Source organism: Mirounga leonina, unplaced genomic scaffold (assembly GCF_011800145.1).
Source record: "Mirounga leonina isolate KUSES-001 unplaced genomic scaffold, KU_Mleo_1.0 Mir_127, whole genome shotgun sequence".
Taxonomy (NCBI): domain Eukaryota; kingdom Metazoa; phylum Chordata; class Mammalia; order Carnivora; family Phocidae; genus Mirounga; species Mirounga leonina.
Genome location: NW_023270316.1, coordinates 63,007,079 through 63,079,167, shown reverse-complemented (window position 1 = coordinate 63,079,167; position 72,089 = coordinate 63,007,079).

Below are 72,089 nucleotides of genomic sequence, written 5' to 3'. Positions count from 1 at the left end.
TAGGTGAGCAGAATTGCTTTTTAGGAAGTCCCCTTGGGGCGCCTGGGTGGCTCAGTTGGTTAAGCGTCTGCCTTCGGCTCAGGTCATGATCCCAGGGTCCTGGGATCGAGTCCCACATCGGGCTCCCTGCTCAGCGGAGAGTCTGCTTCTCTTTCTCCCTCTACTCCTCCCCCGCCACCGCTCCTGCTCATTCTCTCTCTCTCTCAAATAAATAAATAAAATCTTAAAAAAAAAAAAAAAAGCACCCTTGGCATCCACACCTGCAGTAGTAGGGGAAGGGAACAGGTTGGGCAGAGGGAGGTGGCAAACTGCAGTACAGTCCAAATGGGCCTCAGACAACCCCATGGGGAGGGCTGCCCTAAAACTGTCCATCAGAGTTATTTTGAGTTGGGCTGAAATGGCCAAGCCTTCATATGCCCACTTTGATTAGTCATTAGGTATGGGCCACCTGGAAAGAAGGTTTGACCTTGTGTTACCAAACCAAAGTGGGCCCACTCCTTGGTGAGTTACAGATAGAGACTACCCCAGGTGGGCTTGCCTCACAAGGTCAACTATATTTTAACTAACAAGGAGATGATGGGGAAGAATTTCCAAAGCTATGTCTCCCTGAATGAGAGAAAGCAAGCTCCTTTTATCAGCGCTTGGGATGAATATTCAGAAGGGGATTTTAACATTATAAGGAGGCCTAGGTAACTGTTGGTCACTTCTGGCACTTTCTGGTTCATCTGTTCAGGCCTCTTCCTCCAATGTTTCTTTTTCTGTCCCAGCAGTTCATTAGTTTGTTTCCAAAAGGTAAGGCTGATGGTTAAGCAGAAGCTTCTGCTAGAAATTTCCTGAGTTCAGGGGGTCAGGCCGGTGACACTTGGGTGAGGAGTCTGTCTGTAGCCAGCCAAGGCACTCCCTGAAGAGCCCACAGGGCAAGACTGTCAGCCGGCAGCACAGCCAACAGGTGGAAGAAAGGCCTTTCTTTGATCAGGTCCTTCCTCATCATGGCATCTGTCACAGGTGTCCTGAGACAGATATCCCTACAGAGCACATAATCCCATGACGACCAGCTTACAGAGTCAGCAGGCTGGACCCCTGCACTTCCAGCTGGTAATGCGAACTCCAAAAATGGTCTCACATTCACAGCCTTTTCTTCTCTTCTCTTGAGGAACGAAATGCAACCTGATGAAACTTCAAACATGTGCAACAAACAAAATTCAGTGGCTTCCCATGTAATTAGCCAATCTGAGGCAAATGTGGTGTAACCACTATGTTGTACGAGCAATGGCTCATACACTGAAATCAAAACAAATTTATTGTTGTCTCCCCCAACTCTTTAAACAGCCCTAAATAATCTTCCTGTGCTCCAACCTGAAGACTTTGGCAGGCTTATCGCTTTTCCTCAGTCTCAAATAAAACAGTCCCTTGCTGTTGCAAGCGTCACTTCACACTAGTAATTGAAATATCTGGCCCAAGATTGCCTTAGCCTGAAGTGTTCTCCCTGCATCTTTATTCCAGAAGCCTGACTGATGGGCGGAGTCATGTGCTGGCTCTGTACTCTTGGTCATGCCAGATGATTAAAGATCATCTCTCATTTTGTGGGGATCTTTCAAAGGTTTCTCATGCTCCCTGGCAGGCCCCTCTCACTTGTAGTTTCCTTGATCCGTCAGTTTCTGGCTGGTTTTGTTGTGCCGAGGTCTCCTCATAGCTCCAGGAACAAGGGCTAAATGCAGTCCACATCGTCTCTTCCCTGCCTGGCTCACAAACTGGGATGGCAGCCAGGTCCCAAGGAAGCCATGCCCCCATCCAGGTCTACCACCTAAGCAGCAAGGACTCGCTCACCCTCTAGGGGCCCAGGAGACAGAGACTAAGCCTAGGTCTATAGTTGGTTTTTGTTTTCTCAAGCAAGAATCAGGCCTCAGGCCTCTGAGGTCACTACCTAGGAGAATACATTTCTTTTTCTTTCTTTCTTTCTTTTTTTTTTTAAGATTTTATGGGACGCCTGGGTGGCTCAGTTGGTTAAGCGACTGCCTTAGGCTCAGGTCATGATCCTGGAGTCCCACATCGGGCTCCCTGCTCGGCAGGGAGTCTGCTTCTCCCTCTGACCCTCCTCCCTCTCATGCTCTCTGTCTCTCATTCTCTCTCTCAAATAAATAAATAAAATCTTTAAGATTTTATTTATTTATTTGACACAGAGAGACACAGCGAGAGAGGGAACACAAGCAGGGGGAGTGGGAGAGGGAGAAGCAGCCTTCCCGCCGAGCAGGGAGTCCAATGTGGGGCTTGATCCCAGAACCCTGGGATCATGACCTGAGCTGAAGGCAGATGCTTAACGACTGAGCCACCCAGGCGCCCCGGAGAATACATTTCAAAGCTCTTTAAGCCATTTTTCGAAAGCTTTCCTCACTAGACTCAGAGCTGGTTGCAATGCCTGGTGGCCGCCATGACAAGACTCCAGTTTCCTCCAAAGAATTCTCTTACCAGTCTCCTGACAAGATCCTCTCAAGACCCTTGTGATATCCCTGGTCTGGCTGGGAGAGTTAAGAGCTGTGGAAAGGGTTCTTGAAACTATTTCCTTTGTGTATCTAAATACGGGGAGAAATCCAGCTTATGCTGACTTTGGTAATCTGATATCTACTCTACGATGCCTCAGTGTCCCTTGCAGAGTCCCTGGTAACATCCTTTTCTACACTACAGTGGGCCAAACTGCCAAGAAAGCCTGGTGGTGAGGGGAGGCTGCTGGACGGGCTGAGAGCCTGCGGGCGGATCGGCCACACACAGAGGTCTTCCTCTACGGTCTCCTTTCTGAGTGTATGTAGATCTTGGCTTCCATGGAAGCCAAATATTCTATAGAGAATAATCCAATTAAATTATCATAAATTGCCAGGGTGGCTCAGTCGGTCAAGCGTCTGCCTTTGGCTCAGGCCATGATCTCCCAGTCTTGGGATCGAGCCCGGTGTCGGGCGGAGTCTGCTCCTCCCTCTGTCTTTCCCCCTACTCGTTCTCTCTCTCTCTTAAGTAAATAAATAAAAGTAAATAAATAAAGTGAATCTACTTTCAGGGCAAAGGTAAAATGAATAAATGAATTAATAAATAAATTGTCAAAGAAACACATCTTTTTTTTTAAATGTAGAATTATTTTGTAGAGGATTTATACAGCTCAAAGAGAGCTTATTGACCATCTAATGACACATCTTTATTTTATAAATGAGGACACTGGTCTCCCAAGAGGTTTCTCATAGTCATTTGTTTATTCAACGATATTATTGTTGTCTTTTTTGCCAGATATTACCAAAATGCTTGTGCTATAATAGCTAATAAGTCAATCCTTGCCCTTGTGGAATTTATTTTCTAGTGAAGTCACATAAATAGGCTATTACAATACATTGCCATCAGAAAGTTCTTGTTTGAACAGAGCCTAAGGGCCTGGGTTCCTTACTAACCCAGGGTCAGCTTGCTGAGATGACTAGGAATGCATTTTAGAATTGACTCTTTATTGGGTGAGGCCTTTGAAACTCAGGGCTCACTGTTTATGAAGAGTTCCAGGTTAATCTTAACTGTAGTCTGCGTGTCGATTGGCTTTTAAATGTGAGTTACATGGAAGTTACATGGAAAAATCATCGTTAGAGGATGATTTACAATTATTGAGAACCAGCATAATTTAACTTTTAAACTAAATTAAAGCATCTTTTGATAAACATTTTTTTTTTTTTATCCTAACAGGGTATATCAGCTTGAGAAATTCCTGATGCCTTTTGACCTTTAGAAATATCTAGAGCAGGATGCTGAGTTTACAGACTACTATCCACCTCCCCCTTTGCAAATAAAAAGAGCTAGGTAAATGTTAGCAGGGAATCATTTCTGAACATTGGGCACTTTGCAAAAAAAAAAAAAAACTGTACATGCAAATAGAGGTTACCTCTTGGAAACTTCAAAGAGAGGTGCCCAAATGGAGGCTAATTAATTCTCTCTTAGTTAGCAATTTTGATAACTTTTAGCGTCAAGCTGGCAAATCTTTCTGTGTCTTTAATTTCCAATTGAGAGAAATTCACCTTTGTTCCAGGACCTAAAATCATCTCAGCTGAACACTATAGTCCAGCCAGCATCAGAGAGAAAACTCTGAAACTCTATAACATTAAAAAAAAAAAAAAAAAGTACTAGTATAGATGAAGTGGTTACCTGCAATTGTGAAAATATTTTCTACTTAAGATACATTTTTGAACTTTTTGGAAAAAACAAATCACCAAATATCGACCAAATACCATTATTGATTGTGGCATCTGGGAAGGATTTTGTTATAAAGGCTTCTGTTTCCCTCAGTGTTGTTAATATTAATTGCAACTCAGTTCAGGAAAGTGCCAGTCATGATCATGTGTGAGACGAACATTTGTAAATAACACTTTATAAATACACTGTGAAAACGTAAATTTTCCAGAGGCAGTAATGTCTTAGTAAGTCTATTTTTTGTTTGTTGGGTTTGTGGGTAAAAACAATTTCAAAGGCTTTGAAAGATAAAATTTTTAACTTCAGCAGATTCATTAGAGATGGCGATCTCTCCTCAGGATGGGGAGGTGAGAGGAAGATGAAGCAAAGGAATGAGGGAAGCCATTTTCGGCTAATGGTGTCTCTCTGAGGAGATTGTTCATGACGCAGCTGTTTTCTAACCACTCCTGCCAAATTGTAAAGCCTTTGTGCCCTCTCTGTTCCCAATTTAACTACATCCCCCTTTAAAAAATTCTTAAAGGGGGTGCCTGGGTGGCTCAGTTGGTTAAGCGACTGCCTTCGGCTCAGGTCATGATCCTGGAGTCCCTGGATCAAGTCCCGCATCGGGCTCCCTGCTCGGCAGGGAGTCTGCTTCTCCCTCTGGCCCTCCCCCCTCTCATGTGCTCTCTCTCTCTCTCTCATTCTCTCTGTCTCAAACAAATAAATAAAATCTTTAAAAAAAAAAAAATTCTTAAAGGAATGAGGCAGGAGGATGTTGAACCCAGATTAGTTGTCTTGTGACACCAAGAGTCAATTTAGTATGAATGGCTGAAGATGAGCATAAAAATGCAAAGGAAATCCATTGTTGTGTAGATAGCGTAATTAAAATGTAGCTGGTGGCATTAATAGAGGCCCTGAGCTGCACAGAAAGTCCCGTGCAGGGGGCTGAGCAGAGCCCACAGGCTCAGGGGGCGGCCAGGGGCGGCCAGCATGGTTCTCATGGCTGCTGCACTTCACACATCACCCAAGTCTGCGGACTCGGCACTTCTGAGACACAAAAACCTCAACTTGCCTCTGCTGATCTTAGCAGTAAAAAATCCTTACTTATTTATTCGTACACTTTGCACTTCTATTTTCATCAGAGGATTTCAAATAGCTTTCTGGGGAAAGAGGACTGATGCATTCTACTTTACATGACTGGGTCAAGGTCCTACCAAAAGTCATTGTCTTTTCCTGCACGTTTCCAAGTTAAATTTTTCTGCACGACAGATATGTGTTAGCGAGAATTTGTCTTTAATGAGAACACTGAGAATGAGCACCCGGAATTTGTTCCTTGCTTTTTCCCTGTGGAAGTTATATTCATTCAATAAGACACGTATAAATATTGTACAGTTAGGTCAACTGAACTCAGTCTGAAAATGCACTTTTTCATTTATTTCCTTAATTGGATGTTTAATAAAATAGAGTGTTCTGGGCTGGTTCTACACAACATACACTGAATTCATGAAATTGGTTGGTACTTCCTCTTTCTTTTTCAAGACGCTTATTTCAGCTAACCAGCAAGGGAAACGCTACGTGTATATATGCAAAATAATCCACATTTGCTCTTTTAAACACATTGTTTCAGTGATGGTGACAGTCTGAAACATATCCATATATTTGGGGATGTGCTCCAGAATGTGTGACTTACTTTCTATGCTGTGAGCGGTTGGAGCTCCTGATCTAAAGGGAGTGGCCTAGATCTGCACAAGCCCAGAGACTGGCACTGGGGGACAGGGAAGCGGGGAGCAGGGGGGGAGATTCAACAGAACTTTCTTGACAATGACAAGAAGGTGGTCTTAAAAACTGGATTTGGAGTCACCAAAATGTCTGGCCTCCTCTATTAATGAAAGATGATTACCACAGATAAAATATTTAGTGATATTTCGATTTAAAAATCTATTTAAAACCTATTTAATTATTCATAAAATAGCTGAGAAATGTGATTAAGTATATGGAAATAATAATATATTGTTGTTATATATTTTGTTATTAATAATCTATGCAAATGGATGACTATGTCATCTCAAATAAAGATATGTCAGCTGCAGACACAGAGGTTTCATTATTCACCTTTGGGTGATTCAAAGAGGCTTCTATTTAAAAATAGAAGGCTATAGAAACAAAGAGGAAAGAAGACTTTTATCACCCTCTAAATTTAGGGCTTTGCATGGTAAGGGCTTTATGTGTCACGACACAAGGCAATTCCACTTCCAAAGTGCTAAAGTTAAATCGCCATTTATTTGAGGTCTCTGAGATACTGTGTTTCATTTTTATTCTGTTTTATTTTATCTATTTCCTGGGAGTAGGGTCGGCCCTACAGGGGAAAATATGAAAGCTGCCTCCGTACTATGATATGAAAACTGTGAACAGCCCTGCCTGGAAAAAGTGACCCTAACCACCAAGTTTATAGGGCACACATCTGTACCATTGCATCAGCTATGATGAACCAAGAAAACTCCGCTTTAAAACGTGTAGATAGGGGCTCCTGGGTGGCTCAGATGGTTAAGCGTCTGCCTTCAGCTCAGGTCATGATCCCGGGGTCCTGGGATCGAGTCCCGCGTCGGGCTCCCTGCTCCGCGGGAAGCCTGCTTCTCCCTCTCCCGCTGCCTCTCCCTGCTCATGCTCTCTCTCTCTGTATCTCTGTGTCTCAAGTGAATAAATTAAAAAAAAAAAAAAATTTTTAAACATGTAGATATCGGAGCGCCTGGGTGGCTCAGTCGGCTAAGCGGCTGCCTTCGGCTCAGGTCATGATCCCAGGGTCCTGGGACCGAGCCCCGCATCGGGCTCCCTGCTCTGCGGTAAGCCTGCTTCTCCCTCTCCCTCTGCCTGCCACTCTGCCTACTTGTGCTGTCTCTCTCTCTGTCAAATAAATAAATAAAATCTTAAAAAAAAAAAAAAAGAAAAGAAAGAAAAGACTAAAATGTGTAGATATCATCCGACTAAGGACTTTGTGCCTTCTCTCACTAGCACCTTGGAAGCAAGTATTTTTGGGGGGTTAAGATACTGACGGTGGGTTGGGAACAGGAAGAAAGATGAAGGAGACTAGGAGACAAGCCCCCCACCCAATGGAGAAAAACTACTGAGGTCAACAAGATTTCCATTAATATTTTTTAGAATCAGGCCTGCAGAGAAAAAAGTGGGTTTTGAAAGTTTCTCTTCTGATCCAGATCCACCCTCAGCTGCCCCAGACAAAAGATGAAGGCCAGGAAAAAAGAAGGAAAAATAGGAAGTGGGAAGATTCACAGACATACCATGAATGTTGGAATCTTCAAGATGCTGCAAACCAGAAATTGTGTAAGAACCTTCTGGAAGCTGCCATTTCTCTCTGATTTTGGAAGGGAAGAGGAGAACAGTTTAGGAGTAATCAGAGTATTTTCTCCTATAAGAATGATGTAGCAGTTGCCAACTCTCAGATATTTCTGAAAAAATAATGATGCTCATTTGCCTTATTACAAGCAAAGCAAGGTTGAATATTCCAACACTAAGATCCCACACTGCTTTAGGTATATTACAGTTCCTACATTCTTTTAAATTTTATTTCACACGGTTTAAGCACAAATGCAACTGAACATATTGTTGGTTATTTAGAGCTCTCTATTTTTCGGACTCCTCATCAAACAGCAGGGTTAATGAATTTTTACAAAGCAACTGCATTACATAGCAGAAAGATCTCTGAACTTGGAACCACAAGAGCTAGGCTTGGGTGATCTTCTCTAATTTGCCTTGTAACTTTTCATAATTCATATAAACTGAGTCATCCAGTTTTCTGGGGGAAAATCAGATAATATATATGCAAGTATTTTATAAACTGTAAAGGACTAAATTTTTTTTTTATCAACATCCAGGTTTTTCTTTAATCAGCATTAAATTGGACCTGGCATTGGGCTGAACATTTAATAAGTTATATACATGTTATAAAAGTTGGGCTCGCCCTAGTTACAATGTAGCCTCCAACAGGAAAGGGGAAGTCAGTCACTGATTCTTTCTTTAATCTACATTCCTTCCTGGAGTGCGGGACAACATTGGGAACATTGCTAATCCAAGCCGGTTGTCCAAGAATAATAGCAATCTGCACTTTCAAAAAACGAATTCTTTAGAATAGAAAATTACAACACATAGAATCATTTGTTGGTGTTTTTGAGGGGGTGTTCATCCCCCACACCCTATTCTGAAGAATGGAGCAAAAAAAGGTAAGGCAGATGGGAAATCAAAATATCACCTTTACAACTGAAATGAAGTTTGGAGAACAGTTTAGTTGGAGAGCCTGATATGTCTGCTAGCTGAATCTGGAATTAGAAACACTCACCCACCCAGGCAGAAGACTAGTTCAGTGAGGTAGCTAGCCCTCTTACATGTGACCAACTTAATTCAAACTTGGAACCAATGGAGCAAACCACTACACCACTGCCACCTTGGGGTGAAATGAGTAAAAGGCAGAGAGGCTCGGAGTTACCTTAATTGTGGTCCCTTCACAGAACAGAAACATCAAGAGTAGTGAGAAAACATTCCTCATCACATTTCTCATTTTGATCTCTTAACTCTTTGGGTTTAACTCTCAAGCTCCCATGGGGAGGGGACCAGCAATCTTTCACATCTTTAGGCCATCTTTCCAATACCAACCACTGCTACTCCAATAATAAAATTTATAAGCATACTTCAGCAACAAATCCAACAATACTGATGTACTTGTTGGCTAGGTTTGCCATGACAAAGTACCACAGACTCTGTTTTGTTTTGCTTTTAAAGATTTTATTTATTTATTTGACAGAGAGAGACACAGTGATAGAGGGAACACGAGCAGGGGGAGTGGGAGAGGGAGAATCAGGCTTCCCGCTGAGCGGGGAGCCTGACGCGGGGCTCGATCCCAGAACCCTGGGATCCTGACCTGAGCTGAAGGCAGGCGTTTAATGACTGAGCCACCCAGGCGCCCCAGCACCACAGACTTTGAACAGAAATTTGTTTTCTCACAATCATGGAGGCTGGAAGTCTGAGATCAAGTATTCGCAGGGTTGGCATCTCTCTTTGACTTGCAGATGGTGTCCGTCTTTGCATGGCTTTCCTTCTGTACTTGTCTGTGTTCTAATCTCTTCTTTTTATAAAGACACCTATCGGATTGGATTAGGGCCTATCCTAATGACCTCATCAAAGTAATAACTTTTTAAAGGCTCTGTCTCCAAATACAGTCACATTTGGAGATACTGGGAGTTAGGACTTCATCATGTGAATTTTGGAAGGGACAAAATTCAACCCATAACAACCGAGATACTCTGGATTTTAATAGAACCTTTCTTATAATTTCAAATTTCTGAAGAGAATTAAATCCTACATCCCACTGCAGATTACAGTCCAAAATTAAATTATCTTGCCCTGTGGACTTAGAAGTTTGAAGTCCAGAATTCTTGTTAAAACAAAACCAAAGACTGTGCTCTTCCATGCTTTATTCTGCTCAGTCCCAGCATTTGGAATTCTTGGTGCCTTAGTAGAGTTGAGGCTTATTCAGCAGGTGCAGCCTGAGCTTCCTCCAAATGGAATGTGTGTGATTTCTTCAGGGCCTTGGAAATTATAACCTCAAGATTCTTATATGCTTCATTTTTTTAATAGAATCCAAGAGTTAATAGGACGTGTGATTTTACCAGGTCCTACACCCATCAAATTTAGAAAACAAGCCAAACCAAACTCCTGCCCCTAAAGCAGGAAATAATTATGTTTCCAGGTTTAAAACTTAGTGTCGTCTAAGGCCATAGCAGACACTCAACAGTGCCTGAGAGATAGAGAAAAAGCAAAGGCATCCTTGGTTTCAGCTTTGTTAGGATGTCAGCCAATGCCTGCGTTGTGGAATCCACAAATTACAAAGCCAATAAATGGGGGAAAATCTCCCAGCAAGAGGCTGAACTTGGCATCATGAGCACAGCCTCCACGATGTCTATAGCTCAGTCCATCTGCAGACTCCTATATAACGTTTGCTGAGGCTCAGACCCTTTGCTTAAGACCCAGTGAGGACCTCAATAAAAACTTTTACTTGCCTGTAGACAAAGTCATCACAAACTGTAGTTAACAGTCAAATGGCAAAATACTATGAGGCCTAAACTTAAGCCTCTTCTGGGTGAAGAAGTTAAGTGCCAACCCAATACAGACCACTATGTGCCACCAGTCCCTGAACTTCCTGCCCACACACTAGAGACCACAAGCCCAAAGCCACTTATTCTGACACTACCAAAACCTCACCATGGATATACTTTTCCCCACAAATTCCCTTAAAAAATAAATTCCTTCAACATTGATCTATTCCATGCCACTGCCCAATAGTTTGGAAACTTTTTATTTAAAACTTAAAGAAAAGTTACAAGAATAATACAAGGAATTCTCATTGAGTGTGTGTGTCTATTAAATACGAAATACATACTACAGGTAAATACATATATCATTGATATCTATGTGTTTATAGCATACACACATCAGATTCACCAGTTGTATTTATTTTGTCCTATTTATTTCATAATTCTCTGTGTATGTCTGTGGGTTGTATGTATTTATTCTTATCTGAACCAATTTAGAGTAAGGGGAAACATCCTATCTTTTTACGGATAAAAACAGTTGTTAAGTCAAGAAATCTAACATTGATAAAATTATATTATCTAGTTCAAGTCTATATTCAACTTCTACCAATTGCCCCTTTTATACGTTTTATTCCCCTGGCTCAGAATTAAATTCCAGGTCATAAATGTCTCTTTAACATCTCTGAAAGAGTTCTGTGGCTTTTCATTGTTTTTTATTTTTTTTTATTTTAATGCTTTTGAACAGGACCAACCAGTTATTTTGCAGAATGTCTCTCAGTTGGGATTTGTCTGATGTTTCCTATGATTAGATCCAGATTTTTAATAGGAACATCCTTAAAATGATGTTGGGTCCTTGTCAGGGTATTTTATTAAAAGGTACATGGGGGTCATGATATTGGAAGTTATTTCCTCCTAGTATTGATGATATTAAGTTTAATAATTTGCTTAAGATGGCAATCAACAGGTTTATCTTGTAGAATTACCATTTTCCCCTTGGTAATCAATAAGTAAGTTGTAATATACTCAGTGCCTATGTATCATATTAACTGTGAAACTTCCACTCACTAGTTTTTGTACCTGTGGAAGATTTTCTATTTTTCTTTTCCTTTTCTTTCTATTTTTATTAATTGGCATTTGACTGGAAGGAAGAATGTTTTCCTTCTCTGCATTTATTTATTTATATCTATATGACCTCATGAATATTTATTTTATTCAATGGATTATAATTCATTCCTATCATTATTTATGTTGATGATCAAATTGTCCCAGATTGGGCCAGTGTAAGCCTCTTCAAACTGGCTTCTATGTCCTTTTGACATGAATCTGAACACTCTTTTCCTTTTGGTGCAATAAAATGTTCTAGCTCCATTTTATACTGACAATGCCCCAGCTGTGGAATCAGCCATTTCTCCGAGAAGATCAGGTCCCTTTTAATGGAGAATGGTATAGAAAAACCAAGATCTGGGGACTAGATATGCTCATTCCAATTGATATTTCATTGCTTTTGGCACTTTAATCTGACAGACCTAAGTAATATATGTTATATGAAAGACATTTTATTTTTATGTATGATCACACATATCTATCTATCATATCTACCTACCTATAAAAATCATTAGTTCATACTGATCTCTCTAATTCCGATCCAACAACACAGGATGTTTCCATATTTGTGTCTCCCCAGAGTGAGAAACCTGGCTCCTAGTATCCTCAAGATGTTTCTTCATTGGCTTAAGCCCAGAATACCCAGAAGGCAGTTTCAGAATTACGAACCCATACGACTGTGAAAAACAAAACTACTAACTATAGGTTATATGTGTTTCCAGTGTTTTTTAGATAAAATCCACACTAAAATGCACAAATCAGTCTTTCGTTTTTGTATTCTAACTTCTCCTACCCAAATTAAAACTGTTGTTGTTTTATTTTAAAGGCTATCAACTAATGATATCCCTCCTTTCTGCCCCAAGTCTGAGTAAACGGAGAAGCAGAGAGTAGGGCAGATGGAAGATCAAAATGAGGAAGTAGCTTAGTGACTGAGTTAAATGGGCTTGCCTAATGAAGTCCGGAAGTCAGCACAGCTCCTCACTCAACCAGTGCCTTCCCGGGGCAGTTCTTGATGGCTCTCCCTCAACCTTGGAGAGAACCTGTTCCAGGATGTGCAGAGAAGAATGTCTGCTCCCCGATACCATTTTATCCCCAGGGGAAGAAGAGCTGAATTGGACTGTGCTCAAAGATTTAGTTCTACCAATCGGTAAATCCCTCAGCTCTACTCTTCATCTTAACTTGGGGTGAGCAAAGGGGCAGAGGGAAACTGGCAGTGATATTATATGAACTTCCTTCACAGAAACAGTGAACACTAGGAAAAAAAAGTGCTCCCTGCCTCAACATTTTAATGTTGTATTTATTTTGGAATTTTATGTATTTGATTAAAAAAGTACAACGGGAATCCATGCTATTTGCAATAAGTGGTATTGCAATATAATACAACACTTTATAAAGGTAAAGTAATCATTGCCACTTCCTTATGCATTACAACGCTTTCTCAGACAACCAAACTCGTTAACCTTCCAATATGTGTGTTGTTCCAATCATTCTATATTTCCTTTTCCTAAAATATTTTCCTTGTTTTGTTACTAATGCTTCTCCCATCCCTAGGCAACAAATGCAGGCTCCTTGATTTTCTTGCAGGGAACAACAACATTTATTATCTCAGTTTCTATAGGTCAGGAATCCAGGCACAATTTAACTGGGTCCCCAGCATCAAGAATTCTCTCAAACTGCAATCAAAGTGTTGGTCTGGGCTGCTGGCCTCTCAGGGCCCAAGTGGGGAAGGATCCACTTGCATGCTCACTCAAGTAGTTGATAGTAAGAGTCAGATCTTTGAGGGTTCCTCCCCAGCTGTTGTCTAGAGGCCTCCCCTCTGTTTCTTGGTGGGTGGGCTTCTCCACAGGGTGACTTCCTGCCTACAACAGTTTACTTCATCAGAGGAGGCAAGCAAGAAGAGCCAGGGAGTGTAAGAGAGCGCTAGCAAGACAGAAATCACCATCTTTTGCAACACAATCTTGGCAGTGACAGCCCATTATTTTTGCCACATTCTTTTTATTCAGAGCAAGTCTGTAAGGCCAGCCTACACTCAAAAGGAGAAGATTGCACAAGGTGTAAATTCCAGAAGCAGGGTTCATCAGAGGCACCTCAGTAGTCGCTCTACTACTCACCTCTAAAATGTTGCTACACAGTGGTAATAATACCAGACATCCTTGACTGCCTCTTGACTTTAGTGCTTGGCTATTCAGAAAAGTATGTGTTGTCTTTCATAACTAGTGTTTATCAATTCCCATATAACTTAGAGCTTTTAAATAAAGAATACCTACTCTATTTCATTAAATAAACTTTCCGTATCCATTCATCTAATTATAAACCTTTCATTTTAATTAATTGAATTAGTAGACAGATTTTTGGGCAATAAAAATAAGCCTTGCATTCTTAGAATATAGCCTACTCCGTCAGAGTGTCTTGGTGTTTTGATACACTGTTGCATTTTATTTGCCAGTATTTTATATTTGTTCACCTATATTCAGTACAGATGATTGTTTATAGCTTTATTTTATGCACTATCATGAAATTATGATATTAAACCTGAGCTGGATTTATGAAAGAAACTACCAAGTTTTCCACCTTTTTCTGGGGTTGAAAATAGTCTAACAAATGATAGAATCACCTGTTTTTTTAATATTTAGATAAAATTCAGCTGTGAGCCCATCTGGTGCCAGCACCTTTTTAATGAAAGTTCTTTGATAACCTTTTCAATCTTTTTATGGCAATTGGTTTAATCACTTTTTTATTTCTTAATTTAATTCGGATATTTTATATTTTGTCATGAGATCTTTTATTTCTTCTACATTTTTCAAATTTGTTGTCTCGGAGTTGCAGGTATTATTTTATAATTCTCATCTGTCCAAATGATCATATCCTATTTGTTTTCCCATATATTCTATATTGTTTTTCCTCCTAATAGAATCCTATTAAGTAAGCATCTAGCCTGAGTCATTTGGGGAGTAGAGTAGGGGAAAAATATATACACACATACCTAGGTGCTTAGATGCGTTAACGCATCAAGCACAACCCCTGGGTCCATGGCATCCAATTCTGGGTACTTGGGGGGCCCTGGCAATTACTGAATGAATGAATCACCTCATGCCTATTGCATTAGCCAGCCCAGGCTGCCATGTCGACTGGGAGGCTTAAACAATAGGAATTCATTTCTCACAGTTCTGGAGGCTGGGAAGTCCAAGATCAAAGTGCTGACTAACTCAGTTACCTGGTGAGAGCTTTCTTCCTGGCTTGCAGGCGGCCATCTTCTTCTTGCCGTGTCCTTGCATGGCAGAGAGAGGACAAGCTCTCTGGTGTATCTTCTTATAAGAGCATTATTCCCATCATGAAGGCTCCACCCTCATGACCTCATGGAAACCTAATTTCCGCCCAAAGGCCCCAGCTCCAAATACCATTCCATTGGGGGTTAGGGCTTCACGTAGGAATTTTAGGGGGAGACAATTCAGTGCACAGTGCCTGCTATGGTAATACCCACTACTCATGTTGTAGGTTCAATTGTGTCCCCCAAATAGATGTGCTCAGTTCCTGCCCCCTGATACCTGTGAGTGTGAGTCTATTTAGAAATAGAATCTTTGCAGATGTAATTAAGGCAAAACGAGGTCATAGGAAATCCAGGTGAGTTCCAATCCAATGCCTGGTGACTTTATAAGAAAAGGGAAATCTGGACACAGACACAGGGAGAGAACACCATATGATCACAGATGCAGAGACTGGAATGATGCATCCACAAGCCACGTAATGCCAAGGATGGCTAGTAACTGCCAGAGCTGGGAGAGAGGCACGGAATAGATGTTCCTTCAGAGTCTCTACAAGGGAGCACCTCTGCCAATACCTGGATTCTGGACTTGTAGCTTCCAGAACTGTGAGACAATAAATTTGTATTGTTTTAAACCAGACGGTTTGTGGTACTTTGTTATGGCAGTCCTAGGAAATTAATACACCTGTTGTCCTTGATTCTAGTTGTTTTATTATTATTGACTAACCATTCAGCTTAATTCTGACCAAAAAACCCTCTTTAAATATCACTCTCATTATGTTTACTTCTTTGTTCAAAAAAGTGATCAATGAAGGGGCCTCTGGTGGCTCAGTCAGTTGAACACCTGACGCTTGGTTTCGGCTCAGGTCGTGATCTCATGCATCATGGGATGGAGCCCCACAATGAGCTCCACGCTCAGCAGGGACCCTGCTTGGAAATTCTCTCCCTCTGCCCTTCCCCCCACTCACTCTCTCTTACTTTCTCTCTAAAATAAATAAATAAATCTTCTAAAAAAAGAACTGCTCAAAGATACACTATTTCCTCCAGTTATCGCTAAACTCTGTTTATCTTATTTTCAAGTTCCAAAACAATTACATAAGTTGTTCATATTTTTTTCTTTTTCAACCAGTTGAACTCTTTATTGCCCAGAAACACTCCACGTTCTCTTCGGCTCTCCTGGTTTGTTCCCTTCATGTGTCTCTACGATCCTTCAGTGTCCATCTCACATTCTTTAAGGTCAAAATCAAAATGCAAATCAAGCTTTTCATTCATTATGCCAACGTTTCTTATCTCCCTCTCCTCTGAGTTTATAGAAAAGTTGAAATCTCTGTCACAAAATTCTGCTCCTTATTACAAATCAATTTCTTTATCTGTGCTTATCGGAATGACTACTCTTGGAGAGGAACACGATTTCAAAATTCTGGAACTCCCTCAGGCCCAAAGCAGTGATAAGATATGCAAGAAAGAATTTCTAATTAATTTGCACCCCCTACATGCATACTAATTGTGCCCACTGCATGCATAATAAACCCTACATTTAAACATACATGCATAAATCCTGGCCAAAAATTATACTGTTCTGACCTACTCCATTAATAGTGCTTCTGACCTAAAGTTTTTCCCGCTTTCAGAAAACTAAGAGGAAAGGAAGCTTCATTTATTCAAAATGCAAAATAGTATCTAGGGCATGAGGATGATCCAACAGGTCATTTTGCAAATGCTCTGGTTGAGGAAACATAGTGCTTTTTTCCATAATTCAGCACAATAATCCATTATAGTCAGAGAACACGATAAGGAAACAGAATTTCTCTTCTATCATCCACAAGTGTCATTTATTGGTCACTTTTGTCCTGAGAGCCACCTCATGGGAGATTTGAACTATCTGCCTCTCCCAGTCTCAGTCTTTGACAATAATTACTCAATATCTAGAAGAGTGATGGGGCGCCTGGGTGGCTCAGTCATTAAGCGTCTGCCTTTGGCTCAGGTCATGGTCCCAGGATCCTGGGATCGAGCCCCACATCGAGCTCACTGCTAGGCGGGAAGCCTGCTTCTCCCTCTCCCACTCCCCCTGCTTGTGTTCCCTCTCTCGCTGTGTCTGTCTCTGTCAAATAAATAAATAAAATCTTTAAAAAAAATTTAGAAATACTGCTTTTTCATTCTTATATTTCCTGAAAAAATTTATTCAAATGCTTTACATACACTTTCTCACATTTACTGCCCTTACGGAGCCATCATCAAGCATATTTTTTTCTTTATGTCCATGTAATTATTGGTGATGCAGAATCCAAGTATGATGCAGTCACTGAAAATTATATCCCAAGCTACATGTAACCATTTATATAATATTTACTCATTTAGTCAGCAAGTATTTATTGAGCAGGTACTGTGGGCAGAGAATAGATCTAAGCACATATCATATGCTGGGGTCACGGTAGCATCCTTATGGCATATAAATTCTGATGGAGTTTATATTCTAGTATGGGAAAGACATACAACAAATATCTCTCAGGAACATTCTGTGAAGTGCTATGAAGACGCACAGAGGATAGGAGAATGGAGACAGATGGTGAGGTGCTTTCTTAGGATGCCAGGGAAGGCCTCTTGAGGACTGTATTAACCATTTCTTTTATTTTCTGTATTCTTTGACATCTGGGGTCTTCTTAACTCTGTGACTCTCCCAGGGTTAGCCAATTCTTATGGGTAGTAAACAGCTCTCCCATGAACATGTTTTTCAAATTTAAATCAACCAATCCAGAGCCCACCCCTCAACCACTTCCTCTGTGTCTTTGTTGGCTCTCATATCCGGGCCACTATCCACCTGTTCTAATCACACCAGAGCCAGATATGAGACAACTAGGGACAGACCCTTTGCTGCACAATCTACTGAAGTTATTTAAACTAGCCAATCCTAAGCCTGCTTATCCTGTCTCTTTAGTTCTTTTCCATGGAAACAATGTAGGCTCTTGCCCACTGTCCATCCCACCTCCCCGCCCTGCCTCCTGACTGACCCCGGTGTTCCCCTTGTGGTCCCACGTGATTTGGGATGCTGCCCCCTCTTGGTGACAGTGAGCGGCAAACTATCCTTTCAATGGTGGTTGTCTCTTGGTCTGTTGTCCTTACTCTACCTCAAACTTTCTACTAATGTACTATATTTTAAATCGAGGGAGTGACATTGGAGGAGAGACCTGCAGGGTGAAGTAACATGGGGTTATCTGGAAAGAGAACATTCTGTGCAGAAAGAAATGGGTGTGTTCCTGGGCTTGTCTGAGGAACAGCAAGCTGGCCATGTGGCTAGGGCAGTGTGAACAAAGGCAGGAACATTAGGAGATAAATCAGTTGGAAGGTGGTGGTAGCATATGCAGGTAACTCAAATGAGAGCAGTGCTATGCACTGAATGTTTGTGTCTCCCCTCCACCAAATTCATATAGTGAAGGCCTAATCCCAATGGACCTTCAACAAGGTCATCAACCTTACTAAAACTCACTTTTTTCATATAATATAGGTAACATCATCTATCTGTAGCACTCATGTGAGAAGATAGAAGTCTGCAGACTTACTATATCTACTCAAATGATTCTGTTCTCCCTTCCTTCTCTTTTTTTATGTGGAAGTCTTGAAAATGATATTTTTAAAGCCATTCGGATAGTTGCTGATTTGTAGTATGTACTTTGCTTTAAAAACAGTTATTGACTAAGTATGTTCTGTGCTGACCAAGTTGCATGTTCTATTTACAGGGTGCTATAGAGGTAGTAATAGTGTTGATTAATAGAGCTTGTGTTAGGGGTGCCGGGGTGGCTCAGTCGTTAAGCTGTCTCTCTCTCTGTCAAATAAATAAATAAAATCTTTAAAAAAAAATAGAGCTTGTGATAGATAACATACATTTAAACTTCTAAGATGGACAGTAATTGCTTGCATAAAACAGTGGAAAATACTTCCTCACCATGCCTAAAAATCCAGATGGACCATGGAACTTATTTTTAAAAAATGTGTGTGTATAATCTACACTTGTATTAAACACACCGCACATACATATCTCTGTGGTCATCTTCTATATCTATGAAGACTCATGTGTCCTTCATTTCCTTAACAAATCTTCATTTCCTTTTATATATCATGGAACTCAAAATCCTCCATCTTTCAAGTTATACAGACTCTTTGACAGGAGGAATAATGTCTAAACCAAGAAATAGAGTCTGCGAGCCTTGGTAATAATAATAATGATAATAATAATAATAATAATAATAATAATAATAATAATAATAAACACCCAATGAATTGAACTAGAAAGAAAAATCTAGAGAGACCTTTAAGGTAATTTGTGCTAATGATGTAGTTTGCAAAGCTAGCTGAATTAAACATTTAATCTGCATGTTCTCATTTGGAAATGTTTCTATTGACATTGCTCCCTTGGAAAGCACCCATTTTCTCTCAATAGTTAGAATTTATCAACTACAGCACCAAGAAAGAGAGCCAAACACATGTGGCCATCCAAAATGCCTTCTTACTGTTATTCAACATTAAATAATCTACAAAATTATCGGGTACCATCCAGTAATTGCTATGGTCTGAATGTTTGTGTCCTCCCAAAATTTGTATGTTGAAATCCTCATGCCCAACATGATGGTATTGAGAGGGAGGTCTCTGGGAGGTGTTAGGTCATAAAGGTGGAGCCCTCACGAATAGGATTAATGCCTCTATGCAAGAGACTCCACAGAGCTCCCTCACCTCTTCTACTATGTGAGGACACATCAAGAAGATGGCCATTTATTTATGAACTGGGAAGCAGGCCCTCACCAGACACACACCAGACCATGCAGGCACCCTGGCTTCAGACTTCCAGCCTCCAGAATCGTGAACAATAAATTTCTGTTGTTTATAAGCTGCCTGGTCTGTGGTATTTTGTCATATCAACCCAAACAGCCTGAGACATGATAGTCATAATCGTTATTATTGTGGCTTTCAAACTGGACCTCCGACTCTTCATTTCTCCCCGCCTGTCTTGAGTTCCAAAGAAGCAGAACTAGAGACAGAGGTTCATATAAAATTGTACTTCTTCATGGGTCTCTCATATTTCTACTTGTTTTATCAGCACTGGCGCTGGTTGACTTTGTTCTGAACTATCTTTCAAGGTTATTTAGGTAACAAAGAGCCTTTGAAGCTAGAGATAATGCCTCCTTCCTCAGCAAAAGATCATTTTGTTTGTTGTGTAGCATAATAAAGATAACATTTGCTCCTGGGACAAAGGTCAGATACGTTTGCTTATTTGCCCCCATGAAAGATTGAAGTTCCCTGAGCTCAAAGTTTCTCTCTTATAACGCACCCTACTGTGTGAGTGTCACCGGCTTGCTGGGCATCACCCTATGGGAATTAGGGTGTAGGGAACCAGTGTTAAAATGGAGACACTCTGGCTGCTGCTATTGCTCTGTATCATAAGCTGTCCTTTGTCGCCGACACAGCAGTCTCCTATCTTCTTCCAGCACCCGTGAATGGTAGCAAGTGGCCTGGCTAGCTTGCAAGGAGGGTAAAATCTCAGACCCCTCACAGTTCTTGACAGTTTTAGCAAGAAGGATGGGGTGCTGATAGGGATGTGATTTCTGAAAGAGGAAGAACGAGGATTTCTTGAGTCAATTAACAAAATTTGAAGGAAGTCCGTGGGAACCTGTAGTGAATATTTTAGCCAAGTTGTGTGCTCAACCAGGCAAAATGTGGTCCTCAACTGTATTGCCTATTAATGAGGATGAATTGGGAAGGTGGTTGCAGGTCAACTATTGGGAAGTAGTTTCAACACAGCTGTCAGAATGGTGCCTTGATTGTTGCAAACACCCCTCCAGGTGGAGGGGCTTCCTTACCAATCTGGAAGTCAGCCTCACATCCATCCCATTGTAACAACAAATATAAAGGTGGGTGGCAGAAGTTTTTACACCCTAAACAACCGTTACAAAGATGTATATGGTGAAAAGAGAAAAAATTTCAAGGAAAGAAAAGAAGTGAATTGTTATAATTTGGGCTGCTAAACTTGAGACATGAGAATGGGATGGGTAGCATGGCCAAATGGGAACAGGGGGGCCATCTTGTGACTCAGCCTTTCCTGCTGCTCCTACCAACATTAGAGCTATTCAGAGATAAAAAGTTGTAAATTATTTTGCAGTAGGTCTTGGCTATAATAAAGGAACACTGGACCCTCTTGGGGAAATTTCTCTGACTTAAAAAAAAAACAAACCTCTCACAAGATACTGTAGACGTGGCATTGGCTAGTAATAGAGCTCCTACCACTCAGGAATGAGTTTAGACTGCTGATGAACGTAACTCTCTGGTGTACAAGAGACTGACATGAAGAATTCTAGATAAATTTTGTGATCAGCTCTCTTTCCAGAAAAACTTCCTTAGCCTTATGTTAAAAGCAGGTGAAAAGGTAAGAGATGTTATGAAGGCAACAAGCAGTAAATGCCTTGAATTAAGGTTGAGCCCTTTCCAAAGTTGCCACTGCATGAGTCAAGCCCAAGTCAGCAAGCAGGTGTGAACTCTGCAGCCCCAACTGGGAAACAACATGGCTGTGGCTGTTCGATCCAGGGGCCCCCATAGCTGAAATAGATGACATCCGTAGTGATGAGCTTGCTGACTGATATAGGGCTTTATGTGGACTGAAAACACTGGGGCTTCATCTGGTTGAGACTTGTTCATCCCCTGTGCTGGCTGAAACCAAAAGTGAGCCCACCTTGCCTATGGGTACACAGCTGCTCTGATCCCGTCCTTCCCTGTATTCCAACCTCAGCTGCTCTAAGGATGTCTTAAGATGAACAAAGGCCATATGCACATGTATGAGTATGTAGGGAATGTGAGGAAGGGGAAGGTCTGAAAGATTTATGGCTCTGTAGGATGCAAGCACCCAAGTCATCATCCTACCCGATCTCTTGGTGAGGGAGGACTCCTGGACTTAGCTAATGAATGGGGTTTGGGCAGAGTTCACAGTGGGGAGTGTTGTGGGAGGAGTCCTTTGGGCTGATTGACTGCACTGTTGTCATGGCTGAATGTATGCTCAGCATTGGTGCTTGTCATGTTTGTACTCTGAATGCTCACCAGTGCCAGAGCAGATTCTCCCGAGTGAGAAGAACTGCATGCAGGGTTCTAGTGCCTTTGGGACCTCACAGCTTCAGTGAGTCCTTTGAGCTACAAATCTTCAACCAGTGGTTTTGATGAGTAGAGTCTTCGGTAAAGTAAGGTAGTCTCCACTTGGAGATGCCCTATAGGGTTTTGGACTTGTTAACCTCCCTGATATAACTGCTTGGTGCACCTCTTTTGAAGAGCTATCAGCTTGCCATTGGGATCTTGTCAAAACTGCATGCCTAACCCATGGAGGTCTTGTGATTCTCAGCCTAGTGTTCTTATTTTGGGCAGGACAACATGGAACTCAATGACTGACAAGGGGGGAAGGGCTAAACAGTCTCAGTTTCAAATGAAACTGAAGCATGAAGCCAGCTTGACACCAGGCAGTCCCTTCAAAGTAAGGACTTGGCTCAATTATTCCAACTGAGCTAGGAATCCTAAGGCACTGCCACCAGCAATCTGAACAATACTTTCTATCCCGGGGTGCCATCTGTGCCCTCAGGACTATACTTACCTGGAAGGCAAATATGAACTTCCCTTCCTCCCCCCAAAACCTGCTGATTTAAAAGCTCTTTAAGTGTTTAAAGCAACATCACAAATGGATCAGATAGTCCTCAGAAAACTAAAGATGTCTTCCTAAAATGAGACTATCCTTTGTTGTGGGCGAGGGTGGCACTCAGTGGGAAAACTGAGTCATTATTTTTGTGTACCCTGAAGGAGTTATCCCTGCAATAGAACCATCCAGTTAGAAAAGGCAACACAAAATTTGTCCCTGACTGTAGCTGAAGTGATCAATGACATCACGTTGGTACTTGAAGGCATTCAGATCGGTCTCAACTAACTGGCCAGAGCTGTCAGGGGTAGTAGAATTGCCCTAGACCTCCTTCTGGGGGCTGAGGCAGAGTATATCCTGCGTTATCAGAATGAATGCCTCAGGCAAAGTGGAAGGGTTAATATGGAAATGAAGGAGAGAACTCTTGACTTTCTAAGATGGAAGCCTAAGTTTATGAGATTTATTCAGCTGCTTGAGGCTGAGACTCAAGGTGCAGTTGAGATGAATATTGCAGGTTGGCCTTATCCTGGAGTACTATTAGCCTTAGCCCTGATGAAGCAAGTTGAACAGTTTGGTGCCCACCTCTGTAAGTTAGGCTAATCGAAGTCGTTGATAAAATGGTGTAATGGTGGATGACTTCTTTCAGACACCAGAAGATGTAGAAATAAGAGTAGAATACTGCTGAATGACAATCTTCTCAGGTCTGTCATGTTTCTGTATGTTCTGTGGTCAGAGGAATTGGCTGCCTGTGTTCTGGATTACCTTGTCAAGGATGTTTGCATGGCGATCCACTTTGGAAGATAGAGATAGTAAAGCCTGTGCACAAAGGGCAGGTTTGCTCACTTCCTGCTATAAAAGGTTCAACATCCCTAAGCTCAGAGGTTTCTCCTGCAATGAGACTCCATGTCAAGTCATCATTTGGTCCTCTGGGCACAGGGACTGGGGAACCAATGCCACAAAGATGACTCTGGCTCCTACTTTGCTATGCCTGAGAAATTGTCCCTTGTCTCTGATACTGGCACTCTCTTCTTCCAATATCCATGAAACTGTGGCAGGCTAACGTTGACTCTGGCATATCTCCAGCCCTCCCCAGTTCTTTACAGTGCTCTCAGGAGAAGCCTGCTGGGGAAGGAGAGCAGCCAGATGGGGAAGAAGAAGTAGGCATGCAATGCAGTGACTTCAAAGGAAGTCGGTGCTAACCCACATCAAATGGGGACACACTGAAGTTTAAATTAAACCTCAAGTCTATCCTACTGGAGGTGAGAGGGGGTGTTTTGTATCCCCCCCACCTCAGTCGGTCATTGGCTCTAGGCGCCCCCTGGGGTGATAGTGGGGGAGGGTATACCACCCAGGCACCTCCTAACACAGAAACCTTCCACACACAGAAACAATCCTCCAGAGACTACTGGAGTCTGGATTAGCAGCAGCCCCCACTGCAGCCTACAGATAGGACCCCTGGGGCACCAGCCGCATATGCCACACCCATAATCATTAAATGCCTCCATTACGGCTAGTAGTGTTCTATGGAGGGTATAGGTCAAACCAAAGCCGTACCATGAAAGGAAGCAATTCCGGATGAGTATCATGGCCCGAGACAAGAGCAAGTCAAAGGAAAACAGCGCTGGCTCTGAAGCTGGCTAGCAGCCCACACAAAGACAGTCATGTTGGCCAAAGGGGAAAACTAGAGAAATCTGAGGATTTTTTTTCTTGCCTGTACTTTGTTAACTCACTTCTTTCCTCCTTTAATACTAAGTCCCGGCAAACCACCAAGGGGAAAATGTGGCCTTTCTAGATATTTGGAAAAAAGTCAATAAATAACTTTAAAAATTTTTTTCTAACTACACTAAATACTAATAAATTGCGCAGGTGAACTGGAGTGTCATTTCTGCAGTGCTGTTTTGTGGTGTTAGGTAGAAGTTTCAAAATAAAAAAATAAAATGAAAAGAAAGACATAAAACAAAAGATAGAAAGGCATAAATAGACATTCAAAGGAATGGGGTTTTTTGGGGGTTTTTTTTCCAATAGCTTCAGAGCTATTCTGGGCTACCCCTCCCCTAAATGAATAAATCATCCCCCCAAATAAAAATAGCATCACTGGAGAACATCTACCACACACATGCCCAGTACTACATACCTTTGTCCAAATAACTCTGTTGAGCGGGAGGCTGCTCTCCCATCACACTGGTACCTCGTAATTGAACTTCAGCGATTCCAGGGGAGAAAAATGACAACGTCCATTACAAATGGCTCTCTGCAGGTGCCTTCACAGCTGAACGGCTTGATAACACCGAGAGCCACTCTGTACTTGGGATCTCTTTTGATGCAGCTTTATAATCTTTGTCTGTACCGGTCCAACAAAATACAATCTAGAAAAGACTAGCTACTATGGTAGAAATGAAAACAAGCGTGAGCAGTTACAGCCACATCCAGGAAACTCTCCTTTTGTCTTGTATAATCCTAAATTAGATTGGATGGACATAACTGAGGAAAAGTCTAGAGATACATCCTCAGTGAATTGCTCACCCTTACTAAGAACAACCTGAGTTGCGGAACACTAGGGAACATTCTGAGCAATGACAAAGCATATGGTCTTATTTATGGACTTATGTCCTTGCAAAGTTGGCTTTGGCCTTTTTTATTGCACTATACTTTTTCTTTCATCATTTCTTAGGGGAATGAGGAAAGATGGTAATAGCTTGAGTGAAAGAGGGCACATTTTCAGAAATATTAGATGTATTCCTCGGGCTGGCATGTGGTGGTGAATGTGTTACCAATAGAGCACCCAGAATTGGAGTGTGTGATATAAAAGAACCTGGCAGATGCCATGGGTTCTTTGAATGGATCAAATATACTTGCCTACTCTCCTATCTGGATATGTTTTATTTGGGTGTTTTATTGGCTCTACAGTGTCTTAAGCAGTTATTAAAGATGTTTGCCATAAGAGCTTGCCTGTGATGTATTACCGTAGAATTACCGCATTGGTGTTATTTCCTAGACTCTGAGAGGGAGTTGGGTCTGCAGCCCTTGCTCTTCAGTTTTTTTTTTAATATCAGAATCAGTAAGCAGATAGATCCTCATCAATAATTTCATCTGAATAATGTCCAGATATGCTGAATGCTCTATGACCAAGAGAGAGTGATAACTGACCTCAGAAATAAAAATAGGATTTTGCAATAAAAATAATTATTACAGAAAAACAAGTCATGTAATAATATATACATTATTCAGCAAGCCCTTTTACCATTTCTTTGCTTTGAAATATTACATAGAGATGGAAAAGTACCTATATTTTTAGTTTTACAAATATGCATAAATTAAAAATTCAAGAAAACCCACCAGGGTCATGAGAAAGAACATTGGCACTATCCCCAGAAAACAAGCCTCTGTGCTCCTTCCAGTCAGTCACTCCCTGCCCCACCCCCTATGCGTAATCACCCTTCGGAAGTTTGTGATAATAATGCCCTTTCTTTATAATTTTACTTAATGTGTTTTTTTTTAAGATTTTATTTATTTATTTGACAGAAAGAGAGAGAGATCACAAGTAGGCAGAGCGGCAGGCAGAAGGAGAGGGAGAAGCAGGCTTCCCGCTGAGCAGGGAGCCCAATGTGGGACTTGATCCCAGGACTCTGGGATCATGATCTGAGCTGAAGACAGACACTTAACCGACTGAGCCACCCAGGCTCCCCTTAATTTATAATTTTTATGGCATTCATAAAACAATAGTTTTGCATGTTTCCAAACCTCGTATTAGCAAAATCACACTACATGCGTGCTTTTGTGTGTTTCCTTAGCTTAGCCTCATGTTTGCAGTTCATCCTCGTTCACGTTTGTAGGGGTCGTTCACTCATTTGCTTTGTTATAATCATGTTATGGCTACACGATGATTTAGCTATGCATATGTCCATAGACTTGTGGGTGGTTTTCAGGTTGGTATTCTAGTGCGGATTTACATGAGATTCTTCAGGTACACACCTTGGAAGCCATTTGCTAGATCATAGCATGGTTCTTCTAATGTATTAGTTAACACCAATCTATTTTCTAATACGGTTGTATGAATTGACCTCCCCACCAGCACTAAGTGAGAATTGTTGCTGTTCTACATCCTCACCAATACGGAACCCTGTCAATTTTTTTAAAGCTATTTAATTAAAAAAAGCATATATATGCAAAAATGTACGAATCATAAGCATATAGCTCATGAATTATCAAAAGTAAACACAACTATGTAACTAGCACACAGGTCAAGAAATAAGACATTATCAGCCAGAAAGCCTCCTCCCTGCCCCCCTTCCCAAATACTAGCCCTTCCTTCCCTTCTTCCCAATGATAATTATTATCTGGACTTCTGACACTAGAGATTTGCCTGATTTTGGCCTTCATATAAATGGAGTCCTGTAATATGTATGTACTGTCTCTGGCATTATTCACTCAACAGTATGTATATGAGATTCTTCCATGTCGCTGAATGTGACATTCGTTTGGTCTATTTACTCTATAGTATTCTGTTATTTGAAGAAACCACTATTTTATTCATCCAATCTGTTTTTGGTTTTTTTTTTGCTTTACTTCCTTTTTCACTTTTTATTTTTAAAATTTTTTTTTTTTTTTTTGAGTGTAGTTGACACACAATGTTACATTAGTTTTGGGTGTATAACAGAGTGACTCAACTTGTCTATATGTTACGCCAATGGATAAGGAAGACTAGGTATGGAATATCGAATAGTGGACTATTACAGAATATTACTTAGCCATAGAAAAGGATGAGATTGTGCCATTTGCGACAACATGGATAGACCTAGAGGGCATTATGCTAAGTGAAATAAGTCAGACTGAAAAAGAAAAATACCATAGGATTTTACCCATATGTGGCGTCCAATCTGCTTTTGATAGATATTTGGATTATTTCTGCCTTTCGTCTACTACAAAACATGTTGCTATAAACATTTCTGTACGTGTCCTTGGGCAAATATTTGCATCTGTTTCTATTGAGCATATTCATACTTAGTGGGTAGAAGTGCTGGGCCATAGGCTATGCATATGATTAAACTCAATGGTTAATTCCATAGAGATTTTCATAGTTATACCAACTTACATTTTCATCAGCAGAGTGTGGGGGTTCCTGTTGCTCAACAGCTCATGTTACAGTCAGCCTGATAGACATGATGTCCTTAATTTTCATTTCCCTGACTGCTACTTAGGTTTTATATTTTTTCATATATTTATTAGCCATTCAAATATTTCTTTCATGAAAGGTCTGTTCAATTTTCTTGCCCATTTTTCTATCGGGTTTCCTGCTTCTCACAGATCTCTAAAAGGTTTTATGTATTCAGAATATGATCCTTCTGGGCGCCTGGGTGGCTCAGTTGGTTAAGCGACTGCCTTCGGCTCAGGTCATGATCCTGGAGTCCCTGGATCGAGTCCCGCATCGGGCTCTCTGCTCGGCAGGGAGCCTGCTTCTCCCTCTGACCCTCCCCCCTCTCGTGCTCTCTCTCTCTCTCTCTCTCTCATTCTCTCTGTCTCAAATAAATAAATAAAATCTTTAAAAAAAAAAAGAATATGATCCTTCTTTATATTTGGCTACCTTCATTTTGCTAATATTTTATTTAGGATTATTTCATCTACGTTAATAAAGCTAACCTATAATTTTTCTTTCTTTTATAGTTCTTTCCAAGTTTTAGTATCAAAGTTATGCTGGACTCATAAAATAAGTTAGGGTGTATTTCTTCTTTTTTCTTCACTCTGGAAAACTTTGTATAAAATTGGTGATATTTCTTCTTTATGTTGTTTGAAAAAATTCACACATGAAGACAAATGTAAATGGGCCTGTACTGTTTTTGTGATAAGCTCTAAATTTTGCATTCAACTTCTTTAATAGGTATGCAGATTTTCTGTTAATTCTTGTGCTCGTTTTAATAAGCTGTATTTTCTAAGAACTTCACATTTTATCTAAATACCAAACTTTAGAGATATGTTTGCTTATAATAAGCTGTTTAAACTTTTTGACGGTTTTCAAAACATGAAAAGATACTCTTTTTATAAATTCCTGATATTATTTATTTGTGCCTTTTTTCATTTTCATTAGAATTGTTATATCTTTCTCGTGAATTGATCATCATAAACTACCTTTCTTTTTATACAGAGGTGATATCCCCATAAAGACTACTTTGACATTAATACACTTGCTTTTTTCCAGGTCGTGTTTGCATGGGATATCTTTTTTTCATCCTTATTCCACCAAACTTCCTATATCTTCATATTTTAAATGTCAAATTGTAAGTAGGAAATAATTGGATTTTGTTCTTTAATCCACATGGCAAAATTTTACTAAAAGGCTTTATCCATTTAAAATTAATGTAATTACTGATATTTGGGGGTTTAAAGATATTATCGTTACTCTCCTCTCTACATTGGCAGTTCATAATATTCTTCAAAACTTGTTTTTATTTGATCTGCGAGCCATAAGACAATAATCATTAGAAAGAAATAAAGAGTAGAAATTGAAGCCTCAGATGAGCAAAAAATAGTATAGTCTGGGCAAATTATGTCTCAGAACATTGAAATTACTTTTAAAAAGATACATGAGACATTGCCAATGGGTTTTGAAAACCTATGAAAAAGAGATGAAGTGCTAACAGTACATGACTACATATGGTTTCGATTCTTCAAAAGAAAGTAGATTATTTTGCTTTTGACAGCCATCTTAAGGAAAATTCTAAAATTAATGTCTTAGAAAGAATGGTTTGTGAGGCAATCTTTAGAAGAGGGAATGGTGATTACCAACCTACAATGTGTTGATTTAAAATTCATATACGATTATCTACATTTTCTTTTTCTGAAAGGATTACTAGACCGTCAGAGCAGAAAGTGATAGATATAATGGCTCTGGAATTCAACAAGCCATTTGACATAATACACAGTGGACATGCTGGGGAAATTTGGGTTGGATAAGGTTACAACTGAGCACATTTGAAACTGATGAATCAATGGTTGCTAAAAGCACTGACTGATTTTCTTGGCCCCACCTGGTTCATGATTTTAAGCAATAGAATGCTTATAAAATTTGTGGGTGACATGGGGTTGTGAGAGGGGAAATATGCACTGAGTGACAGAATATTTTTCAGAAGGCTCCTTTAGGCTACCCTTCCATAGTTAGGATGGGTAAATATAAGGTCAGGAACTTGAATCCAAATATAAAATTGTTGAGACCGGGCTTAACAGTGGTATGTGTGAAAAGGGTTTTAAACCCTTTAGATCAAAGTTGAGAGTAAATTCAAGATGAGGCAACAGTGCAATGGAGCTTCCAGAAAGTCTATGTGGCTACTATCATAAAAGTATTATGTATCAAAGAGAGAATGGCACTGGTCAGAGATACTTGGAATATCAAGTTTCTCCCTACTCCCACCCCAGTAATTTTATAATACCTACTGAAATGTGGTACCTCATCAGAAATTCTAGAAACAAGATTCTTCACAAAGCAAGGGAAAACTCCAAAGACAACAGAAATTCCAAAGTGAAGGAATGTAACTCGGCAATTTCCTTGATGAATGATGATGGTTCGGGTATTTGGAATACTATCACCAAGACCAGTTGTTGGTATGCTAGAGCAAGATCAAATTTTACAAAGACTCCCCCAGTGAAATCCACAGAAGGTTGCTGACCCAACTGTAAGCAGTGGAAAGTTGCATAGAAATGGTAGGGACTATGTAAGTGTGTCATGGACAGAGCACTTGAATTCTATGTGACTTCCTTTTTCATCAGGCACTATTGGCACATATGTAAGAGGCTCAAGAGCACAGTTACATGTTTAGTCCTTGGACAAGTTTTTCTTTGTTGTTTTCCCCTCCCTCAAAGAAGTTTTTCTCAAAAGGAGATTAATAGACCATTTGTCCCTCGAGAACCAGGACAGTAGTGATTGTGGTCAAATAAATGGGCATGCTTAGTTAACAGTATTTTTTTTTTATTTTTTTAAAATTGAAGTTGTATTTGTTATCAAGTAACAAAAGAACACAATGTTTCAAAATCAGATGCTTCCACAAACTTAAATAAAAATAGTGGTACCTCATCCCATTCTTTTCATACCCAATCCTCTTTATATGAGACCCAACTTTTATTATTTTTTAACCTCTGGAATCTTTTAGCAAGTTCTTTTTGTTCCCTGAATTTTGGAACTTCACGTTGTTCTGTTATAGTGTGTTTTTCCACCCAACTAATATACGTTCTGCTTTACAACTTTCAGAATTTTGATGCCATTTCCTGTCTGCTCTTTACTTCTTTTGTATTTCCTGTTTTCTTTATTCTTGTGGTTTCTTTTTTTTTTTTTTCTAATCTCTTTAACTAACATTTTAAGAACAGTTAAGGATGGAGCAGATATAAGTGTACGTGTGTTGGATCCACTTGGTTTTCTTTTTTTTTTTTTTAAGATTTTATTTATTTATTTGACAGAGAGAGACACAGTGAGAGAGGGAACACAAGCAAGGGGAGTGGGAGAGGGAGAAGCAGGCTCCCCGCGGAGCAGGGAGCCCGGTGCGGGGCTCAATCCCAGGACCCTGGGATCATGACCTGAGCTGAAGGCAGACGCTTAACGACTGAGCCACCCAGGCGCCCCAATCCACTTGGTTTTCTAAACATTTTCTTCATGGTAGGACTTCTCAGAACCTAAAAAATGTGAAATTCTTTGTGAATATCTGAGAAGGGGATGTACTTTGCAGTGTTTTTATATTAGTTAGCTTTGCTGCAGTAACAAGCAACTCTTCAATTTCAGCAGCTTACAACACGGCAAAGGTCTCTTTTTACAGACATGTGAGTAGATGCAGCTTGTCACAGCTCTGATCCACGTGTCTAGTCATTCCAGCACTTGCGCTGAAAGAATAGATAGGGCCTAGATCATGCTATTCTTGTAGCACGTATGAGAGCAAGGAAGCTAGCCAAAACTTCCAAGGCATCTTGGAGCTTCTCCTTAGATGCTCACATTCCATTGGCCAAAGAATGTCACATGCCAAGCCCAAAGGCTGTGGGGCAGGTGATGTCTCTCTCCCAGAAAACACTGCATCACACAGAGATTGGCAGGGTGCATGCTTCTCTTATAAGGAAGAAGAGAGTAGATAATTGAGGATAAGATATCACTGATAATTGAGAATAAGAGTATCTACCAACATATCACAAACTTGTTTGACCATGGAACACCCCTCCCCCCTTTTCACAACAATTGCTAACATTTCATAGGATTCACGTTTCAGGGAACATGATTTGGGAAAATGTTTCTTATGAGAATGAAGTATAATTGATCAGGAAATAGAGTGATGTCAGGGGAAAAACCTCAGAGTTTGAAAGCCAAACTTCCTTTTAAATAAAAATCTATCACTTGCTTGTGCATGTGGTTTTGGGAAAGCTAATCTCTGAAGCTCTTTCTTCATTTGTAAAATGGACATAATAACATGAACTCCTCAGCTTTGATGAGAAGATTAGATATGAGCTATGTAAAGGGTCTAGTGTGTCATGGTATGCCATTGATAAATACTTGTTGAATAAATAAATGAGTGGATGAATGAATGAGTGAATGAATAAAAGCTTTTGAGTGAAGTGGTGTAAAGGCTTAGTTCAGTTGAATTTGGGCTAGCGCTCTCATTTTAAGCTTCTGATGTCATGAAGAATTTTTTGAATAATTTGTGGCTGAATCATAGTAATTACACCATTTTAATGGTGTGAATGCTTTTTAACATAATTTCTTCCCAAGAAACTTTTGCATTGTTCTTCTTGCCAAATTTATATTTTAAGCTGGAGTCTGCACGTACAGTGTTAGTATAAAGTGTTCCCTACATGATCAGAAGGAGACGGGAAGGCGGAATTTCCTGTGTTCCCATGTTACGCTGTTGGCACATGTTCTCAGCTCTATGCTATGGACATTTAGAAACTCTTCCTTCCATTTTGAGCCATGTTGTGAAATACTTTTGCTGGTATGGGTTCATTTTATTGGATGGTTGTAAATAATAAATTTCCTCCACCAAGAGATAGCTTTGGAGAAATTCACCATGAACTCCAGATACAAAGATACATCCAGTAATATATCACCTAAAAAGTGCTTTTACCTCCATAAAAAAAAAAAAGTTGAATGAGAAAGATAATCATGTAAATAATTAAATGAAATACAAGTCAGAATGAAATAAGAACTAGAACAAAGCCAAAAACAAACAAACAAGACATCAGAATGTCAGTGTGGAAACAGGTCATTTGGCTGCATAATGTAATTGGAATTGCCTTTACAAAATTGTCAGTTCTTTTTATCAGATGTTTGACTCTGAATTATTATCAATCATGTGGTTGAGAAATGTACTTTTAACTCTTCCGGAAGTCTTTCCAATGCCCTAGTTTTAGATGATGGACCCATGGTGAGACATTGTGTTGTGGGAAACATTTGCACTTCATGAATTGTCATCAGCACAGAGCATCTGGCTGAGAACCCTCAACTGTGTTTTCTTCCAGACAGAATGACAGCCGTTGCTCTACACGGCTTTCAGGAGGCTGACTGACTAACCCAACGTTCATCTAGATACCCTGTGTTGTCATTTACAGTACATGGTCTTTGGGGGTACTCTGGAAGAAATCACGTTAATAGCAAATTACTAGTACTAGTAGTTTTTTTTTTTTTTTTTTTAAACGTGTTCTTATTATGAGTCAAGATTTCCTTGGGTGGGGTAGGGGAGGGAAAGTCAAAGACACTGTAAAGCCCTAATAAAAATTTTCTTTTGTTGTGGCATAACTATTCTAGTGTAACTCAGATCACTGAGGCATGCCGCCTAGAAACTCAAAAGGATTGAGAAACGCTAATGTTAAATCACACATTTCTTTGTGTATGTGCATAATAGGTCCTTCCACTTTAAATTATTTGAAATGGAAAACAAAATCTGAATGGAGTTTGCCTTTGTGAAAGAATTTTGAAGTGCTCTTTATCACTTTATAGGGAAAAGTTAGCAATGAAATGCAAACATCCACAGGATCCAATACCAAGGGAATCTGTCCTCTCATGGAGTGCTTCTGAAAACTTCTGTAAGGAAGAAAATGATGCAGACTGATCCACTAAATTAATAGGTGAAAGAACTGGCTTTCTGGAAAAGAATGAGTAAGAAAGACTTCACCGGCTGTAAGAACACAGGAAGGTATTTTTCAGGGCAAGCTATCTGGTATCCTAAAATAGATGTTCCACTGTTAAATCAGGAAGAAATGGACCAATTTTCAAAGCTTTAAAGGTCTAGTCAGTTGAATTCATTAGAATATTCCTTGGTGTCCATTTGGAGACTCCACCTTCCTGTCATCAGCTGCCTGGCTCACCCTTCATAGCACCTTTCATCAAATGGAGAACATAATCTGGGTTTTCATCAAAGCAAAGGGGCTGGAAGGACTAAATAGGAAATAATGGTTTGTAGCTTATCTTTCATCAGAGGACCTGAAACACTTTCTGTACATGATCTTTTTTCATCTTTTCCCAAGTTCTTGCCTGGATTAAGATAATAAGTACTTAATAGTTATGGAACTTGTGATCTATGCTTGACCTGCTGACCCCAAGATCTGATGACTAGGAAACGGTTAACATACAGTGGAACAAATGTAGGATTATAATGTCCTATGTAAGAGTAGAAACAGTCTTTGATGATAAACGTGTTTCCATTGCAATACTTGATCTCCCTCTACTTTCATGAAAGTGATTTTTGTAAGGGCTAAAAATTACAAGTATACATGTGCAGTGTCCATCTCGGTGGATTCTCAATGCCCATTCATACTCAAGGTCTTTAAGAGAAATTGTCATGTGCTTCTTCAGATGCCCTTCTATAGATCTCAAAGAAAATTACATGGAAATTGTAAACTCCAAGTCTCTCTCTCTTTTTTTTTTAAAGATTATTTATTTATTTGACACAGAGAGAGAGAGAGAGCACAGGCAGGGGGAGCTGCAGGCAGAGGGAGAAGCAGGCTCCCCGCTGAGCAAGGAGCCTGCTGCCGGACTTGATCCCAGGACTCCAGGATCGTGACCTGAGCTGAAGGTAGACGCTTAACCGACTGAGCCACCCAGGTGCCCATCAAGTCTCTCTTTTATAAAGGAACTCTTTGAATCAGAGCTTATTTTTTCATCAGAATTTAGGTTTATGTACAACTTGTTTTTAATATCTCAAGCTTCATATCTTTCCTTAGACCCATGTCTAAAATGTTAACAAAGGAAAATTCTTTGGAAGTGTGCTTTGGACTTGTGCTTACTGCAGAGTGCAGAACCAGGAGCCTATTCTCAAAAGCCCAGAGATATATTTGAAAAACAATATAAAAATGGACAATGGCCAGTCCGTATGTAAAAATAGAATCTGACCCACAACCTGCAGCTACCTGCCTAGGAAGCCAACTCCTTTCACTACAAGGAATACCCCAGGAGGTCAGCCTGCCATGCATAATACTTACAGGAAGCTAGATTGCCACCTCTAGGGACAATCCAGGAAGTTGAACAACTTTCGTAATACTCAACCTCAAATGACCATGACCTAATTAATAATTGACAGTTTCTCTCATTTTTGTCCCCTCTTCCAGCTTAGGACCAACCAGTGCACCCTAACCAATCACCCAGGATGCTCTGCTTCTCGTTTGCCTGCTTCGAGCTTCCCTTTGCCAAGAGCCTCCAGGCAGGACACACCTGCTCCACTCCTGCTCCCTTCCCTTTTGCTACATAAAGCTCTCCCACTCCCCTCCCTGCTTTTGAATCTCTGCCAAATACAAGTGATGGAGGCTGACTCCTTTGCTGTAGCAAGCCCTGAATAAATAGCCTTTGCTTTTCTCATTTAATTGGCGTTTGTTTACTTCCACACGTTTAACTTCTGAGAGCAGTCTGACAACTTGTCCAAGCTCTCTGGGGCTAATGAATATAGTGAGAGTGAAAAAGTCAGGGGAATATTGAAGTGTTCTATTACAAAAATTATCAAATATTTAGAGCTGATATTGCAAAAATAACACTGACAACCAAAGAACTGGCATCGTCTTTTCAAATGATTTGCTTTCCCCAAACAAGCCTGATTGAATGAGGTCAGGATAACACAGCATTATCCAGAAGAGACAAAGTTGTTAGGGTTTAAAAGAGCAAGACATGCATGCCATGACAGACAGGCAACTGGGGCTTACTGTTTCCTCCAGGAATGCACAATTAAAAAAAAAAAAAACAAACAGCTGGAATATGAACACAGGAGGTTTAAGTTTCACGCTTAGGTCTATAATGTTAGTAAACCAGGAAAGAGGCTGCCTTGTCTATAATACTTCTCTGTAATTTTATATTGAACCGTCCAAGCAAGGATTAAAGGGCTAAGGTTGCAATAATAAAAAGATGAGATAAATAAAAAACCAAAGGATGTTTAAAATAATGATTATGGAGGCCTAATAATATGAATGTATTTTTCTCACCCAGAGGCCTGTTATTAGCTATTACACTTTAAGAGCAGAGGTCACAGGGGAACCAGGAAAGGTAGAAAGGCCATTGTGGTACAATATTTCAGGGAAGAAAACACGAGAGTACTTCACTTTGAGTCAAAATGATCATATTCACTCCTAGTTATTAGTTAGGATGAATGAATTATTGGAATTAATTATTGCTTGTCAGCTCTCAGGATGTGTTTGCTAAGCGATTGAATGGCTGCACAATCAAGTCATGCCTAAAAGGATGAGAGAAGACTTTTCCAACTATGCTGGGTCAAGGAGTCATTGTCAGTGAAGTACTGTGATATACTGCTACCTTTTTTAAAAAAAAAAAAAATTATTTATTTGTTTGTTTATTTATTTGAGACAGAGAGAGAGAAAACACGAGTGTGGGGAAGGGGTAGAAGGAGAGGGAGAAGCAGGCCCCCCTCTGAGCAAGAAGCTGGATGTGGGACTTGATCCCAGGATCCCAGGATCGTGACCGAAGGCAGACACTTAACCAGCTGAGCCACCCAGATGCTCCATACTGCCACCTTTTAATCAAAGTGGCCCCAACCCATTGTTTTTGGGGGGTGGGCATATGCTGCTTTGATTTCTGATCGCTGCTTTGTTACAACCGATAGCACCAGGTATGTATGCGTGAGCTGAAGCATCTATATGCAGGCTTGGTACCAGGTAAATGAAGCACCTCTGGGAAGTCCTCCGAATGCATCGGCTTTCACTGCCATCATAAATTACCACAGCTTTAGGCAATACCCACTTATCATCTCACAGTTTCTGTAGCAGGAATCCCAGAACAGTGGGGCTCAGCTGGCTTTCTGCACAGGTCTCACAGGGTTGAAAGTAAGGTGTCGGCAGGGCGGCATCCAAGGTCCCTGTTCCCTTATTGGCTGTGGGCTGGAGCATTCTCAGCATGTAGGCTGCCTGCATTCCAAGGCTCGAGGTCCCCTTCCTCCATCGGCAAAGCCAGCAAACACAGGTCAAATCTTTTCCCTGCTTCTGTATCTTTTCTGTTTCCTCTTCCTGCATTTCTAACTGCCATTTTTGCACCCCCCCTGACCCCTTCCACTTTTACTGGTCCATGTAATTACACTGGGCTCACCTGGTAATCTAGGACAATCTATTTTCAGGTTTGTAATCTTCATCTCATCTGCCAACTCCCTTTTACCATGTAGGGTAGTGTATCTGAAGTTTCCAGTGACTGGGGCATGGACATCTCTGGAGGGCCATTCTGCCTGCCACAACCTTCTCTGAAACCACCACAATATAGGTGTTCTATACCTATATTGAGTGGCTGCACGCCACTGCCCACCGAACCCTTTCTTCTAGATGAACCAAGGTAAAGCATGTTCTTGGAGCTCTGGTTCTTGTCCCTACGAATGCAGAGCTATTTTTCCAGTTCACTGTGCAAGGTCCTTTTATATGTTCTGGTCAGGAAAGAAATGAAACCCTGGGGTGCTTAGCTCCTGTTTACGTTCTTGTGTATCTTTGCAAAACATCTCCGATAATCCTATCTGTAATCTGAACATGTTATCTATTTCTAGCAGGCTCAGTGGGTTGCCTGCTATAATACAGAAGGTCACATTTGCGCTGGGTCTTAAAAAATTAGGAAGTTTTGGGAGGAAATAACATTATTGAGGCCCTTTATGTGTTCAAAACCCTGTGAAGTCCTTCACATGAGTGATTTCACTTAATCCACACAACAGCCTTGTAGGTTGGGTACTGTGTGTCCATTTTACAAGTGAGAAAAGTGAGGCTGTGAGAGACCATGGACAACTGCTAAGTGGTTGTGCCAAGACACAAACTCAGACTCTAAAGCCAGGGCCCTGCCCACTTCAAGTTGAAGAAGATGGGGGAAAGGGGAGAAATCTATTCCTGGAAGATAGCACAGTTTGGTCCAACAACACGTCACTGATTGGGTTCATTTTTTTTTTTTTTTTAAGATTTTATTTATTTATTTGAGAGAGAGAGAATGAGAGAGAGCACATGAGAGGGGGGAGGGTCAGAGGCAGAAGCAGGCTCCCTGCCGAGCAGGAAGCCCGATGTGGGACTCGATCCCTGGACTCCAGGATCATGACCTGAGCCGAAGGCAGTCGCTTAACCAACTGAGCCACCCAGGCGCCCTGATTGGGTTCATTTTACTTTTAGCGAGGAAGGAAGGAGAAACAATGGACCCCAGAGAGCTGGGCTTGACAAAGACAGAAAGGATAAAAATAGGAAAATGAGCAGAAGCCCAAAGTCTAGGTACGCCATGTGTGTGTCTAAGACTTTTCAATAAAAACAAGACTCAGAAAGTCTAAGGATAAGATTTCTGGCAAAACTTGTAAACTCCTAGAACTACAGCCAGACCAGAAATTCCACAGGCCCAGATCACTGTCTGTTTTTCTCTGGTATTTCTACTTTCATTCTCCAGCATAATTGGGAATGTCTGGAGTTTGGGAGGGGACCTCATTCTCCTATCGTCCTCGTCTCCCTCTAGCCAACAAAAGTAAATCTAACATATCAGAATTTGTTCCAAAAGTAGTAAAATAATGAAGAAAATCTTTCCTGTTTCCTGTCACAATTTGGCAGAAAAGAAATATGTTAGGATTCTCCAGAAAAACAGTGTGTCGGGAGAGAGAGAGAGAGAAGGAGGAGAGATTATAAGGAACTGATTCATATGATTGTGGAGACCAGCAGGTTTAAAATCTGCGAGGTGGACCAACAGGCTAGAGACCCAGGGAAAAGTCACTGTCGCAGTTAATGTCTGAAATCTTGCTCAGGGTGGGAGGGGGAGTGAGGAGTAAAAATTAGTCTTTGTTCTATTCAGGCCCTCACCTGATTGGTGAAGCTCATCCACATTGTAGAGGGTAATCTGTTTTACTCAAGTCTATCAATTTACATTTAAATGTCTTCCAAAAACACTCTCACAGAAACATACAGAGTAACGTTTGACCAAATATCTAGGCACCATGGCCCAGCCAAGTTGACCTATAAAATTCACTATCACAGACAGGCAAGTTAGCAACCATTCATCAACTTCAAGGGCCCCATCATATTTGTGTTTTAAGATCTCTTTTTTGTTGAGTGTTTAGTGAAGTAGGTGAGGCTCACAATATCCAATTAAACTTCTTGAAATGCCTTGTAGAGGAGAAATATTGTGGCCTCTTTCCAAATGACTGATTCAGTATGTCAGAGAATTCTATAACCCTGGGGTAAAAAAAAAAAGCTCTGGAGCCTGTATGATTCAATTTTTACTTAGCCATAGACAATAAGTCTGCTCCAGAGAATAAAGGATGATATATATGAGACAAAAAGCTGAGGAAACTCATATGTTTTCTGAGGCAGAGAGGAATATAGAGGAAAAAAATATTAAATCACCTGAACACATTTAAACATTTTCCTATACACAGTTCCTATGCACACACAAAATCACCTGAAAATTTTCAAGTATTTCCTTAGATAAATATACACACTTATTTATGTATGTATGTGTGTGTGTGTGTATACACCTGGAACATTTCTGTATTTAAATAAATATATATTTAAATCTATACATTGAAATATCATATATTTCAAGTAAAACCCAGCCTCATACTTAATACTAAAAATGCTAAAAGCATTCTCATTGAGGTCAAAAGCAAGATAAGGAAGTTTACTCTCTGTTAACACAGTTATTTAGCTCTTTTGTAATGGGGGAAACAGACAAGGCAAGAGAAAAACTAAGAGATAAAACATTTTAGTAAGTGAGTACAGATTATCTTTTAGATGATATGATTGTAGATCTAGAAAGAACTCAAGCCAATCAACTGAAAAATTATTCATATACAATAAGAGATTTCTGTAAATGGGTTCAAAATGAGTATATAAAAATCAATAGCCTTACTATATATAAGCAGCTATCAACTAGAAAAACTAAAATGGAAGAAAAGAAACTATTTACAAGAGCAACCACAAACCAATAAACAAGCAAACGCTAGGAATGAACCTAACAAGTGGTGTGTTAGATCCATAAGAAAAATATTTTAATAGTTCAAAGAGGACTTGAGTATAAAGCAAGGTATACTCTGTTCTTAGTAAGAAGACTAATAATATAAACATATCAATTCCTTCTAAATCAATCTATAAATCATATTTTATCCCACTATAAAATACAAATAGAAAAATTTTAAACTTAACTGATTCTAAAGTTCATGTGAAAAAGTAAATATCCAAGCATATCTAGAACAATACTAGAAAAGAAAAAATAAGGAAACTGGAGTGTTAAAACATTTTAAAGAAAAAATAAATTAAATAATGTTGTACATAGAAAAAGACCATTTCAACAAAAAAAATGCAGACACAAGACAATACAAAAAACATGTTATAACATTCAGTTATAACATGATAAAGGAGGCATTGTATGGAGGTGGGAAAAAGATGAATTCTTCAATAAATGGAGTCTTGACAACTTGATAGCCTTCTGTGAAAAAAGGAGTCCATCTTTTACAACAAAATTTCCAGGTGAATCTAACATTACATAAAAAAAAGAATAAATTGGGCCCCTGGGTGGCTCAGTTGTTCAGCGTCTGCCTTCGGCTCAGGTCATGATCTCAGGGTCCTGGGATCGAGCCCTGCATTGGGCTCCCTGCTTGGTGGGAAGCCTGCTTCTCCCTCTCCCACTCCCCCTGCTTGTTTCTCCCCTAGAGAGCTGTCTCTCTCTCTGTCAAATAAATAAATAAAATCTTAAAATAAATAAATAAAGTAAGAAAGAATAAATTATAAAAGTACTAGAAGAAAATATGGGTGAACTTTTTTATACAATGTAACAATATTATGTATTATTTCCTAAACCCAGAAAGATTGATAACATTGACTATATTAAGAAAAAAAAGAAAAAAATTGAAAAAAAACTTTTAATACATATGTCTAACAAAGGTCTTATTTCCTTAGTATCCAAAGAATACAAACCAAGAAGAAAAAGTTCAATAATTACATAGAAAATTAGGTGAAAATCTTGACTAGTCCTCAGCAAACTCACAAAACTACAACTTAAAACTCTAAGGAAAGAACATTTTTCACTTATCAAATTAACAAAAGTCCAAGTTTGATGAGGCACTGTGGAGGGAATGGGAACTGGAAGGGATGCATTGCTGTCCTGAGTGTGTATCGTTGCACGTTATGGAGGTCAATTTGAAGACATCTAATAAAATGCAAAATGCATATTGCTTTGACTCAGCAGTTCTATTCCTTGGAAGTTATCCCACACATAGTCTCTCACATGTACACAAAGACATTTTGAAGGATATTTATTACAACCCTGCCTGCAAGAGCAAAATGCTTAAGAACAGCATAAATGTACATCGATAAACATTTTTAAGTCAACTACGGTCACCCACACAATAAAATACTAACAGATATTTTTATTGATTTTTTTACTTAGAGAGAGAGAGAGAGAGAGAGAGAGAGAAGGTGGGGGAGGGGCAGAAGGAGAGGGAGAGACAGAATCTCAAGCAGATTCCGAGCTGAGTGCAAAGCCCGAGGACTCGAGGCTCAATCTCATGACCCTGAGATCATGACCTGAGCTGAAACCAAGAGTCAGATGGTCAACAGACTGAGTCACCCAGGGGCCCCTAGCAGGTATTTTTTTAAAGTCATTTCTATATGTACTAAAATGGGATAATTTCAAAATATAGTAAGTGAGAAAAGTAAGACATAGAAAACAATGTACAATATGCTCCTGTGGGTGATAGGCTGTATGATTGTCTGGTGTGGGTATGATGTGTCTATAGTAGGATGCTTAAAAAACTGGGTGTAGCAGTGGGAAACCAAGGACTGTTGAACAAAATGGGAAGAAATGACTTTTTACTACTATATATTATTTTGTACTTTTTAAAGTTATGTACCATGTGTATACATTATCTCTTCTAAATGAATAAAAAATTCAGTGTTATTGGAAATTTTATGGGTGGCCAATTCACAAGATCAAATTGTAAAATAAATGTTATTATAGCAATAGGAGCTACTGGTGGTAATATTACATATTCTGTTCAGAGCATTTTTAGATAGATAAAGCCTGGATATAGAAAGCCTTCATATGTATATATGTATGTATATATTTGATATTTAAAAACTTGAGGGAAAAGGGTCAAGCAAGACATTGCAATTTTTAGACTACGAAGTGTGGGAATGATTTTTTTTTAAGATTTTATTTATTTATTTGACAGAGAGAGAGAGCACAAGCAGGGGAAGCGGCAGGCAGAGGGAGAGAGAGAAGCAGACTCCCCGCTGAGCAGGGAGCCCAACACAGGTCTCGATCCCAGGACCCTGGGATCATGACCTGAGCTGAAGGCAGACGCTTAACCGACTGAGCCACCCAGGTGCCCTGAAGTGTGGGAATGATTTATGATTTGTTTATTTCAAAATGAATTGAACACAATTATATGTCAGGCAGGAGAAATGATAATATAAAGGGGAAAAGGAAAAAATTTCCTGCACTCAAGTCATTTCAAACTTAGTAAACAAATGGGTCCAAGATAACAAGAAAGACAAAAATAATTCGTAAGCAGCATAGATTAAAATGACATGAGCTGGTTCAACTAACAGTAAAAGATTAAAGACTAAGAGAAGTTTTGCGGAAGTTAAAATCTTGACCTTGACTTTCAAGACCTTACAATTCCCTTATGAAGAACAAACTCTTCCAGCTCCAAGAGCAGTTCTCAGCTATGACCAATAGTCCTCCCCTACCCCCAAGGGCTCACATAGTTTCGGGAATATTCTGTTCTGACCTTGCACATAACAGGGATGTACAGCTGTCAAGCAGCTAACAACTCAGCCACGGAGGCCAGGAGGTCTCGTCAGGCTGTGGTAGGGAGAACGAGTTCCATAAATAGTGCAAAAATGCTTCCTGAAACACTCTGTCATCATTACCAAGAACATCTTTTTAGGACTCCAAAGGATTAAAGTAACAATTGACTAAACATGTTTTGATATGTAATGTGAGCGTGGAGAAAGTTCCAAGCTATTGTAGTTTACCTTTATGTATAATCCATCCTTTTGGGGGGATTTGTAACTTAGTAGAGCAAAAGGAATCTCTAAAATAATATTTCCAAAAGTACATTTTTTTGCTACCTTCTACATTGATTTACACATTCCATTGACTCTCACATATTCTGTTTAGACTTGACAATTAATAAAACCTACAACTTTGGTTTTAAGTTTGGCCTGGAAGGAAGTGCCATCAACAGTTCATTCAGAATTTGAGGTTCTTTTCCAAAAATTCAAATATAATCACCTCAGATGTGTAGATGAGGGGTCAGCAACCTATGGCCTGTGAACCAAATCTGGCCCACCGGCCAATTTTGTAAATAAAATTTTTTAGAGCAGCCATATCTTTTGCTTACATGTTGCCTACAGTGGCTTTCACAGTGTAACAGCCAAGTAGAGCAGTTGCCATGGAGACCATAGGACCCACAGCCTAAAATATTTACTGTCTTGTCCTTTAAAAAAAAGTTTGCTGACCCCTAATTGCGTTTCATGCGGTTAGAGCCCAAAACGTTCAGAAAAACTTTACTCTTAATGATGTGATCACATCAGCAATAACTAAGATTCTCCCTCTGATAATAGCTGAGGATTTAAAGCTGGCAGGCTTGGGTTTCCATCCTGTCTGTAACGCTCTTGCATATTTTAGTCAAATTGCTCATTCTCTTGGTGCCTATTTTCTCATCTATAATACGAGGATAATAATATACATAGTGCAAGATTATTGTAAGAATTATAAAAAGGTGCCATTTATAATAGGCACGAGGTAAGGCAAAGAGGCCAATGGATAAGAATCCAATTACTGTCTCAAAGAACATACCTTTTTGTGTGTTTGATTATTTATTGTGTTTAAGACAACAACGATTTTACTATATCACAGTTCTGTGGCTAAGGGATTCAGGCAGGGCTCAGGGGAGTGACTCCATTGTTCTGTATGGTATTGACTAGATGGGCTGGTCCACAGGTTTCAGATAGCTTCACCTCCCATGTAACTCCAAAAGGGGCTCGGCTCAGTTGGTCAACTAGAGCACCCACATGTGGCCTCTCAAGCCTGGCTGTTCCAGGGTAAGTGGACTTACCAGAGGGCAGCTCAGGACTCCAGAAAGTGTTCCAAAGACAAAGGCAAAGGCAGGAAGACTTCTTGTGACCTAGCCAGAGTCACACAAATGTCACTTCCACAACACTCAAGCGAGCCCTTGAGGCCAGTCTTTACCTCTCAATGGGAGGAGTCACAGAGAATTTGTGGCCATCATAAATCTACCATGCCCTATTTTATATACATAAAATAATTTCACTAAAACCAACCACCAAAGCAACAAGAATTGGATTCAACCAAAGAATTGGAGAATTTACGATTGCATGATGTTTGCTTACATTACTTTCCAACTTGTCTTCATTTTGTTTTGGCAGCAGTAAACACAACTTGCTCCTTCTAACAACCAAAGGGGCTGGAATTCTCAATACCCCTGTTTTCATGTTCCAGAATTTACCAGATTAGCTGGGTCTCCATTCTTATTACACCCAAAAATGAATGAAAGAAAGGCATTTTCTTCTTCCAAGGCAAATAAATATAGTGTACCTGAAAGTATAAAGGATTTTAATCATATTTGAGAAGTATTTTGATAGAAAGTGATAGCCACCTACTGTCTTTGCCCTTTCCTCAAATGTGGAAATGTAATTTTTCAAATCCATTTTTATTCCAGATGTGTTGGAGGGGAAAAAGCCCCGTGATGGTGAGGAATTCAGTCATATGTCATTGAGCCGATCCAAGTGGGTGGTTCTACCAAGAAATGCAGTAAAACAAAATTGGAAAAGTGAAGTGAGATCAGTCCTCATGTACTGAACAGATGTTAGATCTGAAATAGACTCAAGGGACCCATGCAGAGCTTAGCTGAGGCTGAAGTTCTGTGGAACCAGCAAATGGCGTCACTTTCTGTGTCTTCTTGCAAGCAGTAAAGACTTCAGAACTGTGTTGGGGGGAAGATCTGAAGTTTTATGTCTGAGAAAGAATATCATTCTCCAAATGAGAAACATAACCAAAACCTCTTTTGGAAACTCTTTTTGTGTGAAGTTATAGGAAATTAGCTTTGTAAAATGTATTTTTTGTTTTTTAAATATCAATCTCTGATGTATAAAATCAATAATTTTTTGATAATGTTTAATGTACTTATGTCACTTTCATGGACATAGCTGGGTGGCTAGATGGGAGGATGGCCAGTAGAATTCTTGTAGTCCGCTGGGCCTAGAAACACACTCAGTTATTTTAACCACCAGTGTTTCCCTTGATGAGAAAATCAGGTCACCGGTGGACACTTTAAGATTAGCAGCATTGTTTTCCTTTCCAAACAATGTTTCCAAAAAGAACAGCCATTAATCAGCAAGTAATACTTTTTTAGTTTAAATAAATCAAGTTCTTCCTTTCTTTTTCTCTAAGAATATGACCTACTTAAGAAAATTCACACACACTAATATCACTAAAATGTTAACAATTAATTATTTAATATTGTTATTGTAAAATTTAAACTATAAAAATTGTTTCGTCTATCATTTACGATATAATAAAAGAAACTAAAACCAAATTTTGCTTTTAAAATTTGCAATTTTTTAAATTTAACATAGCTCTTTAAAATGCTTTGGTTCTGAGGTTGGTTCTCAGTGGGAAGATCTCAATTTGGCACACAACTTATACCCTCACACTGAAGAATGCCATTCCTGAAAGCCTAAGCATCCAGGCATGGGGCCGTGGCTTCTTAGGAAGGAATCGTTGTTCGAGAATCCCCTCCATTGAGAATAACCTATGTTTAGAGTACCTAGCAGTTAACAAAATGCTTTTGCATAAATTGCCTTATTGGTTCCTCATAAGCCTGTGAGTTAATTTTCCTGGCCCATTCTATAGTTAAAGAAACTAAGATCTGAAAAGATAGAAGGTTTTTTCCTTTGCTCCCAAATCTCTGACCAGTCCTGAGCTGAGCCAGGACCCTGAGTTAGGTGCTTCCCACCACGCCCTCCCCCAACTTCCTCACGGATAAGCAGCATTACCTATTCTGGGCCCACTGATTTCCTTCCCGCCTCCCACACAGCATGTTCTCTCTCACCTATGTGTGCTTGGTGGTTTTGTGCTGTTTGTTTAAATGCTTCTCTTTTCCAAAAATGTTTAACCCAGGAAGATTTCCTAAACATGTCAGTTCACATCTCTCACATTTTTACACCACATCTACATGTAATTCATCATGGTGTTTGGGTGTGTGGTTTTCCCATTCCTTCTCTAATATTTGCACATCTTAGGCATCCAAATGGCACATCAATTCCTTGAGTGCAGGGGGCTGTGCCCCTCATTCACTCTCCTTCCCAGGAGGACCAAGCACAGCTCCGTGCATGGAGTAGGAGAGTACTTATTATTCAAATGAACAATCTGGAAATCTCTGTTGTTCGGCTGGGTGCCCAGGCTTCATTCCTCTGCCTCCAATGCCCTCTATGCTCCCACCTTTCCAACTATCCTGAAGACCCACCTCCTGAAGCATCAGGGAGACTTTAGTCACTGTCTTCCAGCATTTGCCATTTGTCATTTACATGCCCTTCTCTCCCACCAAAACACACAGAACATTCACACACAGTCAATACCCACCACAGTTTCAAATACCTCCCATATTTTTTTCTTTAATTGTTAATAAAAGGAATTCTTAACCCCAGGAGACTGTAAATTCCTTTAGAGTAGAGAATTTGTCTTGGGAGATATTCGTGGGGTGAATGCAGTCTTTGGAAAAAGATCAGCACTAAAGCAGTGAAACCATCTCCGATGAAAAGCGTTCATCCCTGAAGACAAATAACCTCACTCCACAAAGCCTTTTTGAAAATCACCCAAACATTTTTCAGAGGAAGTTGGTATGTTTATCTGAAATTTTTTGTCATAAACAAATCATTATATGCCCAACACACTTGGCACAATCCTACTGGAAGAAGATTGATGGTGAGCAAGGATAGCTGTCATGTGAATCATTTTTTACAATGAAAATGTCTGATGCAAATATTTCTCATAATTCTAGGATAAGCATATTTATGAGCTCCATAAAGATTTCACCTAATTTCTAAAATATATGGATTTTGGATTTCCATAGCATATTTTACATTCAGGATAATGAAAAGTAATGAGCTGAATATAGACTATTACATCAAAGTGAATAGGATGGTCATTATTCATTCCAAATATTAGAATATATTTTCATTACATCTGAGGGACTTTAGCCTAATATAATGACACATAATAATATCTCAGTAAATTTTGTGGTATGAAAATACACTTAGACTTCTTGATCTGGAATGGCAACTCCACATATACAAGACCAACCTTGTATAGGAATGAGTATAGGCACGAGACCTCAAACGCAATATAAGGATCACCTAAAACTTGTTAAATATATAGATAGTCTGGCCTCAGTTGTAGAGATCTGAATCAACCTCTACACTTTAGTAATAGCAATAGCGATTCATACCAAAATTTGGGAGCCAAGATATTAGGGGGATAAATTCAAGGTCCTATAGGCTTTCAACAGCTAATCGTGCCCATCCCTCTTCCCAACCCTGTGTTCACTGATGACCCATTGCTAACTCAGTCAACCATGGCAGCAGTATGTAGACCATGGAAGATGGCAACTACTCAGTTGCCAAACTTTTCCCAGCCCACCACCAGATAAGAAATCAAAACCCTAGTCTCTCTCCATAAGAGAATTTGTTGGACAAACGTTGGTCCTGCTGAAAGTCTCTGATAAACATTCTGTTACAGGTAGAGTAAGAAACTCAAAGTTTCCAAGGTGTCAAATTCAGTACTTTCCCTTAGTGAAGTGAAAATTACAAGGCTCAAGGAAGTGAGTTAATGGTCATTTACAAAGCAAGGGAAACTAAAATTTCTTGTGCTGGTGAAATTGTTAAGGATTTATGGCCAAGGTTCTACCCTGGGTAAGGTGATCCAGGGGAAGATGTGGGGGAGGGGGGAAACCATAGATCTGCTTTGCCAACTTTCTCATATCTAATCAGGTCCAACTGTCTTTTGTCTTCCAACTGCAAGCCAACTTTGACTCATATATGAGGACCTGATGAGGGTAATCAATAGCACACACTCGGCCACCCCTCCCGGACATGCATAGGCATGTATGCTCACCTAAGAACAAACCAGAACTAGACAGGGATGACGCTCATTTAACACTTTATTAAATACCACAGGAAACTCAGAGATTGGGCTTTAAGATTTGGATTCTTTCTCCACTCCGGCATTACATGTGAGTTTTGGTATGACTGGGTCAGCAACGAGTCCCACGACTCTGAGACATAGTCATGCTCTCAAGTCCTGTGTGCAGCGTCCAAGAGTGGGAAAACTATGGTGTTGTTTTGTTTTGTTGGTTTTTTTTTTTTTTTTTAGAGATTTTATCCATTTCTTTGAGAGAAAAAGAGAGGGAGCACAAGTGGGTGGGGGGGGTGTGGGGGTAGGGAGAAGCAGACTTTCCACTGAGCAGGGAGCCTGATGCTGGGCTTGATCCCAGGACCCTGAAATCATGACCTGAGCTGAAGGCAACCACCTGAGCCACCCAGGAACCCTGTGAAAACTACAGTTTTGAAGGAGAAAGAAACTATCTTGCAGTTTCAATCACTGAGAGAAATGGAATAATAAAAGCCATCTTTGAAAATAACTGTGGCAGAGTAGACTAGGTCTTGATTCGCAAGGAATTACAAAGGATCAGTCCCTTAAAAGAGTAATAAAGATACAAAAAAATATTCTTAGGGATAGTCTGCAATCTAAACACCATGGGGGATCACATATATTGATCATCTATGCCAGCTTTCCTGGTATAGTCATGATTTTATAAAATTCTACTTTCTCCAATAAAAGATTTCCATTACTGACTAACCAAATGGGATTAATGCATATCTTATAAAAATTAACTAACGTCACAAATTAAAAAAAAAAACAAACCTTTAACCAGATGATGTGTCCCAATTTGAGATTTGGAGACTATGATCACCATGTTTATAGAATTCATGATAGCTTCCTCATAGCTAGGTATATGTCCAAAGGCAGGCCCTGTGTTTTAAAGTTGAGAGCATGCACATGAACTCTCTCTGAGTCTTAGTGCTCATTCAGGCCTTATTTCTTGGCCCCGGCCTTCCTCTGAATCACACCCTCTACTGCTCTAAAGCTGAAAGTCTATTGAATTAGACAAAGGCAAGCAGCCTCAGATGGCACCAGAAAGGTTAATCGATGTTTCTGGGGCTGCGAGCTGCCCTGTGGAACAAAGTAAAGAAAGAAAAAGTTAAGGGGTACATAATAAAAGCTTGTGGGAGAACTGGAGTATTTTCCTAAATGCTTAACTTTCTACTGTTTTCCCCCAAACTCCGGCCCCGGCTTAATAAGAGTAATTAAGTATAGGAGAAGGTCTGTTAGGGGTGGAGATTTGAGAACTCAGGAAGCATGCATGGGAACAAACTTATTCCACGACGTAGAGATGGAACTCTGGGTGGTCCTCGCCTGGACCAAGCCGTTCTGTGGTGCCGAAAAGACACAGATGCCAAGGAATAGCCCACGCAGAAATTGCTCTCCTACCTGTTATTTTCCATGAGAAACTTTCTGTAACATTTTCCAGTTTTCCTCCTCACATGGGCAACTTTCGATGATATTAGGGCCCAATATTCATGAATCTCCACCTTGCCCACCCCCATGGAACATTGTGAATTATCATGTTTTAAAAGAAATAACATTCCTAACTTAAATACCTAAAAGATTTTCTCTGGAAAGCAGGTAGGAAGAAGATCAAGGAATAAAAAGCAGTCTATATTCGTAGTTTCTAAAGTATATCCTATTTTGGGGAAGTGTGTTTTACACACTCTCATTTCAAGTAATATTGCACTTGAGCATAATAGACACTCTGAGATATAAAATAATCATCCTTAGATTTAAAAAAAAAATTTTGTGTGTGTTAACATACACGTAAAATAAAATTTACATCTTAGTCATTTTTAAGCCTGTGGTTCAGGAGTGTTAACATGCCTGTATTTAAATACATTCACATTGTTCTGTAGCCAACACTACCATCCAACCACAAAACTCTTTCCATCTTGTAAAACTGAAACTCTGTCCCCACTGAGCACTAACTCCACATTCTCCCCTGTCCCTGGCAACCAACATTTTACCTTCTGTCTCTCTGACTTGACTATTCTAAGTACCTAATGTAAGTGAAATCATACAGCATTTGTCCTTTTGTGATTGGATCATTTCACTGAGGATAATGACCTGGAAGTTCATCCATGTTGTCACCTACACAAGAACTACCTCCCTTTTTATTACTAATATTGCATTGTGTGTGTACATCATGTTTTGTTTAGCCAGTCATCAGTTGATGGACACCTGTTTTAGCTACTGTGAACAAGGGTGTGCAAATACATCTTTGAGAACTTGCTTTCAGTTCTTTTGGGTGTATACCCAGATGTGCATAGATTTGGTTTTAATTCATCATTTCCCAAACTTGTTAATTGCAGAACCCTTCAGCTTATATTCAAATAAAATAGGATCCTGTTGATATTGAACCTCTATTAACAGCACAAGAAACTCATGTTCTGCAACCTACTACTTAGAATATGAGTCAGATATGTCATTTCTTTTTTCAGAAACAAACAAAAAAACCTCTGAAAGAGGTTCCTTCCCTTATATACAGCTTTAAATACAAGGATACTTCACCAGATGAGCCCACTTCTTGAAGTAATGGGGTCCTGAGCGAGAGCCGCGCCACAGGCAGGGAATCAGACCCTTGAGATCACCGAAGCAGAGCACTCTTCCTCAGAAGGGAAGCCAGCCAAGCTTCCACTGCTGGAACTGAATGGTTTTCACTCCAGCGATGGCACTTCTGCTCAGATTCCAAATGTCACTCCTTGACAATTTCTAATTTAAGGCATCGATTTCCTTCTCTGGGGGTTTTACTATCTACCACATGGGCTCTATCTTCATTGTGCATTTGCTACTGAATTATACTTCGTAACTTTCTCTTGCCGAATTATTCCTCAACCTAAATTCTCAGTAAGCTAACGCTTCACCCCAATTCCTTTGCAGCAATCTGCAGTAAACGTGGATGCTGAGACTCTCAGTAATACAAGGAAAGCTGCTAATGTAGACATAACCATATATTTTAAAGGAACAGATGGATCATAACCTCAATTCTTCAGGAAGTGGGGTGTGCTGACCTTCATGGTTTACTCACTGGGCTTTCTAGAGTCAAAGGTTACTACCTGCAAATGGATCTCTTTCACCCCCTCTGTGTCCTAGGTTCTCCCTGGTTCCAAGCTCACTGGTATTTGAGATGAGCTTCTCCCAGTGTTTCTTCAGTGTCCACTCTGCAAATGCCAAACAAAGGAAACATTAGCAAAGGGGAGGAGTAGAGAGATCTGTGTTGCAGCTCGGGAGGCAGCTCTGGGGAAGGCAAGCACAGACACTGCAACACAAAGAACTGAGCACTCAAAGGAATATATATTCACTGGGGCTGGTCCAAAGGGTTGTCAGGACCTTAGTGAGAGGAGTAAGCATGTCATTTCTGTAACTGTGCTGGCTGGATACAAGGACCTCAAGCTGGCTGGAGATGTGGAATATGGAGGAACTACCCTCTCGAATGCGTGGTTCATCTCCTGCAACTTGATTACCTCCAGATGGCCAGGGCTCCTACCCCAAGTCCTGCATGGTGGAGTACCCTGTTCCGGCCACCCTTCAGCCATGCCTCTCTGTGGCAGACAATTCTGAGCACCAAGCCCATGCCACCCTCTGCTTCCACACCACACCCTGCGTACCAGAATCATGAAATTCCCCATCCAAGGGCTCAAGCCACTGCCAGCCTGCAAGGAGCTCTTCCATGGGTATAGTCTTTGGAGGACCCATTCGTAGACCTGAGAGGTGGCCGAAGAATGGCTATTTGCAGGGCAGGAGGGAAGTGGGTTTGGACAGAGCTTAGACCTGCAGGTGGGAGTCTGACACACATTCATGGGTGAGGTACCTTGCAGTGAGGGACAGAGCTGACAGTGGGAAGAAAGTGGGAGTGGACATATATGTCTACTCTTGCCCCCAAGCCCTGTAAATGATGGAGGTGAACTCACTGAATCCGTCATATTAGGCATCATATGACATTGGCTAGGAGACATTCTCCATACATTAAATAAAAAAGGTCTCTTCACTTTGCTGGGTACAGTAAATAATAATTACCATAAAAGCTACCAGTCCTTAATGTGTGGCAGAATCTGTGCTAAGAAGTTTATATCCATACCTCCTTGAATTAACTAAAATATAGAAGAACTTATATCCATCCCATTTTACAGATGAAGAAATCAAGGCCAATAGAAGTAAAGTAATTTGCCCACATCAACACAGCTTGTAAGTGGTAGGCTGGGGTTCAAACTCCAGGAGATCTCTATCTTGCGTGAGTGAAGGGAAGCCGAGAGGGCTGAGTAGATGCAGGCAAGGGTTGGTTGCTGAGATGGAGGGTAATCTGTAGACATTTTGGAAGGGGTCAGAAAGGATGCAGACACACTCAGAAAACGAACCGGCTAAGAAGGAGGAAAAGCAAGTCAGAGGCCCAGGACAAAGTGTTGCCAAGAGCTGGGGGGCTTTTGGAGGCTGGTTAAAAATTCCAGCTTTGCCTCTGAATAGAACCCAACTCCACCCACCAGTGATCTTCAAGCAAATTATTCAGTTAATTACACAGCACACCTTACATCCTGTTGGACCAAAAAAAATTTTTTTTGAAGGAAGATTTACATTTTATATATAAGTAAATAGTTGGCTCTAAATGTTGATAGTTCAAAGGAGGAATTTCCCACCCCCTCTTTTTAGTTAACTAAAAATGACTAGAAAAGCTATGAAAGGCCCTTGTCATGGGCTCCTTCACACAGTTCCAACAACTGAAGCTTGGTTTTGCCTGTTGTCTCATAGCCCTGGCGGATGTGTAGGGCTGAATTTCTGAAAAAGAACTTACAGCCACCAGATCAAGGCAACTAGGGACAAACATTGGGCTATGAACTATTTAATAAAAGACTGTGTTTTTTATTAAGGTCCAATTACAGTCCACTTGGTGAATTTGGAGAGAAATTAAAAGCCATGAAGAAAAATGACCAAATTAACTTCAATATGTCTTCTGCTTCTTTCTTAAATGTGGAAGGGGTTTATAAAGCATCTGTGTGTAAATGAACAAAGAATACTCCATCATTTTCCAAGTACGTAAGTTTGAAGACCGTGAAAGAGCAGAGGAGAAGTAGGTAGTACTGGTGCTGCACGTAACAAAAATAAAGAACAAAGAGCATCACACTCTCTCATTACTTTGCAGTTTTGCTCTTGATGCTATTATATCCCTATTTGTTCTCCTTTAATGAGATCTTATCAAAAACTCCATCTTCCTTCTCTGACTGGCTAGTCTGACATTTCCCCTCCTGGTGGATGCCAAAAACGAAAATAACAATCCGTATCCACAAGAGAAAAATAGTTGTTTTTTCTTTTTCAAGATAAGAAATGAATACAGCAGGAACGAAGGGCACTCATGGAGCATTCCAGTGGGCCTGCTGGCTCCTGCCCACCGACAAGAAGATTCTAGATCTGTCTGTCTTTTAGAGCACTTTATATATGTTATATTGTGTAAGCCACACAACACTTTACTTGAATGACTACCCCTACAGTTAAGGAACTGAACGCTCCTTGGTCAGTACATTTTTATTTCATGTAAGCTTTATCTTAATTTTCTTAACCTTGCATTTTTATTTTAATACCCATAATTTTTCAAATATCCCAATACCTCAAAAGTGGCTTGTTAAGGTGCAAAAATAGGGCTGAAAATAGAAACATTAATACTCCAACTCAGAATAACTTCACCACGAAGAATAGTGAAGAGGTCCCCAGGGTAAATATTGAATTTGACTCTGCATGTGTTGGCATAGCAAATCTGTAAATGAAGATATTTCACAAGCATCCAAGGAATGACAAATATTTGAACATTGAATTTTACTGGATTGTCTTTTTGTGTAACATGAGTCCTTAGTGTGTTTTCTTTTAAGAAACCTTGTTATATTATGACATTAACCAATGATGCTTTTGCATCTTTTTTCAAATAAAGAAAAATTGCTTTTATAGTAAACTAAACGAGTTTCTCCAGAACTTTCCAGTGCAAAGCTGATGTTCTTATTGATGTAAGTAACACAGTCTAATGGGGCACAGGCTTTGAAAGTAGATGAGCCATTGCAAATCCCAGCTCTGCCACTTACTTTTGTGACTCTGGGCACATTAATTTGGACACAATGTCTCTTTACCCACCTTCCCTTATGTTTAATGTGGAGGTAAGATTTATCTAATATTATAGATTTGTTATGAGGATGAAATGTATGTACAGAGTTGAGCACCGTGCCTGGCAAAGAGCAAACACTCAATAAGCACTAGCAATCATCAAACACAAAGTCCAAATCCATAGAGGGTTCTCAGCATCACACTCTTCATGAATGCATAGGTACGAATAATAGTAAACTTGAGCTCAGAGAAATAGTCTAATAACAGATTGCCAAAGGCCTTTATCAAACGGAGCTATGGATACTTCATACCAGGGGGAGAGACAATGACTAATACACATGCTGCTGGCATAAACTTTGCATCTGGATGAAGGTGTATGTTGTAAAATGGAGAATTTATCTGGTCTTTGTGCCAGGTTTCTGAGATGGAGCTTCTAAACTTTTGAAACTTCCTGAGTGACCACAGTGGGTCCCTGGATAGTTCCAGGATGAGGGATGGCCATGCCAGAAAGATGTAATCAGAGGGTTGGGGCTTTGAGCCATGTGATACTATATGTACCTCCAAGGAGGAGAGGAGGGGCTGGCGATTGAGTTCAATCATGTGCCAGTGATTCAATCATTCATGCCTATGTGATGAAATCCCAATGAAAACTTTAACCATTGAAGCTTGTCTGAGATTTTTGGCAAATGAACACATTTATGTGCGAGGAGAGTGATATGCTGATTTCTTAGGAACAGGACATGGAAATTCTGCATTCAGGATTGTCTCAGACTTTGCCCTATGTGCTTCCCCTTTTGACTGGTCCTGATTAGTATCCTTTATCATAAAACTGTAATCACAAGTATAGAGCTTTCCTGAATTCTGTGAGTCCTTTTAGCAAGTTATCAAAGCTGAGGGGGTTATGGGTACTCCTGAATTTGTAGCCAAGTGGTCAAAAGTCTACGTGGCCTGAGGATTCCGAAATTTGCAGCCGGCATCTGAGGTGGGGCAGCCTTGTTGGGGATTCTGCCCTTAACCTGTGGCGTGTGCATCAGCTCTGGGTAGTTAGTATGAGAAATGAGTTGTGATACCGTACTGTACGAATCAGCTCTTGGCATATGTGTCCTCTGTGTATTGAGTAGATGGGCTTGATGGCTTTTTGACTTAGTCAACACTGAAATGATAATTTAGAAAAGGAAACTTTTTTTAAGCTAAGGATTCTTTTATGAGCCATGGTGTGGATGGGAGAAAATGTGTTAACATTAATGCTGACAAAACGTGAGCTCAGGACTCATTGAGGAAAGGTCTCTGCCACCATTCACTGAACACTTTCTCAGAGACAGCCATTGACAATCAACAAATGACTTCTCATCTTCATGTCAGGGTTATGGTGAGAGGTACAACTGTAAGGCAATCAAATCAAACCCACAGAATAAAGGTATCTTCAGCCTCTTGTGCAAATAGATTGGAAGTATAAGCTTCCTTCTCCTTCTGAATTTCTTGACTACCAAAGGAGAAGATGCTTCACATCAGCCTTTGAAATTAAAATAATGATAAAACCAGCTCATCACAACACTTTATAAGGCCAGGAAAACACATTTCCATAATTTCATGAAGCCTATTCAAGTATCATAGCTCAACAATATATCAAGAACTCTGAATAGCCTAAACCTGTCGCTTCAGAGGTGAAATTTCAAGATGTTCCTTCTGAGGATATAAGATTAAGATTTTATAAGAAAGACAAGATATGATAGACTGATTGCCGAGAATCTGACTTTCTTCAAAAAGTATGTGAAATGCTTCACTCAGGAATTAGTGGATTTCATATTAGTTGGTTATAGTTTAAAACAACCTCCACAGGATGCAATGGAAATGGAAAAAAAATTACTTTCCAGAGTGGAATGTCATCAAACTGTAGATGAGGAAAAAGTAAGCTGCTTTATCCCAAGCTAAAATACTCATAAGCCTATTGACTTTACACCTGACGGTGTCAGAAGCAGTCTTCAGTGAGATTTCACCCCAGGAATTTTGAGTCCTTGCCTTGCCCTGAAAAATAACAAATTCACAAGTCACTTGCTTTCTTTTTGAGTTAGCTGCTCTAATTTAGTAAAAAATAAAGAATACAACCCACCCCCCACCCAAACCATACTGAGTGCTAAACCTCACTTAGGATGAATGTTATCTACCATCAAGCTGAATACAGTAACTCGGGAAATAGTGCCCATTTAACTAATATGGATTTATCATGTTTAAATTATTTTCATTAATAGTAGCAAGGACATTTGTTTTATATTTATGTAAAATTGACAGTCTGATTCCTGGGTGCCTATTAACTGAGGCTTAAAGTTGAAAAACTGGCCTGGGAGGGGATAGTTCTGGAATGGTGATGTAAGCCTCTAGATGGGGATCTAGGGGAATGGTTTCCCCAGCAAAACAACCATTTAACTGGTGGGAGTTGTAAAAATAGAAACGGAAACAACCATTTAAAGTCTCTGGAAATTTCCCCAAGGATGTGCAGCAAACAGCCTGACATTTACTCAAATTATGCTAAATCTTGATTAAAAAAAAACAGAAAAAGTTTCCAGCATTTGAACTAGGACCAGCCCCCATCACACCATCACCTACCCACATTCTGGGTGGTGGAAGAACTATTGCTATGGGGGGGGGGGTGGGGGGCGGAGATAGGGTCTCCCGCTCTCCTTAACATCGAGTCTAAAGCTGGAAGTAATAAGCCACCAGGATTACTCATCCTCCACAGTCTCATGTTGGAAAAACACTGTTTAGAGCAGGCATGGCAGAAAAGTGGTACTACCTTCCCCAACCCAGCTCATTCAAAGAGCAAAGGTTCTTCTGCAGGTACTACAAACTGGGAATCTTGGGGCCTGATGGTCTCCACTACAGCTTGCTCATAGGGAGGAGGGTCCCAACCAGCACTGCAAGCCAAGAAAACAAAAGGCACCGGAGCAGGTGTCACTCTGGGAGAAGTAGGCTGCCCTCCACATCTCTAGCTCTGGTTCAGGGGCTCTGAGGTTCTTATCTGGGATGGGGGGAGGGGCAGGTTATAAGAATGGCGAACTCCAGAGCTCCAGCGGACAGGAATGACTCTGGAATGGAGCATTGGCCAATATCCATAGAACTTTATAGCACAAGGAGTGGACTGTAATGTATATATAAACATTTTTTTAATACATCATTTAGAAAGTGAGGGAGAATCCCAGGATAGAATGAAGAATGCGGAAAAACTTACTTAACGCAAACAAAATAGGCAGAAGTGAAGGGAAAGATAAACAATTCAACAGTAATAGCTGGGGACTTCAATATCCCACTTTCAAAAACTGATAGAACAGCTAGGCAGAAAGTCAATAAGGATACAGAAAACCTGTATAACTATAACGCAAGCCGACCTAACAGACACCAATAGAACACTTCACCTAACGGCAAAATAGAGTTTCCTCAAGGACACATGGAACATTCTCTGAATCAAATGCTAGACCATAAAAACTAGACTGTCGCTTTAAATTCTTGAGTATAATGGACCAGATCCTAGATTTATTCATTCAATTCAACAAATATTTACTGAACATCTAATAAATGACAAACACTCATCTGGAGGCTGAGGTAACAATAACCCACAAGAAAGACAAGGTCTCTGCCTTCAAGAAAATTACACTCAGGGAAGGCAGACCCACAAGTCCACAAAATATCAGCAATATAATTCCAGAGTGTTATTATTAGCCTGGAAGTAATAAACAGAAAGATAGGATAGTACTTGGGCTGTAAGAGGTGGGAAGGGCGTGGCTCTGTAAACAAGACCAGTGCTCTAACCCCTGAGCTATGGAGCCTGTGGCTCTGTAAACTACTTTAGAGAATGAGATCATGAAAAGACTACTGTACTTGAACTGAGACCCAAAGATAGGAGAAGGTTAACCCTTCAGACATTTAGAAGGCCAACACCTAGCCGAGAGAACAGCAAAGGCCCTGAAGATGAGGCAAAGAAGATCGGGGTAGCTGGAGACTGACAGAGAGAACATGGGCAAGATGAGCTTGGAGAAGCACGAGGCAAAGGTCGGAGACTTTTTGGACCCCTTAAGAATTTGGTTTTACTCAGAGTGCAATGAAAAACCAGTCAATGGTCCAAGGTAGGGAACTGTCAAGATCAGATTTATATTTTTGTGAAAGAGATAATTATTACAAAAACACACAAAAAAATTAGAGGCTTGGATTAGAGTAATGACCATGGTGGCATTGGAGACAAACAGATTTGTGATTTATTTTGCATTTGGACCTCGGTGAAAAAAATGAAGAACGAAAATGACTTTTTTTATTTTCAGCTTCATTAACTGTGGGTACAAGTTACCACTGACAGAGATGAATAGAATTGGAGGGAAAAAAAAAAATCAGAACCACAGAGAAAATGAAAGGTTCTGTTTTGGATATTCTTAGCTTGAATGTCATTAGATATCTGTGTGGAAGCAGCATGGTGGCCATTAGACGTTTGACTTGTGGTGCTCAGTGAGAGGACTGGACATACAAACTTGGCTGCTATCAGGACTTCAGTGGCACATTACGTCCTTGTCCCACTCACTGGCCCCATTTTATGCTGGCCCCACATTCCTGCCATCATGAACCGCTTCCATCTCCCCGCAGTACCCAGCTATCCTTTGCCTCCTTGTCTTTGCCCATGCTGTTCTTGCTTCCCAGACGTTCTCTCTCACCACGTCCACCTGCTGGATATCTACTCATTTTCTAGTGCTGAGGAAGAATCTGCAAGTAATATCCACTATATATGTTACTAACAAGTTTGCAAGCTACCATCCTAATCCTTACCTAATTTGCTTATCTAAAAATTCTCAAAAAACAACACAAAGCAGCAACAACAAAACTCATAGAAATTAAACATACGTGTGCCAAACCAAACCAAAGCTGGGTCCTAAAGATCTGGACATGAACATGGAGGCCAATCTGTTAAGTATTCTTGCTAAGCATTCAGTCCTAGGCTTTGGTAAACAGCTTCCTCTGCCTAAAAATTCTACTTTATGTTTCTTGAGGAGGATCTTTACTGACTCCCATCTGTGTGTCTGTGTGTCTGTGTGAATACCCCTGACTAAAATAAAATCTGACAAGGGCTCAATGCCGTTGCTGGGTTTTCTTCACCAAGAACAAAAACTCAGGTGACAATTCCTCTCTGTATTGCTTTCCCTCAAAAGCAAGGTAGAATAACCACTTCCTGCTGTCTCCCTAACTGGATCCTGTACACACTTGTGTAATTGCAGTTCTGTGTCTTAACATGGCTGCCTCCCTGTTAGACTGCTTCTTGAGGGTCGGGCCTTCTATTTGTCGTGCATATCCTCTCACGTACAGCACGTTTCTTTTTCTTTTTTCTTTTCTTGTTTAAATCAGAGAAAGTGAGCACAAGCAGGGGGAGTGGCAGGCAGGGGGAGAAGCAGGCTCCTCGCTGAGCAGTGACCCCGATGTGGGGCTGGATCCCAGGACCCTGGGATCATGACCTGAGGTGAAGGCAGACGCTTAACGACTGAGCCCCCCAGGCGTCCCACATACAGCACGTTTCTTGCCCTTAAAGATGGAAGCTAGGAAGGAAGGAAGGGAAAAAGGAAGAAAAGGAGGAAGGAAATTGTATGTAGCATGTTTCTAAAGCAATGCTCTTTCTACTGCTTTATTTGATAGACATTTATAATTCACAATTTATGTTTTCCTAGAATGATCGACAGCCCCAGTTTAAAAAAAAAAAAAAAAATAAACGCATGTAGCTAATACGGTATAACCAGAAATCGTGGAAACACAACAATCTATTCAGTTGCCTAACTAGGTCAAAACACATTTTCCTTCTGTCTCATTTCTTCCCGAAGCACCCAACCCTTTTCTTTACTAACTGAAGAGCTCAAAACCACTTGCCAGAGGCAGAAAAAAAAAAATCAGTGACCGAAAATGTCTGCATCAGCGAGCTGACACTCATTGAGGAAGCTCATGGGAATTGCTCCTTGAGAGTGTCCTTAGGTCGGGGAGCAGCCCTACATCCTGGGCAAGCCGGCTGACAGCCTCCAGCCTCAGGGGAGGGTAGACCCGCTGGGCCTGGGGAGAGTCCCAAGGTTCTGAACTCAGGAAACAACAAAGTGCTCATCCTGGCCACGGGTTCTGGGGTCCTGTGGTTTGTGCTATTTCTTTTTTTATTTATTTTTATTTTTTTAAATTTTATTATGTTATGTTAGTCACCATACAATACACCATTAGTTTTTGATGTAGTGATCCACGATCCATTGTTTTCGTATAACACCCAGTGCTCCATGCAGTACGTGCCCTCCTTAATACCCATCACCGGGCTAACCAATCCCCCCTCCCCCCTCCCCTCTAAAACCCTGTTTGTTTCTCAGGTCCATAGTCTCTCATGGTTCATCTCTCCCTCCGATTCCCCCCCACCTTCATTTTTCCCTTCCTTCTCCTAATGTCCTCCATGCTATTCCTTATGTTCCACAAATAAGTGAAACCATATGATAATTGACTTTCTCTGCTTGACTTATTTCACTTAGCATAATCTCCTCCAGTCCCATCCATGTTGATGTAAAAGTTGGGTATTCATCATTTCTGATGGCTGAGCAATATTCCATTGTATATATGGACCACATCTTCTTTATCCATTCATCTGTTAAAGGGCATCTCGGCTCTTTCCACAGTTTGGCTATTGCGGACATTGCTCCTATGAACATTGGGGTGCATATGGCCCTTCTTTTCACTACATCTGTGTCTTTGGGGTAAATACCCAGGAGTGCAATTGCTGGGTCATAGGGTAGCTCTATTTTTAACTTTTTGAGGCACCTCCACACTGTTTTCCAAAGTGGCGGTACCAACTTGCATTCCCACCAACAGTGCAAGAGGGTTCCCCTTTCTCCACAACCTCTCCAACATTTGTTGTTTCTTTCCCTGTCCATATTGGCCATTCTAACTGGTGTAAGGTGGTATCTCAGTGTGGTTTTGATTTGGATTTCCCTGATGGCTAATGATGATGAACATTTTTTCATGTGTCTGTTAGCCATTTGTATGGTTTGTGCTATTTCTTATTCACTTGTGCTGAATAAGTGGTGGAGCCCTCCCATTGCTGTCTCTGGTCCCCACACAGTGCACTGTGCTCATGTCATGCTCTTCCTTTCTCAGGCTGCCATGCCTCCTCCTCCGGGGCCTCACTGGACACACAGAAGTCTGAACCGTTGCATCTTCATTTAGGAGATGTAATTTAAACACCATGAACATTGTGAGGTGCAATTAAAAAAATCAGTCCACGGATGAGCTGGGCAGAGCCATTCTTGCTTAGGTGGTGGTCCGATAAACTAGGTCCCCAGTGCCCCTGACGGCACAGCTAGAGACCCCTTCACAGGCTTTGCCAGGTTCCCAAGGAAACTAACTGCCAGAGCACTGTAGAGCAGGCCGGTGGACAGAAATTTTCCAATTCAGAGTCACATGTAGACTCTTAATATGAGGTAAACGAGGTTCTGATAGATTCTTTCAGATATAACCGAGCACCAGACTTCAAAATGTGAAAATGTTAAGGGTGAAAATCATAGTAACATTTCCTGAGCACTCACTATTTGCCGGGCACAGTGCTGTGAGTTTCCCATGAGATGTGTACGAGTAACACCTCTGGTTAACTGATGAGGGAACAGAGGTTTAGAGATTAAGACATCTGTCCAGCTAGCAAGTGGCAAAAACAGGTCTCCGACTGCTACTAGTCCATGGCTTTAAACTCCAACATGGACAGAGTTTAAAACAACAGATCGGATGATTTAATTAAAACAAAACAAAACAAAACAAAAAAACCCAAGATGTAAAACCTAAGAATAAGAAAGGTTGGAGCAACTTTGTCCAGGACTCTGAGAGTGAGCGAGTGGGACTCTTGTCAGGTCAAAGGTGAACTGTCTGGAGAAACCTGCTGAGCCTGCCCCAGTCTGGTCTCTATCCAGACCCACGGAGGGAAAAACACATTGGCAACAGCGGTCGGATGCTCAGGAAGAAAGATCAAATGCCCTGGGGCAGACGTTCAGAATTCTAGACCATCATTTTTATCTTGTGACTAAAACTGTCGTAATAAAATTAGAAGTTTATCCTCAAGTCCTTTAACTCTTACCTAGAAAATCAATTATGGAGGGACCGAAAGTTTTCAATACATAAAGGAAATTACTGACCACCCCCCTCCATCCCCTATTTATCTGGCACTTCAATACTGTCCATTCCTGCTACTCCTCCATATTCTCCCCTCAGCCTACATGCCCACCAAGAAGTCAACAAACCCCTTGCGTTTCTAATTCATAACCCTCTACCAAAATGTATGGGTCATACTTTTAAAAAAAAATTTTTTTAAAGATTTTATTTATTTATTTGACAGAGAGAGTCATACTTTTTAAATAACAGCTCTTTTTAAAAATCATCAACTGGGTGACATTTTGTTCTTTTTATTTGAAAATAGATTTGCGAGCATACCTTTCTTTGGAAAGGAAATGTGTTCTTATTTTAAGCCAAAATATTGTAGGTATAGTCACATATTAAATGTATTAGAGAAGCATGCTGCTTACATTATTATCCATCATTTATCTCTCATGGAAGTTTAGGTTTTTCTAAGAGAAATGAGGAAGCCATACTTGTGTTAGTAAATATTGCTGAAAAGACAATGTAGACCACTCCCTGTAGAAGAAAAAGAAAATATCTCTTTTCTATTCCCTCATTTGTAATAATATTCCCTTCCATTTCAAACTCAAGGTACCCCATTTTCTCAGTAGGTCACCCCGATACCTGCTGAGATCACTAATCTCTCTGGTGGTGAGGATTGTAACAAGATGGGACTCTCCACAACTGGTCAAGGTGGTGAACTAGATTCATGTGTGTGAATAGGGTTAATATGGATGTTTGCTATATGCTTTCTTATGGCTTTCTCTAGCTTTTAATGTCTTAACTTATTTTTTGAAGAGCACATTCAGAGGCCCTGGGCCAGACCTCCTGAATAATACTCTTTGAGACTTAGGTCCAACCAACTGTATTTTTAATAAGCAATACAATGGGAGGGGGACTGTCTGATGATTTTAATGCCTGAGAGGTTATTGGCAATCTTTTAATGTATAAATTATCTCTTGCATTGCCTCTAGGACATCGTAGAATGCTATAAAAGAAACCCAATCCTTGCAATACAAACAAATAGATTTCGAATCTGTGTTTGCTTGAACAGAGCAGATAGATTTTGCACTTTGTAGGATTTCCCTATGTGGAGCGAAGTCACAGCACAACTTCTGAACTAGTTTGCTGGGAAACTTCTTTTGACTCCCATTAGAAAGAGCCTAGATGTCCATCAACAGATGAATGGATAAAGAAGATGTGATATATATATATATATATATATACATGTATGTGTGTGTGTGTATATATATGTATATATATATATACATATATATATATATATGATGGAATATTATGCAGCCATCAAAAAAGGAATCTTGCCATTTGCAATGACGTGGATGGAACTAGAGGGTATTAGCTAAGTGAAATAAGTCAATCAGAGAAAACAATTATCATATGATCTCAGTGATATGAGGAATTTGAGAAACAAGACAGGATCATAGGGGAAGGGAGGAAAAAATGAAACTAGATGAAACCAGAGAGGGAGACAAACCATAAGAGACTCTTAATCTCAGGAAACAAACTGAGGGTTGCTGGAGTGGAGGGGGGTGGGAGGGATGGAGTGACTGGGTGATGGACATTGGGGAGGGTATGTGCTATGGTGAGTGCTGTGAATTGTGTAAGCCTGATGAATCACAAACCTGTATCCCTGAAACAAATAATACATTATATGTTAATAAAAAAATTAAAAAAAAAAAAGAAGGCCTTCCTGTGCCCCACCTATGACCCCTGCTATACTTCTTGCAGGAGACCCTGAGGAAAACTGAGAGAGAAATTGCCCAACGTAGTATGCAATGATTTGTGTTCATCTTGTTCTAAATGTTTCTCTTTTCAAGGCTCGGATAGAGAGGATTTAGGATTTAGATTTCAAAGGACATCAGATTTATACTTTCTCTCTCTATAATACGGCTTGGGTAATTAATGCACCATGTCATTTTCCAAAGAATCTCATTGAAGATTGATATTCCCAGACATAACTACAAACCCATGTTCCAATAGGAAGCACAAGGTAAGCCTGTGGCTGAAGTTCCTCAGATATAATACAGCTCTTAAATTCATTCAGTCGTGCAACTAATATTTATTGAACACTAACAATGAGACAAAGGCAGTGCTGAAGGAATAAGAAAGACGTGAAGCTTGTCCCTAAAATAACAACATTCCAGTGATGAACATCAGACAATTGACTCACTGCAACTTTAGTCACAAAGAGGGTCTGGCGAGAGGCCCACCTCATCCGAGGAGTCAGTGACAACTTCCTTTAAGTTGTGGCCTCCATTACACATAGGGTTTAGTTACGCCTGGAGAGGTGAGAATGATGTTCTAGACGGGGAGGACAAAGTGCAAATGCTACAAGGCACTTGCCATCTTGGCCAATGGAAGGAACAGAAGGGAGGATGATGTAGCCCAGCACAGGAGATCAGGAGAAGTCACTGAGGCAGGGAAATGATTAGGTCTGTGATTTTGCTTGTTTCACCCATATGGAAACTGGGTTTACCAGAGAGCAAGAGAGGACATGGGAAGATGAGTTAGATGTATGCAGATAGGAGGGATACGCTGTCTGCAATGTGCTTTATAAGTGTAACATATAAATACACACACATATGGGCATGATATTACATAACATATATGTTACATGTGACTACATACAAATATATATAAATTTTTAAAAATTTCTGCCGTAGAGGTGGCTACTTCACATTCGATTTACCCTCATCAGACATCCATTCCCCAGAGGCAGCTGCACAAATGTCTTCAAATATGGCCATTAAACCTCCCCCACAGTGTCCATTCATTGGCATAGGAATGCTAGAAGGAATATTGCATTGGTGAAAGGAGAGGCATTCAAAATTTATGAATCGACTCTCGGCAATTATACAACTTCTTCCGCCCTCTGAATCACTTCTACCTCCTCAGAATCTCTCAAGCCCTGTAGCCTCTCTCATTTTTCTAAGGAGGAGCCCAGACCCTCGAAACCAGACTCTTGGTTCCGTGTCGCACTTCGTAACAGAGGATTCGGATCCAAAAGAAGAAGAGCTAAATCCCGCTGCTAGAAGACAGTAGTCACATCTACTTGAGGGAACCCTTCAGCCCGGGTACCTTCCAAAGTGCCAAAAGTCCAACTAAGTGGGACAGATTGTATGACAGCTTTCGTGCTTACTTGCAAACAAATGCTTGCAACATGCGGCAAAATCTGGTCAGAGACTTGCTTTAATTGTAACATCCCATCTGGTGGCACACTTGTGGAGGAGGATATTTACAGCTCTCACAAATCTCCAAACATCCGAAGCTAGCGATAGCTTGCAACAAGAACCTGAACACAGGATTGGAAAATTTGACTCCAGTCAGATACCATTAACTGGATTAAGACAGTCTGTGTGGAGATGGAGAAAGGTGGAACTTCCTCAGGGGTGGATTTGATGTGGATGAGGGAGCCTTCTGGCATGAGCAGCTTGGTTCGTACCATGTGATACACAGAGACAAGGAACCCTGCAATGGAGCTGGTTTAAGGAGGGAGATCATCAACTCTGTTTGGGCCAGTGGGTGTGTTATCTTTGGGAGTTTGCTAAATGGAGATGTTGCATATGCCTTCGAGTATGAGAGGTCTGGGGCTAAAGATGTTCCTGTGGGCGCCTTTGAGAATAGATGTATTTAAAGCCACGGGAATACATGAGATTGCTCAGGGAGATAGTGGCTTAGAAGGGAAGGAGACCCATGAAGGAGAACTCCAACATGTAAAGTCTGAGTGCCAGAGCACATAAATCCATCAAGATTTTGGTGTTACACTCTAGCTAATACGTGGCATTTTACATAATGTTAGAACCGAGAGCAAATTTGCTTTTCAACTAAGAATTGTCTTTATTTGGAAAAATACTTGCCCTGGAGTATATGTGTCAGGGGTACATTTAAGCAACAAAATTGGGACACGGAACCACGGAACCACTCTGCAGGAAAGAAAGAGAATTTAAAGAAGAAGACAGAGAAGGGGGCCCGATGAAGAGAGCAGGCTGGCCGGTTTATTGGAACTCCCCCTTGGAAGGGCAGCTAAAGGAAGGTTCTCGTTTTTCCGTTAAAGTTGCTTGTGATGCTGCATTGTAAACCCCTCCCTCCCTCCTGTCACCTGGCAAAGCTTCAGAAAAACCTAAGAATCTCAAATTCTTACTGTGAGTACTCTTCTTCCTTTTGGAAACCAAAAAAGGAGTTTCAGGTCAAGGGCAAAGAACTAAGGGACAAAGGCAGCCTGTGGGTCCATATGGGGGAGCCTCTGAAAACATTCCCCCAGAAATAGGCAGAAATGTGGGGGCTGGCTTTGAATGTTAATAGACTGTGGACCTGAAGTGTTTGTTTTCCATAGATTTTGAGGGACAGGCATATCTGTCATCTCATCTCTGGATTATACACTTTTAAATGTTCTTCGTATTCTTTTAAAATTATTTTTGAATAAGTAGCAGTCACAAGTTTGACAATACAAAGGTCCCATAAAGTAACTCTCCTTCCCACCTTTGTCTCTTATCTGGAAGCAACCATTATCGTCTGTGTCTTGCTTACCTTTCTAGAGATATTCCTTTTGTATAAAGAAAATACATGGCTCTTCTTTAAAAATGATCTTAGGGGCGCCTGGATGGCTCAGTTGGTTAAGCGACTGCCTTCGGCTCAGGTCATGATCCTGAAGTCCCGGGATCGAGTCCCGCATCAGGCTCCCTGCTCGGCAGGGAGTCTGCTTCTCCCTCTGACTCTCCCCCCTTCATGTGCTCTCTCTCTCTCTCTCATTCTCTCTCTCAAATTAAAAAAAAAAAAATGATCTTAGAAATTTTAGCACACAGTAAAAACTCCTAGGCATCTTGCTCTTCTTTCTTAAAAGACCCCGAATATCTTTCTACATCGGTACAGAAATGCTGCTTTTTAAATGGTCGTCTAATGTTCTACATTCGAATGGACCATAATTTATTAAGGAGTTTGCTGCTGGTCATCATTTAGTTGTTTCCAGACTTCTGCTATTATTGAAAATGCCTCAGTGTAAACCTCGTCCACACATCATTTTGCACATGTGCAAATTGAAATGGTTCTTCTTGACAAAAGAATTTAAAGCTTCCTTATCATGACAAACGGCAGACCATGGAGGAGGCAGGTGCCAAGGAGAACACAGACGGAGGCTCAGAAAGCTCAGCTTAGAATCTCAGACAGCTGCAACAGCAAAATCACAGCCCGCGTGTTTCAGGGCAGGTGGAGGAAAGCAAAGCATTGTAGAGAAATAAACTGATAAAGACTTGACTAGAGATCTATGTTTTAGAAGACATTCTAGAGCATATAAGACCTCACAGGACAAAGCAATGTGGAACACACAGAAGACAAACTAAATTAGCAAGAACCATCCCCTTACTTTCCATAGAAAAGGGTGAGCAATGGGCCTTCGGGAGAAACTGAAGACAAGGATCAGAAACTGCATTTGTGTCTGGCTTTTACAATCACGTATGGATATATGTGTAAAAAGATACACTTGTTACAAAAGATTTGTAACAAATCTTTTTAGATGCTTTATAAAATCCGGAGTTCTTTCACTTCTCTCTTTTTTTTAAAAGGGTTTTATTTATTTATTTATTTGAGAGGGAGAGAGTACGAATGGAGGGGCGGGGAAAGGGAGAAGCAGGCTCCCCACTGAGCAGGGAGCCTGATGTGGGGCTCGATCCCAGGACCCTGGGATCATCACCTGAGCCGAAGGCAGACACGCAACCGACTGAGCCACCCAGGTGCTCTCACTTCTCTTGGTACTGTTATAGACGTATACTTGGAATGCATGGACTCTCCCTTACTATTAATCAAAACTCCAGGCCCAGTATGAAACAAACCCAAAACTAATGATGATAACAACAATTAACATGTATTGGGGGCGCCTGGGTGGCTCAGTTGGTTAAGCGACTGCCTTCAGCTCAGGTCATGATCCCAGGGTCCTGGGATCGAGTCCCACATCGGGCTCCCTGCTCTGCGGGGAGCCTGCTTCTTCCTCTCCCACTCCCCCTGCTTGTGTTTCCTCTCTCGCTGTGTCTCTCTCTGTCAAGTAAATAAATAAAATCTTAAAAAAAAAAAAATTAACATGTATTGAGTGCTTATCACCCGCTGAGAACAACAAAGAGCTCCCCACTGATGATCTTGGGTTATCTTCATAAAACTCTAAGAAGATAAAATTATTGTTCAGATTCTACAAATGAGGAAACGAAGGGTAAGAAATTTGCCCAAGTTCACATGACTAAGGCAGGATGGAATCAAGATCCAAACTTGGGCACCTTGAGTCAGAAACTCTTAAACACTGATGTACAAATGACATTTTAGCTAAACTAGAGCATCTAAGTCCATTACCAGTAACTAGCCCTAACCTATCCATCTCTTTATGTTAGCTCTATCCTTAACCCCGAGGCTGCCTCAGAGACCTGGTGTTTGTCAGACAAGTGACTGGGAAACCAACCACTTCATAACTTGCCTTGAGCAAATAATAATTCATTCTCGATAAGTGCAGAAAAAGAGCCCTTATAAACAGTGTCTCCTAATGAAGCTTATTTCTGTGTGTACTGCAAGTTAAACATTCATTTTTTAAAAAATTATTAGTAGTAGCATTATGGTCTAATATAGGCTTACAGAATTGCAACAAAGAATATTTGTTTTGAGAATTTAAAGGAATAGAAAAACTTAAGGCTCATAGTAAAAGAGAAAATATGTCAGCCTTAGATGTGTCACAGCGTAGGATGCGTGGTATGTGATCAGCCACCACTTTTTAAAAAAATGAATAATTAAAAGAAAAATACCATGGTATCAGAAGTCATAAAAAGAGCATTCTGGGTGAGCCAAACAATGTTTCAGGCAATCATACGTAGAAGGCACAGCATAATCTTTGAAATAGGACAAGCAACAGTCCTTTCCCAGATCCCAGAGAAACGGCAATTATGAAAGTCGTTAAGAAAAAAAAAATAGAATAGGGAGAGTTTCCAGATCCAATTGCTGCTGGAAGTAATTTACAGTCAGTGTGGTCACAGATGGCCTCATAGCATGATGTTCTCTCCTTGCTCTTGTTCGTATTAAAATATTCTCATTTTTCACTACTGCCTAAAATTTATACTTTCAGATATAAATATTTACTTTAACCACCTTAAGTACATAAAACTTGGAATACAGAACTAAAGAAGACCCGGACTATAAGAATATTGTTCTCTTTCTACAATAGGTGAATTCCTCCAGGGAAAAATTGCTTATTTTCTCATTGACCCCCGTTGCTACGTGTTAGTGCAGTGACCCAGTTCATGGCATCCTTTTGCCTTGTTCTGGGGAATTAGGGCAGTCCTGTTCCCTCTTGAGGTGACAGGCAATTTCTTCTAGGTCCTATGAGCTTGTTGGAACCTGCTGGTCTTATTTCCATTAAGGTTCTCTTGAGATACCCCCTCCATTTTGAGAGAAAGCCTGAAACAGAGGAGGATGCGTGAGGAACATCTGATGCTCTAACAAATTCACTCCAGTTACCAAGGACTGCAAAAACAATTTCACAAGGACCATTTTGCTTTTAACAAACATGCTAAGTGAATTCTAGATTTCATTTCTCCTTCCCAGCTAGGTTTCTTTTTCTTTTTACAGCTTAATGAGGTAAAAAGATAGACAAAAACTGCACATATTTAGCATATACAACTTGACGAGTTTGGACATAGGCAGACACCTGTGATCTCATCACTGCAATCAAGGTAGTAAACGTAGCCATCACCTCTAAACATTTCCTTGTTTCCCTTTTGTATGTGTGTGTGTACTAAGAACACTTTACATGAGATCTACCATATTAACACATGTTTAAGGATGGTCAACTAAAGACACTATATTGTATAGCAGATCTCCAGAGCTCACTCATCATGTGGGGCTATAATTTCATACCCATTGAACAGCAACTCTTCATTTTCTCCTCCCCTTGACAGCTGAGTTTCTTGAAAGGCCACTCTATTAGCATCTCTTCTTTCTCATCTCTTATTCACTCTTCCACCCATAACAATTTCAGCTCCACCCCACCACTCTGCTAAAACTGCTCTCTTCTGAGGGCATTATTCACCTTCCAGTTACCCAATAAAATAAATATAACTTGACTCCCACAAGACATTTGCCATAAACACTATTGAGAACTTTCTTCCTCTCGAAATTCTCTTCTCTTCCATTGAGGTCTGTGACATGATTGCTCCTTCAACAGGGATCTTATCCTTTAAATGGTGATGTTCCCTAAGGTTTCTCTTGCATTCACCTTTTTTTTCAAGTATCACAAGGTTAATTGATAGATACAAGTATATAAAATCAGGGCATGAACATGACTTGATAAATTAAGTAGATTTCATTTCAATACTAAAATAAGAGGGGCTGGGGCACCGGGGTGGCTCAGATGGTTAAACGTCTGCCTTCAGCTCGTGATCTCTGGGTCCTGGGATTGAGTCCCACGTCTCACTCCCAGCTCAGTGGGGAGTCTGCTTCTCCCTCTCCCTCTGCTTCTCCCCCTGCTTATACTCTCTCTGTCTCTCAAATAAATAAATAAATCTTAAAAAAATAAAATAAAATAAGGGGGGCCAATTCTAATTCTCACCATGTGCTTCACACCCACAAAACCACTGCAAAGGCATTAACGATCTCTCAAGATTGATCAATTTTGTGCAAGTGAATGGTATTTCTTTTACAAAGACTTGTGAATTTGCCCAGGCTCAAGGATATTAAAATCTAACACATAAAGCCCATTACTAGAGGTAGAAATACAAGGAACTATACCATTACAGCAATAACCCTCAATTAGAGTCAAGAATACTTGAGTCACAACCAAATGGATAATCAAATATTGCATCAACTCAAGTATTACTGAGCAAAGTGCGTTTCTACAGTATTCGGTGTTGCTCTTCAGTCTTCTAACTTGAAAACCTAGGATAACTGGTGACAAAAAAGGTTCTTGCAATAGACTGCCTCTGCCTGAGAACTTATGATGTAATTATTGCATGCTGCTCATATGCTATCTAAACATTAAGGCTACTTCTAAAATATCTGATGGTAGACTATGATTAAGACATTACACTACAAAAAAAACCTCACACAGAAGGAATTGTAACTGCTGTGCTTCTGCTTTAAATATTGTGAAAATATTCTTTTTGTGTGTGTGTGTGTGTGTGTGTGAAAATATTCTTGCATTTATTTCTTTTTTCTTTTTTTTTTAAGATTTTATTTATTTATTTGACAGAGAGCACAAGCAGGTGGAATAGTAGGCAGAGGGAGAGGAAGAGGCAGGCTCCCCACTGAGCAGGGAGCCCGATGCGGGGCTCAATCCCAGGATCCCGGGATCATGACCTGAGCCGAAGGCAGTTGCTTAACAGACTGAGCCACACAGGCGCCCCGTTATTTCTTATTAATGCCTGTACTCATTGATATTGCCCATATCTGTTATTTCTCCTGAGCCTAAGGCCTTAATTTTCAGCTACCCATTAGGCATCTCCACCGGATATCCCACAGGCACCTCACACACAAGTCCTTCATTACCTTGATGTTCTTTGATATCGTGTCTCTGGGTGTGGCATTCCACACTGGAGACCACAAAAAACCTCTGCTCTCATCCTTCCCACTTTCTGTATCTCAACATCTATTGATTCTAGCTTCCTATTCTCTCTGATCTCTGTCGCATCCTCTCCACTTGCACTAACTTTGCCTAACTTGGTGCTCACCTGATGACATCAACCTACTTGTTCACCTCCTTTTCCTGAGCACTTAGACCAGAGTAGGAGCTCAAAACTCTTTGTTGGTAAGATGAATCCATTGTAACAATTCCTCTCTCCACCTCTGTCCCCCCAGTGACTCACCACCATAGTAGCTCCGGGGATCTTTGTAAACCACACAAACCTGTCGTCAGGC